Below are 60,948 nucleotides of genomic sequence, written 5' to 3' on the forward strand. Positions count from 1 at the left end.
CTCAGTACCAGTAGACTGATGTGCAGTCTGGCCTCCTGGAGTATCCAAATACCTGGTACGGTGTGGTTGTTCAGGTGAGCACCCCAACCCGTAAGGCAGCCATCTTTTATGATGGTGGTACTAGGGGCGGGAGTGATGAGGAGGATGCCAACTCTCATTCCATCCAGGTTTGACCACCAAATAAGAAAGGGAATGGTCACTCATGTTGATGTGATCCTTGTCTGCTCCATAGACTGACCAGACCCAGGCCTGTAGGCAGCACAGATGAACTCTGGCAATTGGTGTCACATAAATGCATGAGGCCATGTGACCTAGAAGAGAAAGGCACAGCTTGACCATTATCTTTGGTCAATAAGTAATCCATGCTATCAGATTGCTCATTAACTGAAACCTTTTCTGTCTGCAGAAACCTGTGTGTGTGCGCACATACACGCATATAAACAGCCATTTGTGCATGGAGATTCAGTAAACATGCAACGGGATAGTCAGGTACCCAGTTACCTAATTTGCACACACAAATGGCTGTTTATATGCACAAATGGTTTTTCAGGTGCAGCAAATGTGTTCATTTTTATAAATGCAACCACATTTGAAAATCAGGCTAAAGACAAACTCTAGTTAAGAATAACTTTAATTTGAAAATAAAAGCAATGTTTTCAAAGCGAGTTGACTACAGCAACTCAACACTGTCACGTAATTTTGTTTAGTTTATTTTTTAAAATGGTCAGGAGAAGATTAATACAGTATTGGAGGTTTAAAAGTAAAAAGGGCCAGATTCACTTTGCACTCACCCTACTTTTTACACTAGTGTGACTCTGTTTACTTTGCTGGAGTTATTCCTCATTTACACCAGTTTAAGAGAGAAAAATGAAGAGCAACGTTTTTTGCCCTACCAATGTTGTCATTTTTAATTTACCAGAAATTAAACAATTCCTCCATGTTACTAATGTACCCGGAAACTACCATGGCTGTTTCTCTATTTTCTCAGCCTCAGTTAAAAAAAAATTAAGACTAAAAACTTGTAAAAGTTAATTTAGTGTTCGTGACAGAAGCCAGACAAGTGCTATGGAAACTGAAGCATTCTGTTAACAGAAGAAGAAGATTAGTTTGTATAATTTTGGTCAAGGACTTACACAGGTCTGTGCCGTGAATGTTTCTAGCTCTGAGGACTTTCACTGTGAGATTGTAGTACGGGTGCTTCTCATGCTGAAAAGACAATTAACTTGAATGTTAAACTCAGCCACAATCCACCTTAAGAAAACTGCTAATATCAAACAAAAACAGGGGAACAGCCAGCCCATGGGTTGCTTAGCCTATGAAAACTAAGAACCACTTCAGACTGAGGAAGTGGAAGCTCATCAGGCTAAGCAGAGTAGAATTGGCCTACCTTTCTTTACCTACTTCAATCATCTGCCTTTATACCTCAGATTTTCTCAGGGCCGCCCGGGGCGGGGGGGCAAGTGGGGCAATTTGCCCCAGGCCCCACAGGGGCCCCCATGAGAGTTTTTCGGGGATCCTGGAATGGGGTCCTTCACTTGCTCCGGGGGCCCCGGGCCCCCGGAGCTTCTTCCGCTCCAGGTCTTTGGGGGCAATTCAGCGGCGGGGGGTCCTTCTGCCCCGGGACCCGCCGCCGAAGTGCCCCGATGACCTGCGGTGGGGGGTCCTTCCGCTCCGGTACCCGCCGCCGAAGTGCCGGGTCTTCGGCGGCAATTCGGCGGTGGGGGCCCCCCGCTGCCGAAGACCCCAGGCCCCCTGAATCCTCTGGGCGGCCCTGGATTTGCTTACTCATCTTAAGATGTCAGTTGTCTCCATTGACTTGAGGACTATGAACCATGAGAAAGTCCCAGCAAAGGGACAGGGAGTAGTTACAGTGGTCAGAATATTGCTATATAACCTGAGATTGAAGACTTTGTGAAGTCTCATAGAAACATTCTATGAAAATGTTCTTTATCTGCTATCCATGAGTGCTGAGCTGCCATGCACTCATTTTAGAAAAAGTACTTCAAAACATTTATTTGCTAATAAATAACACAAATTATTGCACAGACTCAGAGATATAAAACAAGAAATGAAGTACACATTTTTTTATTCCACTGATAACAGGGGGGGTTTTCCATCGCTGTAGTAAATCCACCCCCTCGAGAGGCTGTAGCTAAGTCGATGGAAGAATTCCTCCATCAACCTAGTGGTATCTACGTCGGGGTTTAGGTCATCTTAACTACATCTCTCCAGGGTGTGAATTTTTCACACCATTGAGCAATGTAGCAAGGTCAACCTAAGTTTTAGATGTAGACCAGGCCTCACTCTATATGCTGAAAGGGTCAGAGTTGGGACCTGACCCTGCAAACATACACTGGAAAATGCAGGACTTACTACTGTTAAACCTTTTACTAACATCAGTGGAACCACGCAAACCAATAAGCACTATGCTCAGGCCTGTAGTTTTACAGTTTCTTCATTCACTAGTTGCAAAATCATATAGCAAAAGAATTGCTAACGATGTATTTACATTACCTGCCTGTCAGAGAACTCAGTATCTTTCTTCTTAAATAGCACAGCAGCCAGAAGTGGCAGCTTTCGGGTTGACACCCGGCTAAGCAGCACAGCACGGAACATGAGAGACTGGGTCCAGGCACCTCCCAAGCCTGAGGTAAATGTAACAGAGAATGAACGGTGTTTAAAACCACTGGGCTGCTCTGAGTTCATTAGCTGGTTCTGTTCTCTCCTCAATGTAGCTGTTACTCTAATATCCTTTCCTTGAAAGCATGCACACAGCGCTGCTCCCATATTTCTTTAATGTTATTTCAAACCCTCCTTTTAAAACTAATTACCTGAGGCAGTGACTTCAGACATTTTGAAGAAGTCAGAGCACAGGAACTTCATTTGTATATTCCTAAATGGCTAGTGCCCATTTAAAAAAATATCCCTGTACATTTCGCTGAGTGCTTCGCTGCATGTTTCTTAGTCTCTTAGCGCTGAAGAAATAGTTACATCAAATGTCCACAAAGTTCCCTAGTCCAGGGGAGCAGGTATTGAATTAAGGAACATCAGACATCCAGCCGGATGTAACAGGAGCCAGGATATCGATGCCTGCCATATAACTCTTACCAATAGCATATGTCAGGGGCTAACTAATAGTATCTTCCAGCACTCCTGGGTATCTGACCATTATTACACCAGAAGCATAATTCCTTAATACACTGTGCCATACAACTTCATACTCTCCCTTCAAATGCCTCCAGACTTGTTTTTTTCTCTCTTAGTTTTCAGTTGCTTACATTCATTCCCCCACTCTTGCTCTTTAGACTGAATTTGCTCCTTCAAACAGTTATATGTACACAGACTTCATAATAGCTATATGCGTCAGAGAAACGATGGTCCAGTGGTTAGGGCATTAGTCTACAAGATGGGAAACCTGGGCTCTTGTTCCACCACAGACTTCATATGTGACCTGGGGCAAGTCAATTCTCCGTCTGTAAAATGTGGATAATAATATTTTTCTCCTCACAAGAGTGTTGTGAGGACAAATACAATAAAGACTGGGAAGTGCTCAGATTCGAGGGCAATAGATAAGATATACAAAGTTAAGAAATGTAAAGAAGGAACTCACAAGATGTGAGTATCTGCTCATCCCATGATCTTTTACTGTTGGATCACTTATCTTCCCTCCACCCCTTCTCCACCCTTTGTTTCAGAATTCATCCCAGGGGATAGGGGCCACATCTTGTCTCTCTATGAAGCACCCAACACATTTTTATACAGAAATAATAAGCAATAGGTAAGAACGGGAGGGGCATTAACTTTAGCTATGAATTTCCTGATGTGAGTGTTATTGTCATCACAATGTTATTGACATGTATTTTTACATTAATTTCCTCATTCTTTTTCCATGCTTTAAAAATAAATCAATTCATGGAAGTTACAAAAATGTATTTTGCCTGAGACACTGAAAAGAATCTAAACAGACATTCTCCTCTCCCATATGCAAACAGAGCTTTGCTGGTGTATAAAAACACTCACTCTAGAGATTCAGTATTTAAAGGCTCATTGTTTACACAGCAGGCCATAAAGGCTTCAAAAAAGAGGAATATCGATTACAACATACTCATTTTGAAAATTTATATGAAAGTAATGGAAGTGCCTGTCCTGCAAAAAGAATCCCCAAAAGACCCTGAAATTGAAGTCACAGAACAAATACGAAGTCCTATTGGAAATCTATGAAAAAGTATCTTTGTAGTTATTTAAGGCACAACTTTCAGCTTTAACAGACTAGGGTCCCTTGAAAATCTTCAGCTGGTTTCTATTAGGGAATTGGTGACTGCTGGTTTACACTAATCATAATCATCTCATTATTACCTTGTGCTCCCCTATCTGTAGCATCCACACATTGACATCTTGTCATATACTTAAAGCCTAAGCTCTTTGGGGCAGAAACCTCTTTTTGATACAATGCCTAAAACAATGGGTCCCCAATCCCTGAAAGGGACCTCATTACACCTCTACCCCGATATAACACGAATTCTGATATAACGCGGTAAAGCAGTGCTCGGGGTGCGCACTCTGGCGGATCAAAGCAAGTTCGATATAACATGGTTTCACCTATAATGCGGTAAGATTTTTTGACTCCTGAGGACAGCGTTATATCGAGGTAGGGGTGTATTTGCATTGTGATGGCACCTACAGGTATAATAGTGGCTCTAGCTAGTCAACTAGATTCTGAAACACTACACTGCATTTTTTTGGGCTACTGGTACCTGGGGTTCCTGTTCCTCTAACTGAAGCCAGAGACCAGCTGATGGATTCTAATGGTGCCTACTGGAATTTCCACTAGAGATTAGATTCTAATTGTCTGAGGTCAAATGTGACATCACCAGTTACATGCAGGAAAAAATGCAGCGTGAATGACATTCAGCACATTCATCAACAGCTGAGTGTCCAGGAGGAGTTTGAATATGATCATTCATACTGAATCCCCAAATTATGTTAGAAGTTAGATGCAATTGCCCACACAGACTCATTAAAATATTTCAAGCACTATGAATGGGAGTTTAGATTTTTCTTCCAAACTTTGTTAGCCATAAAGTTTTCGGACTGCACATTCAAAAAGGAAAACAAAAGTACGAGAAGTGGGCCTTATTGCTTCTGGAATAAGGATGCTTTTGAAGATAAGGCCCGGGGTAGGCAGTCTAGAGACCTGGTCCATTCCCAGCTCTGCCAGAGACTCACTGTGTAACTTCAGGCAAGTCAGTTAATGAATTATTAGTATCATGTTTTTTGTGATGCAGCAGTGCCTACAGCACCAATCATAGGTCAGGGCCTCATTATGCTAGGTGCTGTACATACAACATGATAAAAAGACAGGCCCTGTCCTCAAAGCTCATAACAGAAACCTATGATGAGGCAACCCGACAAGGATTACAGCAGACGCAGTAACAGTCAAAGTATCACATTTGGTACAACAGAGGCAATGCGTAGGGGTGGTATGGAGGGTCAAGTGCCCTCCCAGATTGGCCTGCTGGAGGCAGGGAGAGAGAGAGTGGCTCTGTCCTTCTCTCCCTGTGCCTCCCCGCTGCCACGTTCACCGCTCTCCCTGGCAGCCAGGTCGGAAGAGGGACAGAGCTGCTTCTGCCTGAGAGCACCTGGCTGGGAGGCAGCAGTGGCCCATTCCCTGCCCGGGCTTGGCTTCCAGAGACAAGGGTGGAGCAGCACGCTGGAAGGAGACGGGGGCTCCGGCTTGCTCAGTCCCTGTCCTCAGCAACAGGGCCTGAGTGGGGGGTGGCCCACTACCACCCCAGCTGCTGGAGACAGGGGCCAAGTGAGCCAGAAATATGTCGGGCGGGAAGAGGCAGTTCCAGTCAGCTGTGTGGTACAATAAGCTGCACTCACAGTTAAACCATCAGTAAAATGAGAACAGTAATACCTATTTACTTCTTAGGGGTGTTTTGAGGAAAAGTTTATTTATGACTGTAAAGGACTTTGAGATCATTGTACTGAAAATGCTAGAGAAGGGGCAGGACACTGGTTTTGTTCCCCATTGTTTCCCACTGCTCTAAGCAGACCTTGTGTACAACTTTTGATACTTTAAGAACTGATCTTTACACTAGGACTAAAACCACCTTATAGTAAATTCTGCAAGCATGGCAGAATCATAAGGGAGAATACTGCATGGCACATGGGGTTGATACACTTGCCCTACACATTTTATACCTGCTGATCATAAGTAAAAGGTTCATGTGGTTTCCACGTAGTGCCCATTTGTACATAGGATAAAACCATCACAGTTCAGCACATCAGACATTACTGGCACTCTGCTTTCATCTACACGAGCAAGTGTTGCAGGTTAGATGTGAAGAGGAGCATTTTTCTTTCATCATAACATATCACCGCCTCCCAAACTCAGAAGGATATGTTCCAAAGCAACACCCTTGCAACAAGTTGTAATTTGCTGTTATTTAAAGAAGGATGGTATACCTGTCAGTGAGGCATTGATGGATTACAAGAGAGATTTTTCCACACAAATCTAACAAAAGGAAGTAGGATAATGCTTGGGAAAATTAGTAGATGCAGATTTACAAACTCAAAGGGGGGGGGGGGGGGAATGGACCCAAATCAGAATACCAGACAGGAATCCCCCAATTTTGGACCCACTTCCAGAGCTGAATTTTGTGACTGAGGCTCACCTCTACCAACTACAGCAGCACAAGTCAAGTTTTGTCAACAGAGACAAAGTGTAAGCACAGACAAGTGTTTTAGCTCTCCTTCAACCAGGAATTGTGATATCAAAATGTATGCTAAATTGTTTCCTTTTGCTGGGAATAATGCAAAAGTTTACTTCACGGGGCATCAAGGGGCCTAGAAGAGAGACTGGAACTTGGAGTGGGGGTGGGAGAGATTGAAGTCAGATGAGGAATCCACAAGTGAGACCAGAACAAGGAGAGTGGGGATGGAAGATGGATTAGATGAGAAGCCTAGGGAGGGAGGAGGCGGCTGGCTGGACAAGAAACCCAGGGAGGGAATCTGGGATGAAGAGCCAGGGTGGAGAGAAGACCTGGACTCCAATAGGGATCCCTGAAGGGGATATTGGGACTGGCTGGTCAAGGAAGACTGAGATGAGGGGCTTGGGACAGGAGACTGGGATCATCTATGTGAGATTAGGATGAGCTGACACTGGGCATGGAAAGTGACAGACACAGGCTGGAATGGATGGGGCAGAAGGTCTATGACCATTAGATACATTCCCCACAGAACTTGGACTAGAACCCAAAATTCCTGACTTTCACCATTCCTCTGCTGTCAGCAAGCATCTGTGAAACCCACTGGCAAAGTGTGTGTCTCATCCCCCTCTAATGCTGGTCTACACGCAGAGGATGACAATCTACTATTGCTATCAGTTACTTGGTTTCATCAGTGGCAGAGAGCTGTGCAGTGGATGTGAAGGTTTCAACCATGCTGATGACCCATGTTGAGGACAATCTGCACGTTTTGCAGTTTGATTGGTTTTAAAACCTAGGAAATTACACACAAAAATCTACACTGAAATAACATTCCAATTGCAAAGCCAACCACTCAGAAGTTAGAAAATGTCCAAAATGTCCAGACTGTGCTACCTTAATTCACACCCCTTGTGCATATGCACATTCTTTAAACTACATGATCACATACTATTTTTTTCTACAAATGTTTGCCTCATTCAGTGCACAGGCTGGATAGTGCTCTGGGGAAAAAATCAAGTTTGTACAATAAAGCAGTGGTTCTCAACCAGGGATCCAAGTCCCACTGGGGTGCCCATGAGCAGGTTTCAGGGGAGCTGCCAAGCAGAGCCAGCATTAGACTTGCTGGGGCCCATGGCAGAAAGCCAAAACCCCACCTCCTGGAGCTGAAGCCGAAGCCTGAGCAACTTAGCTTCACATGTCCGCCTGTGGCATGAGGCCTCAGGCAATTGCCCTGCTTGCTAACCCCTAATGCTGGCCCTGGCTTTTATATGCAGAAAAACCGTTGTCATGGCACAGGCGGTCTCTGGAATTTTTATAGCATGTTGGGGGGGGCCTCCAAAAGAAAAAGGCTGAGAACCCCTGCAATAAAGGATGCTACTTCCCGCAGGACCCCTGCCTCATTTGTTGCAGAAGTAGGACCATGTGTACTATTTGCTGATCTGAGACAGGCAGGTCTAAGGCCATCCAAAACTAAAGGCTTGCCCCCTTAGCTAAGGGGGAAGAACCACTAAGCCCAGGCCACAAGTGAGAACATGGGACAACAAATGAAAAAACAGGAACAGGAGTGAGGTCAAAGGTTAAAAATCAGAGGACCCTGGACAGCACCCACTGCCCCTCAAAGATGTCTTATAAGTCAGCAGACACTGCCCAGAGGAACTCTGCCAGGAAACTTGATTGAACCAGGGAATGAAAATAGACCCCACACTCACAGAGCATCTCCACATCATGCTTCCTCCTCCTGGTGTGATGGACAGCCATCTTAGCAAGTGCCAGGAAGAGGTTAACGAGGAGGTCCCACGATTTGTGAGGCCACGGATTGAATGTGCATCAATCAGGAGGTGCAGGGAAAAGTGCAACTAGAACCTCAGTAAGAGGTTCTGAAGGAGCCGGAAGAGGGGCTTCAACCTGACACATCCTACATATATGTATGCTAGCATCTCCCTCTTCCCACAAAAGGGACAGGTGTCAGGGGAGTTCATGAACTGCACCAAGTACATGCCCGTGCTCATGGCCACATGGAGGAACTGCCAACTAATAACTCTGGTGGGCCCTGGGACCAGAATAGACTGGCCCACCAGAGTCCCTTACCTTCCTCAGGTGGCAGCAGGTCCCACCACATGGTGTCAGGATGGGACACAAGTGTTAGCATATAATCTGTTTGTTAGCCTGGGATAGAATTTTGGGTTTGACTTTTTGATACTCATATCTTATACATATGTGTGAACAAAGGGATTCTTACTAAAAACAAAGAGGCAGTGTAAATGTTGCTTTTGCCTAAACAAGATGAGTTTGTTAGTATAATGGAAATAGATAAGAGCAGTTAAAGTGTTACTGGGCATGGTGGGAATGTAAGATATGAGCACACACTTAAAGACTGCCTCAACTCCTTATGTCAAGGCAAGGCCAAGTAACCAGTTAGGAGGGGCAAGGGAGGTTGGGGGGGAAGCATAAGAAACACTAAAAGCCGAAGAAAGGCCTGGCCTTGGCCAGAGCACAACCTCACTCCTTACCCCTCCCATGGGGTACAAAAGGGGTGGGACGAAGACCCCAACTCACGCCCTCCCAAATGGAACATGACCATAAATTGTAAGGGGTGTGACTAGGGGCGTGCACTGAAGGTATATTTGGGCCTGCTAAGGAGGAGGAGGGGGGTAAATAGGGAATGGGGAATTGGGAATGGGAGGTGGGAATGGGGAAGGGGGACATAGAATAAAGGCTCTGTGGCATCAGAGCTGGGAACGGAACACTGGGAAACAGATTCTGCCGGTCCGTAGAGCTATGGATATGTTTGCTTGGAACTAACCTCAATAAACATCGAATTGTCTGCACTTCAGACTTCTGGTCTTCTGCTTTCTGTCTGCATGACAAGAACCAGGGGAGAGGGTGAAGGGAAAGCCCTCTAACAACAAGGGCAAGGAAGGGGATGGTATGAAGCAAGATCACATACAGATGTTCTCTGGGCACAGTTCAGAGGCAGACCAGCTGGATGTTGGGCAGCTGGCACAGGTGGCCTGTTTAGGGTGGCCAGAGAGGCTGTCGGGGCAGGGGCCCGATGGGGAGTTCTAGAGGGGTGGGCAGGGAGCAGCCACCCACAGGACCTGCTCAAAGAAAGCAAGAGAATCAGGAGGCAAGGTTGCCCTCACCTCCTGGAGACAGGGGACATGCAAGGTGGGCAGCCCCATGCGCTGACTGAAAGCCGCGGGGTCCACCCAGTCCCTCAGTTCAATGCTGGCTTAGATCATTGGATTCTATTTCTGCTTCAGTCACAGAATTTTGATACTGGGCAAATCACTTCAACCAAACTATGCACAGGTGGTCACAAATTGTGTTTCTCCTCTCCTGAGTGCCTGACTGGAAACCCTGGGGTCTGTTTTGCAGAAGTGCTGAACACTCACAGCTGCAACTGTAGTCAATAGGGACTGTGCGTTGAACATATATAGTGCTAAGTTCTCTAAAAGACCAGGTCTCTAGGCATCTCAGATGAGGCACCCAATTTAGTGGACACTTGACTTTAATCTCTGTGCCTCAGCTCCCCACCTGTAAAATGAGGATAACAGTAGCCTTCGTCTGACAGAGGTGTTGTGAAGATAAATCAAATAATGTTTGTGAAGCACTCCGATACTGCAGTGACGACCACCATAAAAAAAGCCCATGAGGAAATTCATTCTGTCTTCAGAACAGGGTTTGAACACTGTGCAGTAAATAAGATCTGATGCCACCCATTGAATAATGAGAAAAGAAAATATTGAATAGCAGCTCATTAAATGAGCACCATCCATCCAGTGCACTGAATGAGGCAGGGGTCATGTGAGAAAAAAATGGAATGAGATCATGTAATTAATGACTATTATAATGCACACCTACAAGGGGGCCAAATTAAGATTTCATGGGCAACCTTAATTCGATCATTTCTCAACTTTTGAGTGCTTATCTTTACAACCTTAGTGTTCCTTTAACTTATTCTTGTATGTGTGTAATACATATACATACACACAAATAGTCTGAAACAGTTAATCAAAAAAAATAAACACAACATATTAAAACAGTTGTTGTTGCTGTGGGTTTGATGAAACAAACACACAACAAAGGAGCCCATACCAACAGCTTTGCTCTAATTAGCAAGGACCAATAGTGACAGATTAAGGGCCCATCAACAAATGAGTGCCCAAATAAAATGGCTTTCCATCCCCTGGTTCCTGCAGTCTGATTCCCTACCTTGGTCCCTAGCTCTACCAAACCTGTTTATCTTCCACTGCTGTAAAGAAGGCAAGGGCATACAGAAAGGGAAAGGGGTGGTGTTGCTAGCTCAAAGCCCTTCCCAGACAGTTAAAAAAAATTGGGATTTTCCTATTTTGTACCTCTGTATCATTTCCTATATGCATGAGTGAGAATATTAATAGGGGGTGAAAGTTCCCCTACCTTATGAATGCCAACCAGTGCTGCTTTTTCTGAGGTCTTCTGTTTTCATCGAGGAATGGGCAATCCTGCAATAAGCACATTAGCTGAATTAGTCTCCAGAATGAATGAGGGGAGATAGTTAACAATGCTGATATCCAAACTGTCACAATGAGATTCCACAGCAAGTTCTGCAGCTTTAGGATCATAGAGTAAAAAGAGCTTTGCCTATGGTATTTACCACGGTACAGATCTAGTACTGCAATTTCTACTTCCTAGGGCAGCCTGAGTGCTATTGGCATGCTGCCAGTATCCAACATTGAACAGCTGTGTTTTAGAACATCCCTTCCTCAAATTCCTGGGAGCAATACAGGGGGAGGGATAGCTCAGTGGTTTGAGCATTGGTCTGCTAAACCCAGGGTTGGGAGTTCAATCCTTGAGGGGGCCACTTAGGGATCTGGGGCAAAAATCAGTACTTGGTCCTGCTAGTGAAGGCAGAGGGCTGGAGTCTATGACCTTTCAAGGTCCCGTCCAGCTCTATGAGATAGGTATATCTCCATATTTAATATAAGGAAAGGAAAATCAGGACCCTGATGCCCAAACTAGCTGTTTGTAATATACAGACATAGACTGCAGTGTATTGGCCTCTACAGAATCATAGAAATGGAGAGCAGGAAATGACTTCAAGAAGGTAAACCTAGACCATCCCTGACAGGTGTTTGTCCAACTTGTTTTTAAAAACCTCCAGTGATGTGGATTCCACAACCTCCCTTGGAAGCCTGTTCCAGAGTTAAACTACCCTTTCAGTTAGAAAGGTTTTCCTACTCTCTAACCTAAATCTCTCTTGCTGCAGATTAAGCCCATTACTTCTTGCCTTACCTTCAGTGGACATGGAAAACAATTGACCACCGTCCTCTTTATAATAGCCCGTAACATGTTTGAGACTTATCAGGTCCCCCCTGTATCTTCTTTTCTCAAGACTAAACAGGCCCAGTTTTTGTAACCTTTCCTCCTCCATCAAGTTTTCTAAACCTTTCATCATTTTTGTTGCTCTCCTCTGGACTCTCTCTCTAATTTGTCCTCATCTTTCCTAAAGTGTGGAGCCCAGAAGCAAACACTGTACTCCAGTGAGTCCTCACCAGTGCCCAGTATAGCACGATAAGTATCTCCAATATCTCCTATTAATACACCCGAGAATGATATTAGCCTTTTTTGCAGCTGCACCACATTTTTGACTCACATTCAATTTGTGATCCACTATAACTCCCAGATCCTTTTCAGTAATACTATTTTCTAGCCAGTTATTCCCCATTTTGTAGCTGTGCATTTGCTTTTTCCTTCCTAAGTGTAGTACCTTGCACTTGGCTCCATTGAGTTTCATCATGTTGAATTCAGACCAATTCTCCAAACTGACATGGTCCTGTTGACTTCTAATGTTGTCCCCTCCAAAATGCTTGCAACCCCCTCCAGCTTGGGGTCATCTGCAAATTTTATAAGCACACTCTCCACTCCATTATTCAAGTCATTAATTAAAATATTGATTAGTAATGAACCCAGGACTGACCCCCCGCGGGACCCCACTAGATAAACCTTCCCAGTTTGAGAACAAACTACTGGTAACTACTCTTTGACCACACTCTTTCAACCAGTTATGCACCCACCTTATAGTAATTTCATCTAAACCACATTTTTCTAGTTTTTCTTACAAGGATGTCATGTGGGACTACATCAAAAGCTTTACTAAAATCAAGCAATCTTCTAGGGACAGTGAGAATCATCAAGGACTGCAGGTTTCCTATGGTTATGGGAGGTGTCATCAGGTGGCACTATTACAGTCTTTCAAGTTCTCTTACTTCGTGTGTGAGCAAATATTTGGTATTGGCTGTACAGTTAGTCTGGGTTATGCAAGGTTCCAGGTAGAGGGAGCTGTGTGAGCAGCAGTTTTTGCTCTCTGCCTTTATGTATAGTCAATTCTTCTAGCAATATTGCTCTCTGGGAACTGAGCTGGTATTCCTGAGAGAAGAGATTGCTTGCATGCTCTTTGTCCCCACTCACCTGCCAGGACTAGGATGCTGGTATAAATAAAAGTTATATTTAGAACATACCCAGATGCTGCATCATTGATTCCTCCTCCCCCGGAGACAACCTACAAAGATCCAGAATTGTACACAGTACAGCTGGCCCTTTAAAAATCTCTCCTGCCCTGCAGGGTGAATTCTACTGAATAACCAAGTTCCAGAGTTGCTCTTCCTGCAGAACAGGAAGCCTTTTAAAGAGACAGGACAGCATATCAATACATGTTGCAGAGTGTTCTGCAGCCCAAGGTCCACCGAGAAGGATTTATCTTCCTACAAAAATGTGATGGAGTCCTACATGAAGTGCTTATGTGGTAATTTATTGATCAACGGGAGCATAAAGGACCCTTGGTGTGACGATGCGGTTCTGGCGGAACCCAACTGAGAGTGCCAACTCAGGACAAATTGCTCAAACAGGGCAGTTACAGCCCAAGGCTGGGGGTTTTTCCACCTCTAAGGCAAACCAAACCAGCCAGACTAAGAGGACTTCGGTCTCACCCCACTGGCTAACCGCAAGTCTCACAAGCAATTTCCTTAGACACTCCAGTTTCCCAGTATTACCACCAGTGCCACTCGTTATGGGGACAAATGGTTATGAAAACCAAGACCCCAGTAAAAGAAAAAGGTTCTCCTGATCCCAAAGGACCAAGCCCCAGACCCAGGTCAATATACAAATCAGATCTTACCCACAAATCACGCTGTTGCCAATCCTTTAGAATCTAAAATCTAAAGGTTTATTCATAAAAGGAAAAAGATAGAGATGAGAGTTAGAATTGGTTAAATGGAATCAATTACATACAGTAATGGCAAAGTTCTTGGTTCAGGCTTGCAGCAGCGATAGAATAAACTGCAGGTTCAAATCAAGTCTCTGGAATACATCCCCCGCTGGGATGGGTCCTCAGTCCTTTGTTCAAAGCTTCAGCTTGTAGCAAAGTTCCTCCAGAGGTAAGAAGCAGGATTGAAGACAAAATGGAGATGAGGCATCAGCCTTATATAGTCTTTTCCAGGTGTAAGAACACCTCTTTGTTCTTACTGTGGAAAATTACAGCAAAATGGAGTCTGGAGTCACATGGGCCAGTCCCTGCATACTTTGCTGAGTCTCAAGGCATATTTGCCTTTTCTCAATGAGTCCATTGTATAGCTGATGGTTCTTAATGGGCCATCAAGCAGGCTAGGCAGAGCTAACACCAGCTTGTCTGGGATGTCACCCAGAAGCATAGCATAAAGTTTGCAATACAGACAGTATAGAGCCAATATTCATAACTTCAACTATAACACTGATACACACATATAGACAGCATAATTATAACCAGTAATCCATAACCTTGTCTTAGACACCCCATTTGACCCCCTTTATACAAGATTTGGGTGCCACTACAGGACCTTGGTTGCAACAATGATCTATATGGTCCCAGATTATATCAATAACGTCACACTTGGTTCAGACATGAAGTCCTGCTGCTCTGGAATGGAGAGTGGATGTGTGAAGTGTTTAGGAAGCCTAGGGAGACCTAGCTTTGAGGAGAGTACTTGTTGCCTTCCCATTTATATCAATCTAGGTTTATATATATCCCCCTCACCATGGTACCTGAGCACCTGCTGGGAGAAAGGGAAAACTGCAAGAAACAGACACTGGTTTATTTAAGATTCGCAAAGGAAGAAAAAGGTCCGGTTTGGAGAGGGAAGTATCCTGCCTCCCCGGGCCAAACATCACAAGGTCTAACCTGGATGTAAGGTTTTCTCAAAGCCCAGTCAAGAATATGTATAAACTTATGTAGAAAACAATAATAAAATTAATCTTCTAAAGTAATTGATGATAAAAAACGTGATAGACTTCCCAATCCTGCAAAGAAAACCAGTCTGCATTGGAAATAATGAAAAGAGGAAGCACTGAATTGGTGATTCTCATCATGCCTCAGCTGGAGAAAAGGACATAAGAGTTGAGGATGCAGCCTGGCAGGAAGGAAGTTTAACAGCTCAGAACTGCAGTTATTTAGTACTCTGAACTCTAAAAAGCAAGACCCCTGGAGTGCAGATTGATTATATTTTTATAATTATATTATATTTGAGCAGTACTCCCTAGTGAAGAGAGCACTGGACTGAGACTAAGGAGACCCAGGTTCTAGTCCTGGTTCTGCTACTGGCCTTCTGGATGATCTTGATCAAGTCACTTCCCCTTTGTGCCTCACTTTCCCTAACTGTAAAATGGGGATAATGATACTGACCCTTCTTCGTAAAGGGCCTTGAGATCTACTGATGGAAAATATTATTGTAAGAGCTAGGTATTATTCTATTTACTGTTATTACTTACCTTTGACCAGAAGGCACTTAAACTGGAGGAGAAAGAACTATCCTTGAGTTGAACAAGCATCAATCAGTAAAGAAAAAACCCTCCACTTCAGCCTTGTGGCCTAAGAAGTGGCATGTTAGCAAAATTCTTTTTGTTTAATTAAAAGGAAATACAGAAAATATCCTTTTCTTTATAGAAATGAAGTAGCAAAATGTTCTTGAAAAGTTACAACTACACTATGGTCTGCTTTGAATGGGGACATCAAACTTCTGTCATGACAGTTCAAATACACAATCAGTATATTCAGTTCAAAGTAAACACCATACATGTGAATAGTGGTTATTCCCCAAAAACTTTGTTTTGATTAGACGTGCCCTGAAAGTCACATCTTAAAAACTCTCTGCAAAATGAGGTAATTCCACCCCACAATATAACAGCAGCAGTTCACACTCATTCTATTTATTCACATTTAGTAGTTGCACCTATCACAAGCACTAGCTGCATCACACTATTCCTCTAACACACACACTAACAAAATAAAATTCTAAACAAGGCCTTGACCCAAATATCTTAAAACAAAATAGACCTCCCTAAATCTACCCATCTGTAGAAAAATAGCCTCCCTTCCTCCGCCCCAGGAAAAGTCTGAGGAAAACAAACAGATGAGTTCTTGCAGCATCTGAAAATGACCAATTCCAGGCTCTGGTGAGCCAAGTTGCAGAAGCAGCAGGAAGCAATTTCCAGAGTCAAAGATCCTTTCTTAAGAACTCCCAGTGCCTTCCCAATTACATTAGAGAGGAATTAGAGCAATTGCTCTGGTATCACAAGGAGAGAGACCGTCTCTGAAGTTGCTAGGACCGAGCCATCAAGGTGTTTTATTGGTCAAAATCAACACTTGAAGTATTACATGCAGCAGATTTTAAAAGGAACTCTGGCATAGACTGAGTTAGGCTGTGTAGAGGAATGTGCCCACTTTATCCATGCCTTGAACAGAGGAGTCTCTGTCAACAAACCAGGATCTTTCTCCAGGACTCGGCACAGTTCCTGATTGGACTTCTACTAACAACTCACTTCTGGCAACCTGGCTTCAAATCCTAGATGGGTCACAATACAGAAGGAGTTTTGTGGCCTTAACCAATCTAGTCCCCAGTGTTCACTTGTCTACATCACCCACACTTCAGCATCCTCTTCTCCCCAGAGACCCATAACTAAAAACATGCATCATCAGATCAGGATTGTTACACCTCACATAAGCATCCGTACCACCCTGCACAGCTGGAACTTTGATGCATCTGTGACTGTGCTGAATATCAAGAGAGGAACTTCTTTCCCCTCAAAACGTACACCTAGTTTGGTTTCTCGGTACCGAACATTTGGCAATGGAAGACAACTATTGTCATCTCTTTGGGTTTTACAAACTGTAGTGGAGTACAAAAGAGGTTGGGGGGGTGGGGGTTACACCATATCTGGTGTAAGTTTTCAGTGTGAAATGTAGGGAATTTAACTGTGCTCCCACTCAGATGAAAGTGGCTTGCAGCTACTTTACCCATCAGCATTCCTACTTTATTCCTGGGGGAACTCTGCACCAAAAAAATTAAAAATTCTGAAACAAAATTAAAAATTCTGCACAAAATATTTTAAAATTCTGCAAAATTCTGCATATTTTATTTGTCATAACACAATATAATCACACCACTTTCAATTATTTTTGGTCATTTATTTCAAAATACCTGTCAGCAAGTATGTCTGTAACAATACAGACAACAAACAAAAAAGATTCAGAAAATGTTTTTTGAGAAATAGATTTCTTACTAGGGATATTAATACATAACTCTGAGTAATAATTCATTTAAACTACAATACATAACTATTTCCTGCACCCCTCAGAAGCAGAGCAAAGGCTTGGGGGAGTCGGGGGTAACGGAGGAGGTGAGGGAGAGGGAAATAAATTGCTGGGGAAGAGCCTGCGTGTAAACTTGGAGGGTTATTGGGTATGGGTGGGAGAAGTATGGAACAGGTTTTTTGGGGAGGACAGGAAGTGATTGTTAGGGAGCTTCCCCCATGCAGACCCTGGCTGACCTGTATCCTCAGGCACATCTGCCCCTGTCCCCATGTGTCCCTGCACACCCTGTCTACGTGTGTTTCTCCACCCCCACTCAGATGCCCACTCCCCCACATCCCCATGTGGCCCTGCACCCCCTCCCAAGTGTCTCTGAGCCCCCAACTCAGCCATCTCCCTGTCACTATGTAGCCCTGCATCCCCACCCCCTTTCCCCATGTAGCCCTGCACCTCCCTCCCCCCGTGACCCCGCACCTCCATTCACCCCCTGCCCCAGTCTGTCCTCCCCCACTAATCATTATGAGCCCCTGTCTGAGCCCCAGCAGCCCCACACTGTCTGTCTCCCCATAGCCCTGTCTCCTGACCTGGCCCAACATGCGCTGTGAAGGCGGCTCTGCAGGCGCTCTCTCTTCCCTAGCTGGCCAGGAGCTGCTGCTCTGTTCTATCACCACAGTGCTCTCTGGTGAGCAAAAGGTACAACTGCAGAAACTTTCCGGCAAAAGCTTTTTTCTGCATAAAAAATTAAAACTATGCATGGCTTATTAATTATGCATGCACAGTGGCACAGAATTCCCTCAGGAGTACTACTTGAACCATATGCCTTTGGTGCATTGCAGTCCATCCATGTCCTATGCCAAGAAGGTTCTCATTGCCCATTGCCCTTCTTCAGCTTCCTCCTGCTCATAGCCAAATTTAGGGCCTTTAGGAGTATGTCCTTGTTGTTCAGAACATTGTAGCAGTTCACTTCCACCAGCCTGTCAAAGTCATAGGGCTCAAAGGTGAAGTTTAGCGTGCGGTAAGGAGAGTCTTTTCCCTCAATGACAAAATCACCAAAGGATTTCTCATCTTCTGACTCGCGTTCTATTCCTGCAACCAGAGAAAAATAAACTGTGAAAGTCTTACTAGAACCCTTTAATTGAATCACCAATGAAGGTCACAGATCAACTAAGCAGGTGTCAACTTTTGCTCACTCTCCAGGTCAGGAATTGCATGAGAAGAGATTTCAGCACCTCAGAGTAGGGTCACAATACTTTAGCTTTCAAACTTTGAGCCAAAGTACCATTTCCACCTTCATACTTCCACCACCCTCCAAAAACACAGATTAAAGAGAAAAAAATTGTTTTGTTGCAATAAATCACAGTATGGCACACTACAGGATTAAGCTATAATTTTGAGGTGAGAAATACTAACCTGACTTCAAGGTAACAAAGTTAATTCTTCCTGGAAGGGGCCACCCACATTAGGATAACCGGTGTGTTTTTAAAACATGTTTTTAACATCCTAATGTAGACAGGGCCACTTGGGCTTTAACACGTGTTACCATAATATAGAAAAAGCCCCCCACGCCTTCTGTTGTAACTAAACTTGATTTTAAAATGAGTAATGGGGTTCTATGAGTAAAAAAGGTGTTTCAGGTTCTCAGGTGGAAAAATGGCTGGGAATTCCTAAATTATAATCCTTGAGGCAATGCTAACTGATTATATTTCAGGCCTCTTTATAATGCAAATACAGTGACCATCACACCATCAGGATAAACCACAGAAATATTAGTTCACATTTACATAATTCTGCCACATATAATGGCTAGATGTGGTAAGGAAGGGGCTGGTTCATAAAGGAGCAAATAATTGTCTATTTAGATTCCCTCACACTTTACATAGCTTTTGGGACAGCCCTGTTCCTCCCTTCACCAAAATGAAACACTTCTGTTGCTCTTTCTGTAAAAAAGTAATAGAGCTCAATAGCTTACAGGGAACTAGGTAAGGGAAAGCTGTGATATTTTATGGTTAGAGAGACAAGGTGGGTGAGGTAGTATCTCTTATTGGTAATATTTTCTATCTTTTATTCTTCAGGGCAGGTCCGAGACCCAAGGAAGAGCTCTGTGCAAGCTCAAAAGCTTGTCTCTCTCACCAGCAGAAATGGGTCCAATAAAAGATTACCTCACCCACCTTGTATCTCTAACATCCTAGGACCAACACAGCTATAACTGCATACATTTTATGGTTAGGAAAGTTCAGCCAGTCTCGCATTCTAGCTGGCTAATCATACCTGAATACCTTAATCATAGGATCTTGATGCACATTCCCTTACCCGGTGCTTTGTATTTCCGGAATGTATCATTCACCAGTGGGAAGTGAAGCACTATGGGAGCTTTTGGGTTTTCATCATCCACAAACATGTAACATTCTTTTGGCTTCTTCTCATCTTCCTCACTCAAGATGATTTGTGGAAAGGGGATTTCCTGTTCTTCACAGTATTTCTGAGTCAACTGTAAAACCTGTGGTCACAGAACAAAAGTCAAATGTTAGGTCCTGTTTTACCCAGCGAAAACAGAAAAATAGAGAATATTTTCCTTCTAACGATTATATTTATGGCACTACTATAAACTATTCAATTTTCATAATTAATTTATGTTATGTAGCAAATATTTAGAGGCAGCATGTTCTAAATCACAAGTTTGGGAACTTTTCCACTGGCTTCCTCTCTGACCTAGAGCAAGTCATTTAACCTCTCTGCCTCGGTTTCCTCATCTGTAAAATGGGGATAAGTTACCTGACAGGGATATTGTGAAAAATCAGCAAATATTTTTGAAGTGCTGCAAATGTGTAGACATACTAAGTATTATTACATTTAGCAAGTTTTTAAAAAACACTTTTGTAATATATTTCAAACAGAAAAGTTAGTCAGTCACTATCATTTTACATAGCCAAACCTATAGTTAGACTTGGAAGGATTGGACTCAGATTTCTCACTTCGCTAAAAACAAATAAAATGCTTTCATAATTAAAATTCAAAAATTACATCGAAGAAAAGTTAACGGTATATCCTATGATGGGCTCGTAGACAAGTAATACACTGTGTTGCTGTCACCTTTTTCTGACAATAAAATAAGGTGTTGACTAATATTAGGATTTTATTACTGAATCTGATGGAGCTCAATTTCTGTAGACATATTTTGAACAGCAACTAGACTTGCTGGTGCTAGGGAAAATATTAAAATCGATAAAAATAAAAATACTTGGAAATAAAGTATGTCCCTTAAAATATACTACAAATTAAAATTGAATCATTTCAAGATTATATATATTGAATTTGACTAGCTGCATGTAATATTTTGTGAACATACATTTGTATACAGAACAAATAGCCTGTTAGCACAAAAAAATCACCGCCACCTTCATCTTCCCACCTAACAGTGCATTCTACTAAATGGAATAAGAATGTGCAATGGTGTGCCACAAGTCTTATACTGTTAATGGAGATTCACCTTTAGATAAAGTGTTAGGGGCCTATGCTTTTTAAGCAGAAATACTGGCATTTTACCACCACTGTCACTGTGAAGTTCCATGTATGAAGTTCATGTTGTGACATGAAGTTCACAGTGAATTGCCTGGTCTGACAACTGAAGCCTTGAGTGGCCTTAGAGTTATTACAATGTGTCCTACTTCGGGAGACTCCCTATTCAAACATCTTGGACTGATCCATGTTATGAAAAGTGTATGTTTCCATGCTTCTTTCCCTGTCTAATGCTGCTCACCTCAAATGGAGCTTCCCAAGAGTAGTTAAATGACAGGATGACATCTACATCTCTTTCTGGCTGGAGCACCACGGGAAAGGGAGAGTTGATCGAAAAACCACCATCCACCAAGTACAGGCTGTCTTCCATGGGAGTCAGCTGGTTGGGAAAAGCATCAAGGTGTGTACCTAACAGACACCCCCACCCCCAAAAAAATCACCTTAGTTACCAAAAAGATGGGGGAAACTTTGAAAATGAGGAAATGAAACAACCATTGAAACCTTAAGGAGAAACCGCTAATACATGTTCTGTACTCCCACACAAAATCAGACCTGCACTCTGGATATTCCAGAAGCAAAGTAGAAAACAGGTCTGTATCACCAGCTGGGGGATATTATTTCATAGCCAACAAGTTCTCCGATTGTATCAAATTCTCTGCTGCTGGTGTAAATTTGGCAGCACTCCACTGACTTCAATGGAGCTGTTCCAAACTTATACTAGCAAAGAATTTGGCCCAAAATGCTAAAGTTATGCATGATTTTAAAATATTAACAGAATATCCAAAAAACAGTGATTTATTTCAAAATGGCTACCTTTCCAGGCTACAAAATTCCTGTTGTTGACATAATTTCTGTGAAGGTACAAGCCTTGCATGAAGTTGAAGGTTTCCCCAGAGGTGACACGGGACTTGAAGAAATCCTGGAAAATTTGTAATAAGGGTCCCCCTGGTATAACCAGACGAGTCTTTAACCGAGTGGCTTCCCGAAAATGGAATCTTTGGCAATCATCTATAACACAAGCCATGATAAAGATCAGAATATATTTAAAAGCATGCTCATTCAAACATAGCATTTCAAGATACTAATCTTTTCACAAATGAAAGTTCAAACTATTGTCATATGACTGTTTTTCCCCCCACATATGTGGGCACTGTAAAAACGTATTAGTCTGAGGTCCAAATTAACTGAGTCTATACTGAAGTTTCGTCATTTAGGATGTCTTTCAAATCTCACTCATGAGTCATATAGCCATTCCAAACTGATGCCAATGAAAACGGTCACCATATGACATCATGGATATGCTCTCATATGGGACAACGGTGACTAGAAATACTGAACATTCACTACAATATTTCTTATGGTTACAAATGGGAAATAGTGTAGTGAAACCTAACACTGTGGTATGACAAATGCAGAGTGAGAGGAAGGATGGTTTTTCTACCTACCTATTGAAGGTACTTATAGGCCTCTCCCCATCACCACAATACCTACGCACCTCATAGTCTTTAATGTATTTATCCTCACAGCACCCCTTTGAGGTAGGGAAGTGCTATTATCCCCCTTGCACAGATGTAGAACTGAGGCCCAGTGTGATTTGTCCAACATTACAGAGAAAGTCTATGGCCAAGAAGGGAATTGAACTCAGGTCTCAAGTCCCCGGCTAACACTCTAACCACTGGATCTTCCTTCTTCTCTTTGTAGTTTGGATACAGGACTGGGTCTCAAGAGACATGGGTTCAATTCCCAGATCTACCATCAGCTTCCTATATGACCTTGGACAAGTCACTTAACCTCTCTGCACTTCTGTGCCACAGTTCCCTATCTGTAAAACAGGAGTAACACCACTTTCCTACCGCCCAGGGATGTCACAAAATATTGTAGTCAATGGAACCAAGTAAGGGGGTGGGGCGCGAGAGAGAAGTTAATGGTGACCATTATTATTTAATCTACTGTGTAAATATATAGGCCATATTGTTGAGAGAAACTACATGACAGAGGAGTGGAATGCAGCTTTAGAGAAACTGTGTTAATGATCCAGCCCAGCTGAGGCTTGTCTGTCCTTGGACATTCCACAGGACTTCTTAAATTTTGGAGTTACATTTATGTGATCATTCTGAAAAGAAACCTCTAGAAAACCCAGTTTTTAAACAAAAACTGACTATTTTACGGGGTACTGAATGGCCTTACCTATGACTCTGATTACATCTTTCAGAGAATCTAGAAAGCTCAGTCCTGAACCAACCATCTTCAGACAGACATCATCCAGACTTGCGGCAAAGGCACTGCCCCACATTCCTATAGGCAGAGGAAGGGGTAGTGGAGACAGAAATAAAGAAGGATTTAACACCCTCGTAGGCTTCTTAAATCCAGTGCAGTCAATAGAGGCTCTACCATCGGGTCACTGCCTGTTACCGAGTGGGCTGGCCCTGTAAGAGGAGTTGAGCCCTACGCCTAATTATCCCTTTCCAAAGTGATGGGTTGGGCTTCGGGCAGTGGTTGGGTCAGGTGAGCAGGCATCAGGTAATGGTAGCTCAGGGATAGTACCATCCTGTACAAGGGAGTCTACTCTGTCAGAGAAAGGGAGACTAGGGAAGACCTAAAGGAGACATCTCTACAGAGAGGCCCAGTCTGGGGTACTCCCAAAAGAGAGATCTGGGATATGTTGTGTTAATTTTGATGGCATATATGGGCCCAAAGAGTCAAAGGTGTTAACATGACCCTGAAACTGTCCAACAATAAAGAGTTTTAAACAAGGTTCAGAGTTTGGTATAGAGAGTGCTTGCTTAGCACCATGGAAAACACACCATTAAACAGTCTTTCAACCTTTTATTAAAGATATAGGGAAAAAAGGAAAAACAGGTAAAGCATTTGAAATGTAAAGTATTAAGGAAGGCTTTTATTTTAACCATAACTCTTATCCCCTTTTCCTTTAGCTATAGAGAGATTTTATAAGGAAAACCCTTTGTTTGACAGTCTTTTAGATTACATTAAAGATAGTAATAACTGTCCCTTTTGGGGAAAAGAGAAGATGTAAATTGAGATAGGCTGGAACTGTTATTGAAGTTCAATCCTGTTTGCTAAAGGCAAACACACACAAAAGAGGAGAGAAAAGAATAGCAGAGATGCAAAATACAAATTCTGTCTCTGATGTTGCATCCGTTTGCAACCGCATTGCTGGAAAAACACAGGCACAGCACATGGCCTTATCAGCCATTCCAAGTACCAGCATCAGGATGCTTAGGGAACAACTGCAGCTTTTGTCAAAGGCTCACAACAGTGTTGCAAAATATAGTCTTAGCCAGCTAAGCTGGACTCAGACAGTAGGAAAAGAGAAACGGGTAGGAAAGAAAAGAAATAAGGCAGGGAAGGAAAAGGACACGAGGGGTAGTGAGGAGACAGTCTCATATCCCAGTGAGTGTTTGGGATTCAGCCAGAGCCAGTGGAGGTGGCAATGTCATTGGGGTCCCTCTCTTGGACCGGTCTGGTAGAATCTCTCTGGTTCCGGACAACAAAAGCCCAATGGTGTCACTGTGGACCTCAGGGTCCCTGGAGTCAATGGAGGTGGCAGGCCAGGGATAGCGAAGCTCACTCCGCCTTCCCCTTCTTTCAGTTAGCAATTATGCTCATGCTCGATTTCCCCTGCCCCCCAAAGTCTTATCTTTTAAGGACCTGTAAGGGGTCGGACTCACCCCTGCGGCGCCTCCTGCTGGTTATCCTGGGAATTAGCTCAATCCAGCCTGGAGCGCCCTCTGCAGGCTGGTGATCCACCTTATCCTCAGCTGGCTCCCGTGTCCCTCCCAGGACCCCGGTGCCCCTTGTTCTGGGTGCTGCCCCCTGGCAGTACCCACACACGCTGGGTCTCCCCTCCCAGGGGAACCCCCACTCACTAACCCCACCTCGCCTCAGCACCAGGCCACTGCCAGTCACTATCAAGCCCCCACTCCCTGGGGCAGACTGCAGTATAGGCCACTCATCACAGGCAAGGTTGGGTTTGGACCTGCTGCCTTGGCCTACCTCTGGGCTGCCCTCTGCAACCCCCAGTACCTTTGGCCTAATACTAGGCCGCAGCCTGGGGCTTTCCAGGCTGGAGCTCCCAGGCTCCTCTGCCTTTCCCCAGCCCTGCTCCACTCAGGTCCCCTACGTCTAGCTCCCTGCAGCCAGGTCCTTCTCTCTCTCTCTGAGTGCAGAGAGAGACTCTGTCTGAGCTCCTGGCTCCCTGCCTTCATAGGGCCAGCTGAGTCTGTTTGGGGCGTGACCCAGCTGCAGCCACTTCCCCCGAATCAGCTCAGCCTTCTCCCAGGGCTGTTCCAAACCCCTCAAGGCAGGAACGGGTATCCACCCCGCTACAGGACCCCAAAAGGAAGAGAAGGGCAGGATAGCCCATCCTTTCAGTTATTGTCCACCAATTAGGCCGAATTTCCAACACACTCATTTTGGTTCATTGATTTCCAGGCCCACATTTCTCATCTACTAGACATGATCTTAACACAGCCCTGGAGTTATATCAGGAGGCCTTTTTGTTTGGACTAAATCAGTCACAGCCAGTCTCCCTTTTACACCTTTCCCATCAACATGGATTGTTGTATGTGATTGGAACATTTCATAAACTTTTATCTGCTTTCTCACAGATGAGTTCACAATTAGTGTAAGTTTGTTGGCTCAGTTATTACAATACGCGCTGAGAGAGACCTGAAGCCATGACAGAAGGGTAAGAGGAGAGAACCTTGCAGGGAGCAGGAAGTCACATGCAGGGGACCAGAGGAGACCCTGGTCTGAGTTCAGTGGGGAAGACACTCTCCCTATGAGCCAGAGGGAAAGGCCTAGCTGGAGCAGGAGTAGGGTTGCCAGGCATCTGGTTTTCGACAGGAATGCCCGGTCAAAAAGGGCCATTAAAAGTCCGGTCGGCGGTGCAGCAGGAGCTTGCCCTAGCTCCAAACAGCTCCCGGAAGAGGCTGCCAGGTCCTTGCAGCCCCTAGGCGCATGGGTGGCCAGGGAGGCTCCACGCGCTGCCTCTGCCCTGAGTGCCAGCTCCGCAGCTCCCATTGGTCAGGAACCGCAACCAATGGGAGCTGCGGGGGTGGCGCCTGTGGGTGTGAGGGCAGCGAGCTGAGCCTCCCTGACCACCCATGCGCCTAGGGCCGCAGGGACCTGGCGTCTGCTTCCTGGGAGCTGCAGTAAGCACCACCGGGACCCCGCACCCCAACCCCCTGCCCCAGCCCAGAGTCCCCTCTCACACCCAAACTCCTCCCAGAGCCCGCACCTCACACTCCCCCACACTCCAATCCCCTGCCCTTAGTCCCCTCCTGCACCCCAAACCCCTCATCCACAGCCCCTCCCCACAGCCCACACCCCCAGGCAGAGCCTGCACCCCCACACACACTCCCCAACCCCCTGCCCCAGCCCAGAGCCTCCTCCTTCACCCCAAACGCCTCATCCCTGGTGCCACCCCAGAGCCCACACCCTCATCTGGAGCCTGCACCCCCCCCCCCCGCACTCCGAACCCCTTGGCCCCAGCCCCGCCCCAGATCCTGCACCCCCCAGCCAGAGTCCTCAAATCCCAGCACTCCAACCCCTTGCCCCAGACCAGAGCCCTCGCCTGCACCCTGGACCTCTCATTTCTGGCCCCACCCATAGTCTGCACCCCCAGCCAGAACCCTCACCCCTCTCCTGCACCCGAACCCCAGTGAAAGTGAGTGAGGATAGGTGAGAGCAAACAACGGAGGGAGGGGGGAATGGAGCGAGTGGGGGCAGGGCAGGGGTATTCAGTTTTGTGCAATTAGAAAGTTCGCAACCCTTATCAGGAGCAATAACCCAACAAGAGTATTAGGAACCCATGGGGGCATAATGGACTGCTAAGCCTTGAGAAAAAAGCTGAGAGATTCTACTTTTGAGTTAAACTGTTATTTTATATTAATAAGTCAGATCCCAAGAAGGGGTGAGTACTTCAAGAGCACCAGTTATGGTGGTTTGTTTAACTAAGCAAGGGGGAAACTGAGGCATGAGCAGGTTCTGACACTAGATGAAGCTTTCCTATTTCCCTTTCAAAGCCAGCTGCATTAGAGCATACCCTGCAGATAGCAGATCCTGGGCTCTGGACGTTTCCGGATCAGCCGCCCCATGAAGAACTCACTGTCAAAGTCTTCTGTTCGGACAAAGGCTCCATACTTGCGGAATCCAACCTCATAGGGAGTGAACTCACACCACTCTGAGAGTAAGACAGCAGATCAACAGTTATCTCAGGAACACTCTGAAGTGCAGTCTCATTATCCTATTCTTATAGGAGTGGTTAAAGAAGAGTCTCTGTTTCTTCCAGGATCACCTAGCAGCAATTCCTTCCCCATAAAACCCCATATATAGTAGAACTAGTGTGGCTGTCTTGGGGGAACAGATAGTTGGATCTTCCAGAGAGGCTCTGTAGGAACTCCCTGTGCAGCAAGGTTTGGGGACTAATCAAACCACTGGTATGCAGATCCACCAGCCATTGTCCCTTGCAGAGTAGGGGCACAAGAGCAGCAGGAACGATTGCTGTCTCAGGGCTGCAGCAGCCACCAAAGAGCACCTCCACTTCTGCTCTATGGCCTGGGTTGGTGAATTCCTTAGCCTAGTCCCCATGAATAGTCCCTGCACCAAGCTCAGCATTAGCACATGTTTGGGTACGGAGGGGAAGAGAAAAAGGATTTAACATCTAGAACTGGGGAGGGGTAACCCTCTCAGATGAGAGCTCCTTAGCTATACCACAATTTAGGATTTCTCACTATATCTCACAATTATGGCAATGAGAGCAAATAGACTGTCTAGATGTTTGTCACAGAATGGGCTTCCTCACCCTGGATTTCTCTTTGCAAGCAGCCCTCTCACACACTTATGCAAATTCACCATAGTGTACTTTATTTACAACATCTTATGCAGCTTCATGTCCCATCACCATAAGGGGCAGTTTCAAAGCACCCCTGTGGCACAGAAAAGGGAGGTGAAGGGGGAAGAAGTCTCACCTCTCTGAGATCCTGAGCTTCTTTGCCCATCCTTCCAGCCTTCCCCTCCTTTCTCCCATTTAACAGTTCCCAGCTAACATGCTGAATCCCCTTGTTAACTGGTTAACCACCCAGTCCTAATCAAATCTCTCCCTATTTGGTCCATGACGGAAACCTTACAACGTGGTGAGCCAGCCCTAGGCTACTCCCACTCTGTCACATTGTTCAACGATGAAAACATTAGTTGAAGCTCACCAGCAATTCCACATTTTTGAGATTGATTTTTCTGAGCAGCAATTTTTAAATATTTCTTTTTGGTGTCATTAAGTTGTGAAATAGCATACAGCTATTTAAAAACAATAGCACAGAGCATTATTAAGCCATGCCAGAACTTAACAGAGGTATCTGCCTAAAATATTATTGAAAATGACCCTATGACAGAGTTCAAACCATAAATACATATTTATATTTCCAAAACCTAACCCTTCTGAGATCTATTTGGGCCAGCTACCCAAACCACATTGCCATTTTATCACTAAAATCCTCCATTTAACCCATTATTAACATTAACAAATATACTCGGTTCTTCAACACCTTTCATCAGTAGATCTTGTGCTTATTTTACAGCTGAGGAAACCGAAGCATAAAGAGGTGAAGTACCTGCCCAAAGTCACCGAGCAATCTAGTAGCAGAGATGGGAAAAGAGCCCAGGTTTCCTGAGTCCCAGTCAAGAAATCCACTAGGCCACATTATTTCCCACGGAAAACAAGTAAGTTTACAGAAGCAATCTTGTCAAGATAGCTCAGAACAGTGCAATGAGTATTGCTCATGGCAGAAATATTGCTTTCTCTAGATTCCCACATCTAGACTATGTTTAACTCTTGCCAATTCTTTCTGCATAACATCTCTACAACACAGCCTTTCCTATCTACAATCAGCTAAAATTCTCCTCCAGGTGCTCCTCACCTTGCATCTCAAATACCACATCATCCTTTCCTCTGGCCTTCACAAATCCCATCTTGCCCCACTCATGTCAATTCAGAATGCTGCTGCAAAAATTATTTCCCTAGCCCATTGCTTTGACCATGTCACTCCTCTCTTTGCATCTCTCAACCCCATTCACATAAACGACTCATCTTCACATTCAAGACCCTTCTCAACATACCTCCCTGCTACCTGTCATCTCTCATACACAGTGGCAGCTCCAGGCACCAGCGCTCCAAGAGCGTGCGTGGGGCAGCAAGCCGCGGGGGGCGCCTGCGAGGGCGCCAATCAGGCAGCCTTCGGCGGCATGCCTGAGGGAGGTCCACTGGTCCCGCGGATTCGGCTGCAATTCGACGGCAGGTACGCCAAATCCGCAGGACCGGCGGACCTCCCACAGGCACCCGCCGAAGGCAGCCTGCCTGCCATGCTTGGGGCAGCAAAAAAGCTAGAGCTGCCCCTGCTCATACAATATCAAGATGATGCCTGCCTCTCCACTCAGCCAGTACCAGCCTTCATCACCCACTCGTTCAATTTTCTAACAGGCACTTTTGTGCTTTCTCCCATGCTGCCCCCCAAACAGAGGCGAGGCATACGGGAGCGGGGGGGCACACAGGGTTACGTGCCAGTGCCTCCCCCTCATTTCTGCAAACGCAAAGCTGCTCAGCTCGGAGGCTGCATCTCCAGCTCCGCTGACTCGGCAGCTGAACACAGCCTCCTGGGTCCTAGTGCCAGTTGTGCTCCCGTTCTGTGTGCTGGGAGCCTTCCTGTCTTCTGTGCAACAGTGAGTGCTCGCGGTGGGGCTGGGTAAGTGGGGGTGGGGGGAGTGAGGGAAGGGGGGAGAAGGGGTTGGGGGGAAGGAAGGGGGTGGAATAGGGTGGGGGAGGGGAATGTGGGACTGAGCGGAGGGGGATGGAGAAGAAAAGGGGATGGGGAAATCATGGGGGAAAGTGAGAGCCCAGCATGCGGCATCCCCTCAGAAGCAGCTGGGGCTCCCCCATTAAGCAGGCCCATCAAACCCTCACCCTGACAAGCCCTACCCCCTACACCTGGACCCTTCCGACAACCCCTCACACCCAGACCCCCACCCCACTGAGCCCCAACCAGCTACACCTGGACGCCCATCCTATCAAGCCCCAGTCCCCCAGCACCCAACCCCCCCCCACACACACAGAGCCCCCACACCCAGACCCCTGCCAAGCCACATCTCCCCACACCCAGAGCTCCCCTCCCCCGCTGAGCCCAACGACCATCATCTGGATCCCCTGCAGAGTCCCACTGCCCCTGCCCCAATGAGCCCCTGTGCATCCAGATCTCCCACTGAGCTGCCCACACCCAAATTTCCCCACACAGAAACCTCTCACCCCACACCTGGATTCCCCCACACTAAGCCCATCCACACTTGGATCCTGCTGGGCTGAGCCTGCCTACCCACACCTGGTGGGCCTGGCACAGAGGGGCAGGGCCCCCGGGTGTTTCTGGGGCAGGCCCAGCTCTTGCACTGTGTCAGGGTCAGGTGCAGCCTCACTGCTGAGTCCCTGTACTGGGGGATCTGGGGGCTTCAGGGTGATCTCCCACCTCAATGCAGCCAGTGGCCTGTGCTCCCCACTGCCATGCAGGAGTCCACATTTATTTGACAAATAAAATTTGCAGAATTTTAAAATATTGTGCGCATAATTTTTTATTTTTTGGTGCAGAATTCCCTCAGGACTGGATTTTCAGTGATATAGCTATGAGGAGAACATAGGTGAAGGTGAACTTTGCCAAGCAGTGTCCAGTTTGACATATTAGCTATTGGGATCCCAAATACTGGCTAATCAGCACCTCATGTCTCATGCTCATTATCCAAGCTTCAGGGAATGGGGAAAGGTGGAGCTGCAAAGGGGATTAAGTTTCAGTGGGGGGCGGGGGGGGGGGGGAGTTATTTACAGATTTTAAAATAGAAAAATAAACCTGTCTCATTTATACCTGCAAAGTCTTCATCGCTAATATTGGGCCTCACATTGATTGCTGCATAGATGGGATAGGGGTTCTGTGCCCTCTTCACTGCTTCCTGTTGGTCAGACAGCTTTGACAAGTCTTCCTGGTTATAACAGGGAAAGAAAAAAAGCTTAATATTTTTGGTACTATGCTAGAGCCATCTAGCCCCATGCTCCAGTATTCTGGAGCTCTCTCACTTTCCAACCTCAGCTATAACCATATCACAGGCTCTGAAGCTCCTCTCTCCCCAGTGTAGGGCTCATTATATTTTACTAGAATATTTACATGGCCTAGATATTTTGAATTTTACAGGCATTCTTCACTAGTTAATTGCTGTTTTAATCAGATTCCAATTTGTGATTTCATCTAACCGTATCACTTTACATTCTGTTTTTGAAAAACCATATTGCTAGACATATGTCACCATATTTTCTGAGCCTTAACATTCCAAATGGCTGTCAAATGAATGGCTTGCGAAGTAATTTCAAATAAATACCTAGCTCTTACATAGCATTTTTCATCTATAGATCTCAAAGCGCTTTATACATTAGGTAAATATCATTATCCCCATTTTATAGATAGGAAAACTGAGGCAAAAAACTCCCACGTTTCTCCCAAGACTCCTCTAATCCCAAGAACAATTCTATACAACAGGGGTCAGCAACCTTTCAGAGGTGGTGTGCCGAGTCTTCATTTATTCACTCTAAGGTTTCGCGTGCCAGTAATACATTTTAACTTTTTTAGAAGGTCTCTTTCTATAAGTCTATAATATATAACTAAACTATTGTTGTATGTAAAGTAAATAAGGTTTTTTAAATGTTTAAGAAGCTTCATTTAAAATTAAATTAAAATGCAGAGCCTCCCGGACCAGTGGCCAGGACCCGGGCAGGGTGAGTGCCACTGAAAATCAGCTCACGTGCCGCCTTCGGCACGCGTGCCATAGGTTGCCTACCCCTGCTATACAATTTACGCATACACAAAGAGAAATCATTTTCCAGAGCACAGAAAGGTGGATATGTTGAGGTCCTAATTTGAAGGCAAACAGCAATACACTTCAGAGTCTAGAATTCTTTACCTTCTGATATAGAAAATACTCTATAATAAGGCCCCACAAGTCTGTGAAAGAGACTTTCCGTCCATCATTCTCCATTGAGTTCAGCTCCTGGAAGTAATATTTCAATCGTTCTGACGAAAGTGCCCCTGCTTTGCTACTAGATACATTATCCCTGGCATTGCTGATTGCACCTTGGAGGTCCTTACAGGACCAGTCTGTGTCTTGATACAGTGCAGACAAACACCTGAAAAACATTTACATCAAGATCAGTCAATGATATTAAACATCAAATTGCAGCTAAGTATTGTTACTATTGCAGTATTGAACTGAGAACTGTAGAACTCGGACAACCTAGAAGACTAAATACTAAAGCTAACAAGCATTATGAGATGGAGTTTTAAGTTCTAAAATACGCTGGGGAACCTGAGACCAACCTTATTGCTATCACTCTGTCAGCTCATCTACCACTCAGGGTTGTTCTGGAGAGCAGATTAGCTAATGCTAATTAGTTTACAAACATTAGCTAACTCATCCTCACAACAGCCCTGCGAGCTAGGTACTGTATGGGGTTCCAAACAGAGCCAGGGTAACTGGCTTCCTCCTCTGCACAGCAGAGAATCTGGCTTCGCAAACCTCCCTACACAAATGTATAAGCTAGAGTTTTAGATGAGGAGCAGTACATATTTATTTACATTGTTATTTACCATAACTTTTCCATAAAGGGGGTGAATTTTGAAGGTGCAAATGGGAGTTAAGTATCCAACCCTCACAAAACCTCAATGGGAGCTGGGCATCTACTTCCTCTTTGTGCTTTTGAAAATCTCCCCCAAAAAGTGTTTTCTTTCTGTAATGCGATTATATAGCTTCTACTAGACCCACTGCTGTAGGTATTAAAAATATTAATGAAACTCTCTTTTTAACCACCCAGAACATTATGACTGTCAACATCTGATAGACAATAGCAATATACTGGACCTACTGTTTTTTAAAGATTATGTGCATTAAATCTAGCATCTCACTTGGAGCTACACAAACCCTATCCAGCTAGAAGTTTCAGGGACCAGCATTGCATATTACACACCAAGTAGAACCTGAAATTCCACACAGATACGTTGTGCTGTCCAAAAGGCTGAGCTGCTGAAGCCCTGACAGGCTGCCATAGAATGATGTCAGTGCTCTAGTCCCACCACCAGATCCCAAAACTGCTACCACTGGGACCTGCAGAGAGGCGAGAAACCAGGGAATGACACATTCTGAGTTAATTTTTGATCTGCTGTTTAATTTTATATTTATTTACTCTTTACTTATGTAAGGATGAGACCCTTAAAACACAGGAATAGTTATACTCCTGTTAATATGCTGATTAAATTCCAGTATAAAGTTAATCATGACTGATATTTTAGTGATATAGATCATGTATTATAGAGATCGTAGTATTGTCTAGAGAGTCGTCCATTTGCTGAAAAGAGGTGTGATGTATATTATGTTCCCCAAATGCTAGTCATTTAATCACACGCCTTGCGATAGCACATCAAACGTACACTGTTGTAAGCAAAAAATACTTCAATCGTTTCTGTAGCACTAGTATCTAAAGAGATCAGGACTATTGTACCAGGCACTGTGTACACAGACATTCCTTCTGCCCTTCCCTTACAACCATGAGCTTTGCTGGGTCCAAAGGCTGGCTTTATTTTAACATCTTGACAGCACATGATGCAGTAGCTTTAGATGAGAGAATCCAAAGAAATTCTGGAACCTCAAACCCCAGAAATTTTCATCGACCTTTTTGGAAAAATTTTTGGTTTTTGTTAAAATTACTTTTTGTTCCATAAAAGGAACACCTACAAAAAACAAAAAAGTCTGAAAAGATATCAAAATCTAGAACTCAAAATTCTTGGTCTCTAAAGAGAAACTCACCATAGGTGATGCTGTGAATGTTCCGTGAATGAAGGAAAGTCCTGTGGTTTACCTGCAAAGAGCCCTAAATGTTTAAATGATTACCAGTCATAGTGGCTCTAGAGCCATCTCTAAACACTGTGCTTCATACCTCATCTTTCCCAGGGGCTTCTCTTAACTTAAGTGTCTTCATTAGTGCCTGAGAAACTATTTTCTTCCTCTTGTCCAAAAATTCTCTCTCTTCTTCACAGAGGTCAAAACCAAGGCGTACATCAAGATCCCAAGTGCTGATTACAGAAACAGGCGTTAAAAAGAAATTAGGAGTTTTCATAAATCTAAAGGGTTTGAAACCCCTTGAAAAAGGGTGTATGGTAATCTTCTGTAAGCAAATATTCTAGGCTTACAGTCAAATCACTGTATCAAACACAAAACATGACAACCAATATTCAGTTAAGAAACAGAAGAGCATTTTTTGTTTAAAGGTGAACTTCACTCATCCTCACTATTTTAGTTTGTGGTAAATTCAATCCTACAGTGTCCAAAGACCAGGATTTTATAGTTTCATACAAATAAAATTAAAGTTATGATTGGTTTAAAGAAACAGATAACTGGGCAGGGGCTGGGGATGTCTTTAGCAGAGGGAGGTAGGGGGAGGATGCAGGTTGAAAGGCTGGATTCACTGTGAGAAGTACAGGGAAGGAAGGTGTCAGGATTAAGATGATAGTTTCAAAAGGATTTTAGTCGGTTTAAGAGAAGAAAACATCTTACTATGGGTTTGTAGACGAGGGTTGGATCAGAAACTAATAAATGCTATGTTAAGAGGCAATTAGGGATAGCTTATAATTTTAAAAAAATATAATAGAACTAACAAAACATGAATCTATCTACCCCTTACCCTGATCTGTTTTGCTTCTATGCGCTAATCCTTTCCTCAATTTTTTTTTTAATTTTATTATTTCATTTTATTTTAGATTGTAAAGCTCTTTGTGCCAGGGGCTGTCTCTTCCTCTTTGTCTGTACAGCTCCCAGCACATTTTGGGCACATTAGTAGTAATAATAAAATACAAAACAGCCACTTTATGTTTGCACATTTAGCTGCTCATTTTTGAGGCCTAATCCCTAGGAATTTATGAAAAATTTGTTCAGATTTCAGGCCCTTTCCTGATATCAGTGCAACAAAGAATAATTTCACAGTGATAATCAAAATAGAATTTGGTTAGCAGAAGAAAAATATCCAACAAGATTTTATTTTTTCATTCAAACCCAAGAAAGCCTCTACTAAAATGAATGTGCTTCAGGAGCAGTTAACTCAGTCACTCAGATCATTCACCGTGAGAGTAAAGTATTTCCTCATCATAGGATCTGCAAGGAACATACTCACCTCTGAGGCTCTGACTCACCTCTTTTCAGCCTTCACACTCAGATCCAAACTTTGTCCCTGGAAAAATACAATAAATCCCTGAACCAAAGGTAGTTTCACAGGTGACCCTACTAACAGGGCATGGAGAATGCCTTCACCATTATCATCAAATATTATGCAAGATACGCACTTGCACCAGCAAAAGCAAATACACAGCACACCTTATTTTCTCCCTGTGACTGTTTTAGTGCAAATAGACTTCTCTTAAAAGCTGTTACACTGGAGTAATATAAAGTTGGAGGACAGGGGAAGAGTGCAAGTATTATTCCTCTTGTGCACTTTTGGCTTTTCCTTCCTCTCTTTCACAGTCTATTTAATTTTTCTCTTGCTTCTGCAAACTGATGGGCACTGATGCTCATTTTGCAGGAATCGCCCCTGAAAATAGCACATCTGAGAATGACTGTAGGAGACAACCTTGGCTCGAGTGATCATGAGCTAATTCGGTTTAAACTAAATGGAAGGATTAACAGAATTAAATCGGAGACTAGGGTTTACGATTTCAAAAGGGCTAACTTTAATAAATTAAGGCGACTAATTAGGGAAGTGGATTGGACTAACATATTTATGGATCTAAAGGCGGAAGGCGCCTGGGATTATTTCAAGTTGAAGTTGCAGGAGCTGTCGGAGGCCTGTATCCCGAGAAAGGGAAAACGGTTCGTAGGCAGGAGATTTAGACCGAGCTGGATGAACGAGCGTCTCAGAGGGGTGATTAAGAAAAAACAGAAAGCGTACAAAGACTGGAAGAGGGGAGGGATCAGCAAAGAAACCTACCTTATTGAGGTCAGAGCATGTAGAGATGGAGTGAGAAAGGCCAAAAGCCGTGTAGAGTTGGACCTTGCGAGGGGAATTAAAACCAATAGTAAGAGGTTTTATAGCCATATAAATAGGAAGAAAACAAAGAAAGAAGAAGTGGGACCGCTGAAGACTGTAGATGGAGTGGAGATTAAGGATAATCTAGGCATGGCACAATATCTAAACGAATATTTTGCATCGGTCTTTAATGAGGCTAATGAAGGGTTTAGGAATAGAGGCAGCGTGACAGAGGGGAATAAAGGAGGGGGGGTTGACATTACCGTATCCGAGGTAGAAGCCAAACTCAAACAGCTTAACGGGACTAAATCGGGCGGACCGGATGATCTTCATCCGAGAATATTAAAGGAACTGGCATGAGAAATTGCAAGCCCGTTAGCGATAATTTTTAATGAATCTGTAAACTCGGGGGTGGTACCGTTGGACTGGAGAATAGCTAATGTGGTTCCTATTTTCAAGAAGGGGAAAAAAAGTGACCCGGGTAACTACAGGCCTGTTAGTTTAACATCTGTAATATGCAAGGTCTTGGAAAAAAATTTTGAAGGAGAAAGTAGTTAAGGACCCTGAGGTCAATGGCAATTGGGACAAATTACAACATGGTTTTACGAAAGGCAGATCGTGCCAAACCAACCTGATCTCCTTCTTTGAGAAAGTAACAGATTTTTTAGATAAAGGAAATGTGGTGGATCTAATATACCTCGATTTCAGTAAAGCGTTTGATACGGTACCGCATGAGGAATTATTGGTTAAATTGGAAAAGATGGGGATCGATATGAAAATCCAGAGGTGGATAAAGAACTGGTTAAAGGGGAGACTGCAGTGGGTCGTACTGAAAGGTGAACTGTCAGGTTGGAGGGAGGTTACCAGTGGAGTTCCTCAAGGTTCGGTTTTGGGTCCGATTTTATTTAATCTATTTATTACTGACTTCGGAACCGAATGTAGGAGTGGGCTGATAAAGTTTGCGGATGACACAAAGTTGGGAGGTATTGCCAATTCGGAGAAGGATCGGGATATCCTGCAGGGAGACTTGGATGACCTTGTAAACTGGAGTAATAGTAATAGGATGAAATTTAATAGTGAGAAGTGTAAGGTGATGCATTTAGGGATGACTAACAAGAATTTTAGTTATAAGCTGGGGACGCATCGGTTGGAAGTAACGGAAGAGAAGGATCTCGGAGTCCTGGTTGATCGCAGGATGACTATGAGTCGGCAATGTGACGTGGCGGTGAAAAAAGCTAATGCAGTCTTGGGATGCATTAGGCGAGGTATTTCTAGTAGGGATAAGGAGGTGCTGCTTCCGTTATACAAGGCGCTGGTGAGACCTCATTTGGAGTACTGTGTGCAGTTCTGGTCTCCCATGTTTAAAAAGGATGAACTCAAACTGGAACGGGTACAGAGAAGGACCTCTAGGATGATCCGAGGTATGGAAAACCTGTCGTATGAAAGGAGACTCGAGGAGCTCGGTTTGTTTACCCTAACCAAAAGGAGGCTGAGGGGGGATATGATTGCTCTCTTTAAATATATCAGAGGGATAAATACCAGGGAGGGAGAGGAATTATTTCAGCTCAGTACTAATGTGGACACGAGAACAAATGGATATAAACTGGCCGTCGGGAAGTTTAGGCTTGAAATTAGACGACGGTTTCTATCCGTCAGAGGGGTGAAGTTCTGGAACAGCCTTCCGAGGGAAACAGTGGGGGCGAAAGACCTCTCTGGCTTTAAGATTAAGCTTGATAAGTTTATGGAGGGAATGGTTTGATGGGATAACGTGATTTTAGTCAATAGGTCAATAACATGCCATCGCTGGTAATTACTATCAGTGGTCAATGTGGGTCTGGCTGGAGAATCTTGCCCGCATGCTCGGGGTTCTGCTGATCGCCATATTTGGGGTCGGGAAGGAATTTTCCTCCAGGGTAGATTGGCAGAGGCCCTGGAGGTTTTTCGCCTTCCTCCGCAGCATGGGGCAGGGGTCGCTTGCTGGAGGATTCTCTGCGACTTGAAGTCTTTAAATCATGATTTGGGGACTCAACAGCTGAGTCAAGGGAGAGAATTATTCCAGGAGTGGGTGGGTCAGCTTTTGTGGCCTGCATCATGCGGGAGGTCAGACTAGATGATCATAATGGTCCCTTCTGACCTTAAAGTCTATGAGACTGTGTTGAACAGTCTGCAGTGATTAACTCTACGACATCATTCCAAGAAATGTCATCTTCTTGAAGTGTTAATTTTTAAAATTACAGCAAAACCTGGTAGATGTCAAGAGTTCAATTAAGTCTTCAGTTATGGCAACACTGGCTTTTAGTCCCAAACTTTAAATATGCCTACTTCTAAATGTTGGAACCTTTATCCCAAGAGTATTAAAATACACGCAAAAATATTAGTGGATTACCTCTCCTAAAGGAACAGCCATGTCTACTTTCTGTCCAACAGGAAGTGATTTAACTGGTACAGTTCCCTGTCCCAGAAGTGTAGTGTGCTTTTCTAGATCAGAGCTTATTTCATCCTAGTAACAAGAAAGAGTAATTCTACAGTCAAAGAAAAATAGTTTTCATTAAAATAGTAATTTCACCTGTGAAAATATAGAACCAGAACTGTCACAAAGTGGAGTTATTCACATACTGCAACTCACTACAACTCTTCAGAAGGTGGTCTTATGATATCATGTACTTTTGACCACCTTACAGGCTCTCTGTCCACCAAGCCTTCTTTCTTGGGACTATTGTACGTACCCACACCCACAACGGTACAAGAACTTTATTAAGGTTGGACATTCAAGCACTTAAAAGTTAAGGTCGTTCATACAACTTTAATTCAGCCCTCTATTGCATGTGACACAGTCTTTAGTAATTACACAATCACACACTATTTTTTTTTCCATTCCACCTCTGTCTCATTCACTCCCACTTTTTTCTTCACCCATTCCAGGCCCAGTCTCACCAGACTTGTTGTTCCAGTCTACTCCGTTCCCACCCACTTCCACACTGCTCCAACTTTTATCCCCTCTGCATTCAAATCAGATGGCTTCCTCCTCCACATTGCCAGGGTGCCAGCAGGGAAGGAGTCACTGAGAGCATAAGGGAGAGAGGCTTCCTTGCTCTCAGTTTCAGTGCCCAGACTCACTGAAAGCAGCCATTTCACACAGGATAAGTCCATTTTTGCCCCTGTAGCCTTGGGCTGTAGGGAGTATGTTCAGTCACACGGTGGGGAAGATGCATGTGCAAGCTGGTCAGCACTAGTAGCTGTGAGAGGCTCAATAATGCTCAGTGAGGATGGAATCTCTGGAGATTTTAGCTGTTTAATATCAAAAAAGTCTCAGAGCATGTGCAAACTCTGATTTCTAAAAGGCCTATAACTTGGCCAAATTTAGATGGATTTTCACAGGGATAGCAAAAGGCACATCCTGAGACAAAGACCATCCACTGCCAAATGTAATGTCCCTTGTGAAAAGCATGGGAGCACTACAGCTATTCAAAGAAAAAGTCTCCAGAATTTATTTATTTATTTATTTTTAAACATGGGCAAAAACATATTTTTCCCTTACTTTGGTCTCAGAAACAGCTGAACTGCTTTGTCTGAAATTTTCTAAAAGAATCCAGCCTAAGACTGATACCCAGCATGGAAAATTTCAGACTGAACAATTAAAGTCTGACAAAGTTATAGGCCACTGAAAAGAGGCTCTTATAATGGAAAGTGTCAGGGAACCTTCATAATAGGCAGCACTACCATCCCCATCTGTAATTGCCAGTACTCCAGGAGAAAATTGCTTTCAACACCAGTATCTGACTACTATACAATGGCAAACCAGAAATTAGTTTCCTCTAAAGAAATTCCTGGCATGATGATCATAACCATAAATCAGTGCAAATTACTCTTCAGTCTATTTCATGGACCAGGAGACACCTTGCTTCAGAATGGATTTGTTCCAAAAGTGGTTGGTAGGCTATGTAGATGTCAGCACAGATGCTCACCTGTATGACAGTTATTGTTTGCTCCAGTTCCACCTCCAGGTCTGGACACATTTCTTTGTCTACATGAAAGACAAATGGGGTCCCAAAATCTTGTTCATTGTCCAGTCTGCAAGGAATGCACAACTGTTTCTCATAGGCCCCCGGCATTGATAGCTTGATCTGACAGCTCCCTGACAGTAGGAATGAGAGATTTATGTCAGAACAGTCACTGAAACACACACTGAAAACTAGAGAATGCTATTAGAAATGACAGCCAGACTACAGAGACAAAAACTAAAGCTCCCAAGTTTTCTTTCATATGACACTTTATGGAAAAGATGAAATATCATTCCATTTTTATTAACAGATTTATTAAAAAGCCACTTCTTGAAAGAAAGTAGTAAACAACATGTTACATGGAAAGTGAAGCAAAGCTCCTTAGAATTGGATGGCACGAGGCAAATTTCAGGTGAGGATCCAAACTTCCTCCAGGATGGGATGGATGTGCTAAAGAGCGAGCAATAGAGTAGCTCTTCCTTTAAATATACAAGCAGACATACCCTTTTCACTCTGCTTTGACTTCTCATCTTTGTTGATTACACCTTGAAGACACAGGCAGGGATGAGCCTATTTGAAAAACAAAACACAGCTCTGGTTATGAGATTCACTTCAATTCCCCACTGAAGTATAATCCAGTGACAATAGGAAGTGGTTTAGAGCATTGATCCTGTAGCAAAACAAAGGTTTGGGGGGCAGATTTGTTCCTTCAAATGGACAGGGTTTGTAGGGCAGGGATTGTTGCTGTTTTTGAACTGAAAATCACTTCCCTACACCATAACTTCCTCACACCCTATTCTACACAGCTACAGACTGTCAGGATACACAGACTTTTTTCTATTTTTTTATTTAAACTTACTAAGAATGTGCTTTGTGTTCAATCTCTTTCCCCTCCAAAAATGTAGGGAAACTAAAAGCTGGCTTGATTTGTATTTAGATCCAAATCAGAATGGAACTGAAATACAAGCTGAGCAAACAGCCAGCTTTGCACAGAAGGGAAAAATTGCTTGCCATCCATCCCACAATTCACAGAAACTGCACCATTTCTGCCTATGCAAACACCTCTTACACTGTAGTCTCAAAACCCTGCCTTCGAGTGACCATGTGGAGAGAGAGGAGGTCGGTTTCCCACTCCATTCAGTCCTTGGCTTCTCTGATGAGACTGTGGACAAGGGACTTCACTGATGTTAACTTTGCTCATTACATTTTATTAAAGCATCAACATTCCTCCACAACTCTACTGGTCCCCACAGAGAGGGTACATGTCTACCTTTGAGCTGGAAGGTGCGATTCCCAGCTCATGCAGAAGTATCCACTCTAGTTCTGCTCAAAATTGCATGCTGGAAATAGCAGCTCAGCCAGGGTAGCACAGGTGAATACACACCCGCCCAGACCACCTGGGTACAGACTGAAATGGCTAGGCCAAGCCACCACTCATGCTACCCAGGCTACACTGCCATTTTTAGCATGCTAGCTTGAGCACAGCGAGTGCAGACACGTCTATGTCAGCTGGGAATCATACTTCCCTAACACATGGAACCAAGCAGTTGCTTAAATGGAAGACTGACATGCTGGGAGGTGTAGGTCCATGCTCTTATGAAGCGGCCTATAGAATGAAAAGATTTGAGAATGACTGCACTAGGAAATGAATTGATTCCCACCCATTCAGTTCACGTACAGGCTATTAGGCAGCCTCAACAGTTATTTTCAGACATGATTTACCTAGGCTGAATTACAGTCAGTGACCTAGAAGCAAAATGCTCCACATTAGAACTGCGCAGAGGATGGAAATTCCATTTTGGGATTTCGGAGTTTGGCTTCATTCTAAATCACAACAAAACCCCAAAAATTTCACAATTCTCCATGAAAGAAAATTCTTACAAATATTTCATTTCTGATTGATCAAAACTTTTCTTCCCCCCACACCTTGACACCCAATTTTTCTTCAAGATGAAATTTCAGTGAAATCAGCATGATTTCACACAGCATTCAATTTCAATGGCACTACATTCTCCAATAGAAAATGCTTCAGCCTAAGTTTTTGGATCCACTCCACTCCATATCCTCCTATCCTGTTAATTTGCTTAGCTAACCAGTCCTTCCCTCCATCCCTCATCTGCGATTGGGATTCTTCACTATATAAGATACCATTTTCATACTACCATTTTCTCTGAAGACTTAAAGAAATTGCCTGAGATCAGGCCCTCTGGCTTCAAATTTCAGATTCAGCAGCCAATGCTGCAATGATTTATCCCGTTTACTATTTACTAAGAAGAAATGACTGGAAAGAATGTATGCTGAACTTGCATATTACAAAAGTACAAAGGAGCACAGGAAAGAGGGGAGCAGGTAAGTGTCAAGGACTGGAGGATAGAGGGGTCCACAAAATATCCACTGATGCTCCAAAGGCATTGTTTTGAAACAGCATCCTTCCTTGGTTATGAAGCCATCTGACCTACTGGAAAAAATAACCCCCAATCACAGGACAGTGCCCTAATTTCCAGAAATCCAGATTAAATATTTTTATATAAGCAAATGCAAGAAGGGACACGTGTGAAGTAGAGGAAATTAGATGCATGGATTTTGGGGACCCTCTAATTTTGAAGTGCTCATCCCCTGTTTAACCACTGAAAGCTGCATTAAGTAACAATTCTCTAATGAATAACCAATTATCTCCATTCACTCACCACAAGGACACCATTGGTGAGGATCTCAGTAGGGGCACCTGAGCTGTGAAGGTAAAGGGTAAATATGAATGAGTTTTGATTTTAATTTCCCATTGGTCCCTCATTTTGATGCCCCTCACACCTCCCTTTCCATACTGAGTGCTTGGAGGCACGTTGTGTGCTCACGATCTGTAATCAGACACTGAGAATGGCAGTTCAGTAAACGTTTCCTTCGTAGGGCAATGGAAAAAATGTTACTATTAAAAGGAGAAACTGCTTCCTGGCTTTGTGCAGCTGTCACACGCACACGCAGATTCCCACCTCAGTTTCCAGAAGGGAGGCTGGTCTCAAATGAAGAGACCAAACATAAAAAAGGTATTCTGGATAGGCAGGTGTAGTGTTAATTGTATTACAGGGATTATTCCAGTAACCTTCCATTGTAAGCTAAGACTTCATCAACATGAGCTTCACCACAGCAATGGCAGATAGACTCCAATACTGAGATTTCCCTTATTGCAATGCTGCAGCAACAAGATTCCAGCAAAGTAATATTCCAGAGCACTGTGCCAGTGCCCTAAGGCTGAGGACGCCATAGCCTTGAAGGCATTTATACCTCAGAAATAATGCAAAGAATGGGAGACCATCACTGTATTCTAAAATAATGTACTAACAATGCACATTTACATTGAGCAGTGTACTTAGATGATCAGACTCACCATTTTTCTAAGTAGAACTCTACATCCAACTCCTCCTGAGCCTTTACAAAAAAAATCAGACACAGAACAAGATAATCTCTGACCATTAGAAAGAATATGAAGCAGGTCCAGGTTCACCCAGCAGCTTTGCCTATAAGGCAATCTAGGTTATATACTCTAGAGATTGTTTGCTTTTTTTTTTTTAAAAGTGCAATTATATTCAGAAGTGACCAAGAAAAAATGAGAGAGAAGGTGGGTGAGATAATATCTTTTACCCTATCCCCAAAAGCACGACTAGTCCCATTGAAGTCAATTCATATAAATAATGCTCCATAACTGCTTAAGTGTTACCAACATCAAGGCTTTAATTTTCAATATACTGATCTTTGACTATAGCAGTTCTGTAGACGTCAACTAGGACACCCTACCAATAGTGGCATTTTTAAAAAAAAAAAAACCATTTATAATTTAACTCATTATAAAATGTAATCTAAAGTTATAATAGCACAAATTTTCAAATAAGTTTTACTAAGTCTCAACCTCATTTAAATCAATTACTTAAAACTGCACCCCCTGCATTAAAGTCATTTGGTCCATTGGCTTAGGGTAGTCAAAAGGATCTACCAGGAAAGGGCAGGAGAAAACACAACAGAGGGGCGTGTATTGGGAAAAAAGCAGGACAGATTTATGTGGGACAGAGCTGTAGAATGCTTTGAATGGGAGAAGTTACAAGTTTAGCCAGAGGAAGAAAGAAAGCAAGTACAGAAAGAGGGTTAGAGTGAAACTGTAGTCAAAGCAGTGGGACTGTACAAGGATTTTTTTTTTTTATGGTTTAGGAGAGGTGACATTGTCTCGCAAACTGATCATGGGACTAGGAGTTGAACTCCTGAATCCTAATCTTGATTGTTGTGTCCATGGGTATGTCACTTAGATCAACATTTTCAAAAGCAGCTGCTAATTTTAGGTACCTCAATATCTGGGCATCCAGAGTCTGATTTTCAGAGGTGATGAGCACCCACAACTCCCATCCACTTTGTCTGGGTGCTCAGCACTTCTGAAAATCAGGCCCTACATGTCTCAAGCTGGGCACCCCAAAATAGAAAAACCTAGAATCAGAAGCAATTTTTGAAAATGTTTGCCTTAACCTTGCTGTGCCTGTTTCCTGATATGGCAAATAGGGACCTTACTTACTAACGCATCTTACAGGTGGGACAATAGGATTATTTAGGACTTGTATAGATGAACGGCTAGTGTGTGGCAAGCTGGGGTGTAAATCTACCTTGCACTAACTGTCTTTGTGGACCCTGCTACTAGGTGCTAAAAATTCCCCAGTGAATTTGGAGTAGGTGAAAGTGCACTAGGGAACTTACAGTGTGCGGGTAGCAGGTAGTATGTACGTGGACAGTTGGTGCACAGTAGGCTAGTCTGAGGTAGTTTCACACTACAGCTTGCTGCAAACTAATAGTTTGTCTGCACAAGCACCTTGCTAATGTTTAGTGCTGAACAATGCTTTGAACTTGAACATGCTAAGTACTATATACATACACAGGTTATAGGGGAACAAGGGGAACTTTGCTCTCAAATCTGTCCCTACTTTATTCAATGAAGCCCTTTTGAACTCCAATACCCATATGGCAGCATAACTGATTATAGCTACATATGGGCTACCTATGTTTAGTTTCATTTCTTCAGCAATTTGCACTTTGAGCTCATTGCTGTCTTTAACAGCCTTCTGCAGACTTTGGCCCATCTCCCATTCACAGTGCCCAGCAAGCATTCAGTAACGGATTACAAAGAACATAACTAATCAGGAAATAAATGTGGATCCTAACTCAATTGTATTTGGCACTTCTCCCTGGGGCACTAATTTTCAGTTCCAGATCCCCTAATCAGTTTTTCAGGATCACAATTAGTGGCCAAGACCACACTAATCAGGCTCTGGGAAAAGAGGGGTAGAGGTGTTACAAAAGGCCCTCCAGGATCATGTGATCTGAGCTTCTATGTAGACAGAGCTTAGACTACTACACATCATCTAGGTTGCCTAGATGAGGGATCATTACTCCTCAGTAACAGTGTACACAGGTAAGTTTGCTTCTGAACTCAGCCATTCCAGCTTCTAAGCAGGATCCGTTTGAATAGTATTAAAGAAGTTAGCACACATTTCTTAAAGAAGGCTGAAATTGGTTTGTCTTCACCCAGGCCTATTGGGTATAACTTGGCTGAGGCAATGACCAGGGATGGGATATCTTGTTGCAAAACAATAAGATTGGAACTAAAGTAACTGGACCAATAGTAGTTGAAGAGCGCTTACATCTCCAGCACGTGCAAAATCTGCAAATTTGACTGAATGTAGCAATTCAAGATTTTAACATGGGGAAGGTGGTTATTCTTAAGTTTTGAACTTGTTAAAATTGAGAGATAGCCTTTGCAGCAAAGAATATTTGATCCTTGCAAACTAAATACCTATATAGATATGCTAGCCTATATTTTCCTAAGGTGACTAGTGATTTTGAGTGAATCGATTTTTGGGAATCCAATTTGAGACACTTTAAAGAGACCTAATTTTCAGAAGGTAGGTGCTCAGCACTTTTTGAAATACAGGGGCCCCTTTGAATTGTCTCTAGTTGGGCACCCAAAAACTTAGAAACACCAAAATCACTAGTGACTTTTGAAAATGTAGGGTGGCTGTATTTGCATGTAAACTAGCTTACTATATTTTCCCCAATATTTTGTAATTACTTCAATACACTGGGTCAATCCGAATGCATCTTTGCCAGGGAAATTAAGATACTTTTTTATAAAATGGCAGTTCTGAGCCTAGATGATAGGCAATCTCTCTTATGTTACAAGAGCTGCTATGTGCTGTACTGCTTGTCAGGGCCCACAGAGGATACGAATCCTTCTATACCCAAGGGAGAGAGTCTCCTTTTATTGTAAGAGGTAGGGACTTGTGGTTTTGGACCAAAAGGTCCCTAGTTCTATCTATACAGAAGTCCACACAGATGTGGGATAACTAGTCAGCAACCTGCTCTAAAATCTGAACTCCTGGTTACACTGGATTCCGCAGGACGAGTTTTAGTCAATTGGTGGAAAAGAGAAGAGTAAGTATTGTGCATGTGTAGTACTGGTGCTTAGTGAATAAATATCAGACCTGCTCAAACATGTGCAACTGCGTCACCCTCTACAGTTGGTTATAGGGGTTTTGGTTACAGCTGGATCACAGAGAATGTAAAGCCTGAAGAATGAAGTGTGCATGGCCCGTGATATAACGTTCAGGATACCAGCCAGAAAAGGAAGTGCGCAAAAGAGAAGTGGTCCCTTTGTTTAACATGTACGGGGAAGCATCTAATATCAGTGTTCCAAATAATGTCAACTGTCACCAAAATGGCTGCCAAGAGAAACCAAAACCCCTATAACCATAAGAGCATTATCAAAAGCACTCCACAATTTCTGCAATGCGGAGAGGTTTCTCTCAGTGTGATTGAACCTCTGTGTGGCTGTATTGAACAGATTTGTAAAGGTACTTGGTCACAGGGTAAATGGTACCAACCTCTGGGTTTAACTTGAAAGTGCGCTTTAAAGGCTGGCCTGGCTTTATACCCCCCACATCAAAGACAATAGAAGTAAGTTCATCATTTATCAGAACGTCTTCGTCGAAGAGAGACAACTCCAGAATGTTCTACAACAAAGCAGAACAAAACAGTATTCAAGGGATGGGTTGGAGGGGGGAAGATAGACACACTTGGTACTCTCTCTCTCTCTGTGTACATAGCTGATAAACAAAGGGCCATATTCATGTTAACAAAAGCAAGTTGATGGATGAAAGTGATATAAATTACTTAGTATTGCTATTTGTTTTACTCTCTATTGTTTATAATACACCCTTTTAGAGGCCTGAAAAATTAAGAGTCCTTCTGCAACAATTTTATCTTTCCCCATTTGTAGAATTTGCCCTGTTCCAAAGAGCTCATGACACAGTGGAGGATGTGGGCTTGTTAGCCCGTACTTGGGATGTTTTTTCTGGAAGAGATTTCCTAATGTTTCGATGGTTCCTCTGGAAGAGGTTTCCTAATGTTTCCCAGTTAAAAGGAACACACAGGACCCAACTTGTTTGGAATTTCTTCTTAACTCAGCACTGGTTTGCCTGAGGAAAGGATAGCAGTTTCCTCCCTTTCAGGGTGATTCAGGAGCAACCAATAACTTCCTGATCATCACTGCTACTGGGCAGAGGCAAGCCCAGCTGGGATTAACAGACAGGTGCACTAGTACACAAAGTACAGTTGCCTATAAATGGCCTGTGCAGTAGCATCATGTTTCAAGGAGACTGCTAAACTACAGAAATGCTCCGGCGTAGCCTTAGCAGTAGCAGCCAGAATTTAAGTGTCCTCATGAATTAGGGGGAATATAAAGCTCTTTGTTATTTTATTGCTTTTATTTTGGTAATCTAACTCCTACCTGTTTGTAACTTTCTGCCTACTTGTCAGAGTCATTTATCAACCCAACTTACGCTCCCAGCAGCCACAAACAACCATGACACAGACCTGGTCCAGCTGGAAATCAGTATCTGTTAACTAATTTCTGCAGAGAGGGTTTTGGTGGGGTGTTTTTTTTTTTTTTTTTTTTTTTAAAGAGATGCCATTATCCTTTAAAAAATAATATCCTTATTTATCTATCACTAGTGTCAACATAGAGCACTGTCGCGGACAGAATTTGAAAAGTTTTCATCATTCATGCTACACTACTGTCCAGCTTTGTCACATATTGACAAATTTACTCTCTCTCCTCTCATGACTTATTTCTGTAATATTGGAATTATTGCAGCCAGTAAAACAAACTCACAGTCAACTCATATATCACAAACTTATTTGAATTTAGTTGATCCCAGCATTCTTGCCCACACAGTGATATTTGCCCTAATGACTAGGACATTAGGGCAAATACAACCATGAGAAGACAATAGCCCCAGGGTGGGAGAATGAATAGCCCAGGAAAGTTTACCTGCATTATCAAGGAATTTCCCGAAACTTTATGGGGCCAATATCAGATTGCTTGATCACGGTCTATGATGGTGACCAATATTGTCTCATTGTTTCCTTATATTCCCCGGTCTGTCTGTATTCATCTATTTTCTCTTGCTTTATGCTTTGATTATAAGCTCTTGGGGCAGGAACTCTTTTTGTTCTGTGGTTGTATAGTGCCTAGCACAATGGGGTCCTGGTCCATGACCGGGGCTCTAAGACATTACAATAATACAAATATAATATTCATAATACTCTTTTCCCCCAAAATGCATCAGATGGTACTAGAGAAAAAAAAATCCTCCTCTCTCCTTAGCTGTGATTTTCAAGGGTGTGAGCAGTTATGAATCAGCTCTTTTGGTGACTATGCAGGGACTTGGGGAACATGTTTGGGTGTTGCGAGCAAAGGGCACCTGCAGGCTCATATGAGACATTTTACATGAAATGACTTTTTTTTGTAATAAAGATCCTTTGATTTTTTTTTAAATTCAAGATCCTGCCACCCCTGGAGCACCAGATAATCAGATCTTCTCCATATCAAAAGGCTCTCCCTCACCTTGACAGCACTGTGGATTCTGTACTGGAAGGTTTCATTCCACTCTGGATTACTGGAGTTGTCAACAACCTGAGTTCGATAAGTGACTGGAGATGCAGTTGGTAGACGCAATTTCACAAAGCAGTCTGCCTTGGACACTGGAATGAAAAGTACAGAAGAATGGTATCAGAATAATTCTAATCAGGTATGTGTCATTGCTTTCTATATTCTATCATGTCACAGGATTGTGCAGAATTAATCAGAAAAAAACAGCTGGACTGGCTGGGAGAGTATTCTCATTAAGACACAAATATTTTCAACAGCAGCAAATTGAATTTCTTTTCACAGAAATAGTTCATTTTTCAGGTATGTCCCAGTGTTAAACCCCCTTCTTCAAAGGGACACTGCTGGGAAAAGGGCTAGTGCTCCAAAGAGGTTTCTTCTTCTGAAGAAGAGTAAAATTCTCTTCAGGCCTGTTCTACATGAGTCATATCTTGGCCTATTAAACCCTGCAGCTTGCCCAGGAAACATGGCTTTCATCTGAAATGTTGTTTGCTAATGTCCTTATTTCACTGTAATGGCTTCACTTTCAGGACTGTGCAACTAGCCAAGGTACAATGTCAAACAATGGAGCTTCAATGAAATACAAGCGATATTAAACTGAAGATTTGGGGGACTAATTGTTTTACCACTATACTGCCTCACCAAACCTACACAACTGCCATCTGCCTTCATCCTGTGGTTTATCCTCCACAGCAGGGCACTCCCAGATAGCTTCATGTTCCCATAGAAACTGTTTAAGGACGTGGGACTTCCCCCTTTTCCCATCCCCAAAAGGGAACAGTTCTAGTCCTCCAGCCAGGCTCCACCCCTTCCCCAATGAAGTCAAATAATTTTGGATGGCTGATTCGATCCACTTCAACAAACAATCATAATAAGGACTTGTCAAAGACAAAGAGAGAATCATACAGAGATGCGCTGAACACTTCAGTAGTCTATTCAACAGACCATCCACAGTCGATCGACGCGTCCTTGACCATTTACCTGAGAGACCCATCAAAGAGTATCTCGATCTCCCTCCATCAGTTGAGGAAGTTATAAAAGCCATCAAACAACTGAACTCTGGCAAAGCATCTGGAAAGGATAGTATCCCAGCAGAATTGTATAAAGGAGCAGGCCCAAAGGCTATCGAGGTGTTTCATGACACCTTGAGTAGCATTTGGGAGGAAGAAGAAATGCCACAAGACTTCAAAGATGCTATTATCATATCACTGTTCAAAAACAAAGGCATCAAAGCTGACTGCGGAAACTAAAGAGTCATTGCTCTCCTCTGTACAGCAGGCAAAATACTAGCTCGCATTCTACTGAACAGACTCATAGCAGACATATCTGAGGAGGATCTGCCAGAAGCGCAGTGTAGTTTTAGACCAGGTCATAGCACTATGGACATGATCTTTGTTGTAAGGCAGGTCCAGGAAAAATGTTTAGAGCAGAACACGGACCTGTATGCAGTTTTCAATCGATTTGACTGAAGTTTTTGATTCGGTCAACACAGAGGGTCTATGGGCTATTCTACATAAACTGGGCTGCCCAAGAAGTTTCATACAAATCATCTGTCTGTTCAATGTCCACATGACAGTACAAGTCCTCGCCAGTGGTGACTTTTACGAAGCATTTGAAATCTCGAATGGAGTGAAGCAAGGCTGCATACTTGCTCCAGTGCTGTTCAACTTGTTCTTTGCTTGCGTTCTCAACCATGCAACAAGGGACTTGGATCAGGGGAATATACATCCCGCTACTGACTCGATAGCTCCCTCTTTGATCTTCGAAGACTCACTGCTAAGACCAAGACACTGGAGAGGCTTCTCGTCGAGGCACTTTTTGCAGATGACTGTGCCTTGATGGCTCATAGACAAGACGACCTTCAGGTCAACGTTGATAGATTTCCTGAAGCATCCCAGCTCTTTGGCCTCACCATCAGTCTTGGGAAGACAGAGGTCTTGTTCCAACCAGCACCTCATTCTGATGCCCCAATGCCAGCCATCTTCATCCAAGGCACCCAGTTGAAAAATGTGGATCAGTTCAAGTATCTGGGCAGTACCATCTCAAGTGATGGTTCCCTTGATAAGGAAATTTCCTCTAGAATTAGTAAAGCCAGCCAGGCCCTTGTCCGACTTCGAACAACAGTTGTTAACCAGCACAACATCCGTCTCTCCACCAAATTGAAGATCTACAGTGCAGTGGTTCTAACGTCTCTCCTACATGGATCTGAGACAGATTCATAGCTTTACAGACATCACATTAAACAGCTTGAGCAATTTCACATGTGACCCTCGCTCAATAATGAGCATTCACTGTTAGAACAGAGTGACCAATACTAAGGTCCTTGAGAGAGCAAACATCACCTAATAACATTTCCTCATTGCTGGTTGACTGGGCATGTCATCAGAATGGAAGACCACCGTCTCCCAAAACAGATCTTGTATGGGGAGTTGAGTCAGGGCCAAAGAAAGAAGGGTTGTCCACATAAGCGCTTCAAAGATAATCTGAAGAGCAGTCTCCAGTGGGCTGGCATCAAACTCAAAGAACTTGAGCAAATGGCTCAGAACAGGCTCATTGGAGGTCTCTGACAAGATCAGCATGTGATAAGTTTGAGCGGGATCGATGAAATTATCTCCAGGCTGCACGTGAAAGGCACCACAGAGCTGCATCATCAAATATCATAGATACAGACTTCCCATGCCCTCAGTGCAGCCGATTCTGTGCATCAGGATTCGGACTGCGGAGTCATATGCGTAGCCATATATGAGAATTGCGACATCATCATCATCAGTGATGGACTACCAACATATGGTGTTATTACAGAATCCATCACTTCAGCATTATCGTAGCTTTAGCTGTATAGATACTCAATATTTAAATAAATTTAGTATTGGATGTTATATATGAATCTAAAACAGACTACCTCAATCTCAAGATCCATACTAATTAAGAAAACACAGTAAACCCAAAATGGCTAAGGGGATTTTAAAAGTCATGGGGCTGTAAAGCAAATATTAAAAAAGGGAAAGGAAAAAGTAAACAAAAATGGATGGGAGGGCACAAAACAGCTTTACTTTTAGCATCATTCATGCACATTGTGTCCCCAAAGGCTTTACAGAGTTAAACAGTAAGCATAACAAAGGGAGAAAGAAAAGGGGGATTGTAGTCCAGGGAGAAGACAGATGTATAGAGGCTCAAACTAAGATGGAAAGTTGATGCAGATAGTTGCAGGAAGGCAAGAATTGCAGGGTAGAGTTGCACTGTGGTGAGACTGTGTGAAAGAACACAGTGAAGGCCATGGCTGGATGTGCACAGGGAGCAGAAACATAAGAGGTACTAATTTGAATCCTGGCTCTATTTCAGTCCTTGAAAATATATAAATACATTTTAGTAGGAAAAAGTTTTATGTAAATATATACTGAAAATGACCGATTCATAGATTCCCAGGTCAGAAGTGACCATTGTCATCATCTAGTCTGACCTCCTGTGTAACACAGGCCAGAGAACTTCCCCCATGCAATTCCTAGAGCAGATATTTTAGAAAAACACGCAAGCTGTGGGGATGCAGTGTTACATCAACCAGAGGAAATCCGGGCTATGTTACAGTTGTGCATTGTGTAAAACATGAGTCTGCACAACATTGGTCAAGTACTTACAGAGATCTGTACCCTGGATGTTTCTGGCTCTGAGGACTTTTACTGTGAGGTTGTAGTAAGGATGCTTCTCACGCTGTAAAGACAAGCAGGTTCTGTGTTAAACTCAGCCTACCTTCCACAAACATGCAAATATCAAGATAAGGGAATGACGTGGAACAACCCGCACAGGGTCCACGATAGGTAAATCTCAGTTTTGAAGTATAAGAACTATCTGAAATTGAGAAAGTGAAGACATAAGGTGGTATCTCTGAATAAGGTGGGCGAAGGACAGAGACAGAGCACCTCAGTGAAGGGAGGCTGAGAATTAAATGAATTCCCATCTCACCACAGGTAAAAGTGATCTTTTTTAGGGTCAAACTGACAGTCATAGAAGAAAGAACTCTTTAGGGCTCACTGTTGTTACAGCTCAGTTTCAAATAGCTTAATTAACCCTATTACTGCTGAGCTATAAATTAGATATGTTAATTTTTAAAACCTTCCTCCTAACTTAGCGTGTCCCATTCATTTGTACAGAACACTTGAGCTACATTGCTATACTGACTACAAGTCAGTTGGCCTGGGTTCTGAGACTCACTGCCATGGGTCCTTTTTTTTTTTTTTTTTTGTAGTGTAGACATATCCCCATTTTACAGATGGGCACGAAGGATAAGATTCCTCCCTCAGCTTACCTCACAAGGGTGTTGTGAAAATAAGTTGTTTGTGAAGCACTCAGATACTATAGTGATGAGCATCAAAGAAAAGCCTATCAGGAAATTAATAATTCTGTCTTCAGAGCAGGGTTTGAATGGGACAAATACTGAACTATGAAGATAAAACAAAATATTCAGTGCACTGAATGAGGCAGGGGTCCAGTGGAAATGTACTAAGTGATCATGTAATTAAAGACTATTGCAATGCATGCAAACAAGGGGAGGAAACTAAGGTTGCACAGACAATGTTAGTAGTGACATTTCCTAAGTTTTGAGTGTTTGTAACCTTAACATTCTTATAATTTTTTTTTGAGTGTAATATACATCAGAGCCATAATTATATCTTCTTCTCCCCTCTGCCAGGTTAAACACATTTTGTTTTTGAAGCTTTTCTTAATAGGTTTTTCTTCTTTCAATATCCCAAACTAACCTCTCTACCTAAACCATCCGCCTCTCTACCTTCCCAATACTTGGTCTACAAGTTTAAGGAATGAGATACATGGCTGTATATAAGGTTATTTTTCCTTCCTCCCTGGTGGAAACTTGCTACTGCCCTGTAGGCTGTTAAATGCAGTAAGGATTTGGTTGCAAAAATGCCTGCCATCATGAGTGACTGAACTCTCCTGACTTGAGACACAAGGTTCCATAATATTGACATCTGGGAGATCACACAACACCAGCACACATCCCACTCCTTCACTTCACTCTGAAGGATGTCAATGTACATCCATGTGTTGCAATCCCAATGATAATGATCCTCTCCAAGAGCCTCTGAGAAAAGATGTTTGTCAACAACAGCCACTCGGCTGAATCAACATTCTCCAAACAGAGGAACTTCCACAACATAAATTAAAGACTCAGGAGCATAGCAAAGATCTCTGCCAACTATGAGAGCTAAGTCTGTTCCAAGTCCCATGCTTTTAAGTAAACTGGCACCTTTCTGAGTCTAATGCAGTTTTATTTCATCAGAGACAAGGTGGTGTCATAACACATTACAAGATAAGCATGCACAGTAAACCCAGAAATTAAATGTGACATCACCAAGTTTGCACTACCTGAGTCCCAGGGGCGAGGCAGGCAGGGCCGGAAGAGTAGCTGGTTCCTAGCAGAGCAGCTGTTCTATATGAGGAATGAGTGTTTGTGCAACAGATTCAAGTGTGAGACAGCTCTTGGAATTGAGTTTATGGCCCATGTGCCCTTTCTCCATATTAGGCATATTGCACCCTGGGTGAAATGTACTTCCCTGAATGAGTGGCCCTTTTTTGTAGGGGACTTCACATTGCCTAGGATGGAATTCTCTTTCCCGCCCCCCCCAACCCCCCACTAAGAACTGGATGCCTCTTGTCCAGTCTGTGGGCTGGAATATCTGCGGGAGCTCCTCTGCAGACCCCTAAGAGGGGCTTCCCAGCCACTGGATTAACACAGCTACAAATCTAGTGGTTCTGTCTATAACACAGTGCAGAAATCCTCGCCTTCCTCATTTTATATGGGTTCAATGCAGACAGGGCCGGCTCCAGGCACCAGCCTACCAAGCATGTGCTTGGGGCGGCACCTGGAGGGGGGCGGTGCTCAGGCCCAAGAGCGGGCCCGCGGCCGGGCTCTCCGCCCTCCTCCCGGCGCTCCGGCCGGCCGGGGAGAGTGGGCCCGCGGCCGGGCTCTCCGCCCTCCTCCCGGCGCTCCGGCCGGCCGGGGAGAGCGGGCCCACGGCCGGGCTCTCCGCCCTCCTCCCGGCGCTCCGGCCGGCCAGGGAGAGCGGGGCCCCAGCTGGGCTCAGCGCCCTCCCCTGCCGCGCTCCCCGGCGGGGGGCGGCGGGAGGCTTTTTTGCCTGGGGTGGCAAAAAAGCCAGAGCCGGCCCTGAATGCAGAGACCCCCCCTTCACACACACAGTGGGGTAGCCTTTTGTAGGCCCTTGAACAATTTTCACCCCAAAATGATACTCACTAGTGCTGAATAAAAAATCAATTTTCAAAGCACATACCAACCTTAACTCTGCTTCTTTTGGATTCAAACCTAAAGATTAAATCATCACTTTTGTTTGAGGCAATTTCAGGTCCTGCAAATCTTACATCTTTTCAATCTGCCTCTGGATAAGCACATTTTTGGAGGGAATGAGTTTCATAACAAAACACAATGGACGGGTCCACGACAGGACTTTTGGCTCAGTGAATTGCTAAGCATAACAAGCACAGAAAATTGCCAGGTTTGCTATCTGAGTTTGGATGAGCCTGAAACCGCTAAATGAAACTCGGTGGGTTTGAATCTGAATAAACCAAAGGGACAGCATCTGTGCACCTCTAATTCTCAACAGCAACATTTCGCCTGTAAATAGTTAATGTGTCAGGTATTGGCTAAAATTTCAAACTAGCAAGTCTCCAAAAATGACAGCTTCACACTCCTGATGAATCCCTGGTTAGACCGCAAAGCACTGATGTTCAGTAACAATTCTGCCCTCTTGCCTGACTTTGCTCTTCCCAACCCTGTATTAAATATAACAAATTAAAAAACAAATTTAAAATGAACAAAATCATAGATTTACATAAATCAAACAGGAACCAACAATGACATGCACATAGCAAACATCTCATGATTTTTTCTGTAACTTTTACTATTTGCCTCCTCCATCAGGCCTCATCTACACTACAAATATAACCACATGAAGGAACCTGGTTAAAAGTGGGCTACCCCCTAACTTGGTTACAAAGCAAGTATGATTCTAATATGTCATGCAGACTGGATCTTAACAGGAGCTTTAGCCTGACTGTAAAACAAGGTTAACAGCCACTCTGCACTACATATTGGAACTCTGCTTGCAAGGTAAGGAACAACTAACTAATTACCAAGTTACCGGACATGGTTGTATTGGTAGTTTAGACAGGGGCTTAGTCTGGGCTAAATCCTTGCCATACTTTGTTGGATTCAGACTGTAAACTCCCCTTAGCCTGGGGAGCGAAGAAAAGGAAATGCACAGAATTGCTCTGCTTCTTTATAGACAAAATAGACTATAGATGAGATTTGCAAAAGCATTTCCTTAACTTTGCTCCCACTGAAGTCAATGGGAGCTTCACCACCCCTGACTTCAATGGGAGCTGACTTAAGGCCACACAGAGCACTTTTTAAAATTTCACCATACATTGCCAAACAGACTCCAACCTAGGAAGCCCAGAGTCTAGGAATGAGCAGCTAAGCCCAGACACTATCATCATCTTCGCTATCCAAACTCAGCGTTAGGTAGCTTCTCCCACACGTGACAAAGGCTGTGCTCACCCTGTTCTAGGGCTGCTTTTATGCATGTGTCATAACTTTTAGTTGCTTCTTTATCATGTGGGTGATGACACAAAGGAAGGGCAAAAGTTTACATTACCTGCCAGTGAGAGAGCCCGGTATTCTTCCTCTTTTCCCTCTGGAATAGCACAGCAGCCAGAAGTGGGAACATTCGGGGTGACACCCGGCTAAGCAGCACAGCACGGAACATGGGAGACCTTCCCAAACCCTGAGGTAAACAAACAGGAGTGAAAACACCAAGTCACTGGAATGTGACCGGCTGCTTCTCCTCACTCCTCTGAACTGCTGTAGCTTTGTCCTGAGTTACACCCACAGCTCTGCTCCACCAGGGAGAAGCAATCACGGGCGGCTGGGGGCGTGGCTTGGAGTTGCCGAACAATCGAGTTCACAGCCTCACTGGCAGGTTTTTCCAAACACTAGCAGTAAAACATAAGGGTGGCAAATAAAGTAGCTCGAGCAAGCGGAAAGAGGGTCTGACAAGAAGCACTATGTTTTCTTCCAGACTCTGCCACAGACTTGTTTTGTGACTTTGGGCAAGTCACGACTTCTCTGGGCTTCAATTTCCGGGTCTGTTGAAATACAGAGAAATCCTTATGTCACAGTTAATTAGTGTCTGCAAAGTGCTTTGAGATCCTCTGATGGAAGGCAACAAAGAAAGACCAAATAACAATCAAAGTTAAGAATCCAAAGAATTAAGGGGATACGGAAGATATTTACGTCTATTATGGGGCGGGGAGGTAATGAGGAAGGAGGCAGAGGAAATTATTAGTTAAAAATAACAGTTGTTAATAGCTGAGAGACTGAAGTTTGGGATTTAAAAAAAAACAGCCACCAAATTTACTGCAAATAAAAATCAAGAGGGGTTCGGACAATTAGAATGGGATTGAGACCTTGGGCCAAATTCTGCTCACTTTTCTCATGTAAGTAAAACTCTTTGACTTCATGAGATTACTTTGGTGGGCAATGCAAGCACAATTTGGTCCCTTCTCAGTATGGACCCAATCCAACACCCATTGCCATTGACTTCAATAAGCATTGGATTAGATGCTGTAAAAAATATTAAAAATAGGTACTAGAATACTTTGGAAAAAATATAAACAATCAATAGTTTCAGATTTTATCCCAGGGCTTTAAGGGTATTTGTTAATGAATTTTCTGAACTACTGGCAATTAATTTTTAAAAGGTAGAGAGAACCGGGGAAACCTCATACATTGTAAAGCCAAACTTCAAGCCACCTGGTTATTTGTCCTGAATCTAACTTAATTCCCTAGTAAAATAATAGGACAAACTGAGCAACACACATCTGAAAGTGCCTAAAAGATAATGGAAGCCTAAGCAATTAGCACCTGGCTTTGAATCATAGGACTGGAAGGGACCTTGAAAGGTCATCTAGTCCAGTCCCCTGCACTCATGGCAGGACTAAGTATTATCTAGACCATCCCTGACATGTGTTTGTCCAACCTGCTCTTAAAAAACTACAACGATGGAGATTCCACAAGCTCCCTAGGCAATTTATTCCAGTGCTTAACCACCCTGACAGGAAGTTTTTCCTAATATCCAACCTAAACCTCCCTTGCTGCAATTTAAGCCCATTGCTTCTTGTCCTATTCTCAGAGGTTAACAAGAACAATTCTTCTCCCTCCTCTTTGTAACAACCTTTTATGTATTTGAAAACTGTTATGTCCCCTCCGTCTTCTCTTTTCTAGAAGAAACAAACCCAATTTTTTTTCAATCTTCCTTCATAGGTCATGTTTTCTAGACCTTTCTAGATCATTTTTGTGGCTCTTCTCTGGACTTTCTCCAATTTGTCCACATCTTTCCTGAAATTTGGTGCCCAGAACTGGACACAATACTCCACAATACTCTAGTCAGTGTGGAGTAGAGCGGAAGAATTACCTTCATGACTTGCTTACAACACTCCTTCTAATACATCCCAGAATTATGTTCGTTTTTTTTTAGCAACAGTGTTACACTGTTGACTCATATTTAGCTTGTGGTCCACTATGACCCTCAGATCCCTTTCCGCAGTACTCCTTCCTAAGCAGACATTTCCCATTTTGTATGTGTGCAACTGATTGTTCCTTCCTAAGTGGAGTACTTTGCATTTGTCCCTATTGAATTTCATCCTATTTACTTTAGGCCATTTCTCCAGTTTGTCCAGATCATTTTGAATTTTAATCCTATCCTCCAAAGCACTTGCAACCCCTCCCAGCTTGGTATCGTCCACAAACTTTATAAGTGTACTCTCTATGCCATTATCTACATCACTGATGAAAATATTGAACGGAACCAGACCCACAACTGATCCCTACAGGACCCCACTCATTATGCCCTTCCAGCATGACTGTGAACCACTGATAACTCTCTGGGAACACTTTTCCAACCAGTTTTGCACCTACTTTATAGTAGCTCCATCTAGGTTGCATTTCCCTAGTTTGTTTACGAGAAGGTCACATGAGACACTATCAAAAGCTTTACTAAAGTCAAGATATACCATGTCTACTGCTTCCCCCCATCCACAAGGCTTGTTATGCTGTCAAAGAAAGCAATCAGGTTGGTTTGACACGATTTGTTCTTGACTAATCCATGCTGTTACTTATCACCTTATCATCTTCCAGATGTTTGCAAGGAACAAATGAAAAGAACAAATCCAGCCAAATCATGATTTATTTTGATCAAATTACACAATTAGACATGAAAGAATTTGCAGTAGCTGTAATAAACAAGTAGCATTGCAACAAGTTATCACTGGAGGGATTGTGTTTCAAGGAATGCTGGCATGCCTGGAACGTTGGAATTCTTGGATGGGTGGGACCAGATAAGATATTTGGTGGAGGTGATGTACTTGAGTGAGAGGAAGAGAAACTAGTGTGAAACTGCTTTGCTAGATAAACACTCAACCACCCCTCCCAAAATAGATGGGCTCTGCCCAATATTTTCTTATGCAACAGCCAGAATAAGTCCAAGAGTGGTGATTCCTATAAAAAGACCAATCTGCACAACCACTGCGAACAGAGATTGTGCATGATCAGACCCAATACTGAAAACAAATATATAAATTAGAAAGACACAAAAATGTAAGAGTAATTGTGTTGTATTATTGAAATGCCACACATAGCCCTACAGCAGGGGTAGTTAATTATTTTTTGTCAAGGTCCAAATTTCTTGGTCAAGGTATAGTCAAGGTCCAGACTCCAGAGCAAATAATAATAAAAACAACAATAACAAAATAAATAATATTATCATTATTTATTATTAAGTAAATAAAAAGATTTCATAGTCCGTACAAAAGCGTCTGGTGGTCCCAATTTGGCCCATGGTCCACCTATGGACTATCCCTGCCCAACAGAATTCTATAGCAGACACCTGCTTTCAGCAATAGGCTCCTGCAACAGCAGGCAAAGCCATTGAATCTGTCTACGGGGTTTGAAATTTATGCAGCTTCCATAGATAGTGGAGTTTCCCACTTTGTTGCAACTTATGACATTTTGGCTCTTAGACATTTTGTTTCATCTTTAAATTAACAAGACCCTATCCTGTAACTCTTACTCATACTAAGTATTCCTATAGAAGTGAATAAACTACAAAAAAGATGGGTTCTCTCTTGCTCCTCTCTTACTTTAGATAATATATTTTTATGGCAAAATCTGTTCTGCCCTTTTATATTATGGTATAAGGATACATATTACACAGGAACTGTGGATATTGATTGCAATTAATCTATTGGTTTAACCAATTTTTCATCATCTTTGGTGGTGATTACATTTTACCCTAAGATTCGAAATATTCTATTGTGAACAGAAATTTGATCAATGGTGGAGGGGAAGGAGTTTCCAAAAACATTTTTCTGGCTATTCATCAGAACTTGGAGTTTAGACTAGCCCCACACTACTTATACTGAAATCCCTGCACTGGGCTGAAAATTCACCATTCTGATTCCTCTATATCCTTAAATACCACAGTACTGGCAACAAATAGGGTCCCCAAATTCACAGTCCATTTTGGTCAATTTCACAGTCATGGGGTTTTAAAAATCATATTATTCATGATTTCAGCTATTTAAATCTGAAATTTCATGGTGTTGTAATTTTAGGGGTCCTGACCAAAAAAGGAGTTGTGGGGGGGGTCACAAGGTTATTGCGGGGGGCAGGGGTTGTGGTATTGCTATCCTTACTTTTGTGCTGCTGCTGTTGGCGGCAATGCTGCCATCAAAGCTGGGCCGCCGGAGAGCGGCAGCTGCTGGCCATAAGCCCAGCTCCAAAGGCAGCGCCGCCGCCAGCAGCAGCACAGAAGGATGGCATGGTATGGTATTGCTACCCTTACTGTTATGCTTATACAAAAGCACACGAGATCTTTTATAGGGGAGAAGGCAACATGCTGCATTTATTGAGAATACACCAGTTAGCATATGCTTTTCAGTCA

At 43.4% G+C, this 60,948-nt stretch overlaps 1 protein-coding gene across 1 annotated transcript; it reads right to left on the minus strand.

Moving 5' to 3' along the window:
- Positions 1-18,178: 18,178 nt before the first annotated feature.
- LOC135878068 (cytosolic phospholipase A2 zeta-like) lies at positions 18,179-56,715 on the minus strand. The gene is made up of 20 exons (XM_065403631.1): positions 56,605-56,715; positions 52,555-52,627; positions 48,878-49,014; positions 46,854-46,982; positions 43,325-43,365; positions 42,630-42,672; positions 40,446-40,512; positions 39,907-40,076; positions 38,328-38,441; positions 35,112-35,149; positions 33,863-33,998; positions 32,897-33,033; positions 31,837-32,059; positions 30,750-30,864; positions 26,897-27,034; positions 23,017-23,124; positions 21,643-21,837; positions 21,071-21,237; positions 19,624-19,810; positions 18,179-18,399 (listed from the first exon to the last, which is right to left on the minus strand). The coding sequence occupies exons 1-20, from the start codon at positions 56,713-56,715 to the stop codon at positions 18,179-18,181; spliced, it is 2,550 nt and encodes an 849-aa protein (XP_065259703.1).
- Between the last annotated feature and the right edge of the window lie 4,233 nt (positions 56,716-60,948).

This window comes from Emys orbicularis, chromosome 4 (assembly GCF_028017835.1).
Source record: "Emys orbicularis isolate rEmyOrb1 chromosome 4, rEmyOrb1.hap1, whole genome shotgun sequence".
In the NCBI taxonomy this organism is placed as follows: Eukaryota; Metazoa; Chordata; order Testudines; family Emydidae; genus Emys; species Emys orbicularis.

What these genes read in the sequence shown, in the direction of transcription:
- LOC135878068 (XM_065403631.1), bottom strand. Translation starts at nt 56,715, where the DNA reads ATGTTCCGTGCTGTGCTGCTTAGCCGGGTGTCACCCCGAATGTTCCCA. An exon ending in CTTTCAAGTTAAACCCAGAG is followed by an intron (nt 43,366 to 46,853) that starts GTTGGTACCATT and finishes TTTTTTGTAAAG; the next exon opens with GCTCAGGAGGAGTTGGATGT. An exon ending in AGATGTAATCAGAGTCATAG is followed by an intron (nt 21,838 to 23,016) that starts GTAAGGCCATTC and finishes CTTGTGTTATAG; the next exon opens with ATGATTGCCAAAGATTCCAT.